This window comes from Rhineura floridana, chromosome 9 (genome assembly GCF_030035675.1).
Source record: "Rhineura floridana isolate rRhiFlo1 chromosome 9, rRhiFlo1.hap2, whole genome shotgun sequence".
Classification (NCBI taxonomy): domain Eukaryota; kingdom Metazoa; phylum Chordata; class Lepidosauria; order Squamata; family Rhineuridae; genus Rhineura; species Rhineura floridana.
In genome coordinates, this window is record NC_084488.1 from 123701238 (window position 1) to 123773326 (window position 72089).

The 72089-nt window shown below is 42.5% G+C and overlaps 1 protein-coding gene across 3 annotated transcripts; it reads left to right on the top strand.

Moving 5' to 3' along the window:
* Positions 1-15001: 15001 nt before the first annotated feature.
* On the top strand, positions 15002-45384 carry LOC133364439 (C-type lectin lectoxin-Phi1-like). 3 transcript variants are annotated; one of them, XM_061584955.1, is made up of 5 exons: positions 15002-15072; positions 16634-16720; positions 25079-25230; positions 38604-38713; positions 45000-45384. In XM_061584955.1, the coding sequence occupies exons 1-5, from the start codon at positions 15009-15011 to the stop codon at positions 45148-45150; spliced, it is 564 nt and encodes a 187-aa protein (XP_061440939.1). In that variant the 5' UTR covers positions 15002-15008; the 3' UTR covers positions 45151-45384. The 3 variants fall into 3 exon arrangements, with proteins under 3 accessions (XP_061440939.1, XP_061440940.1, XP_061440941.1); XM_061584956.1 differs by having other exon boundaries at positions 25082-25230; XM_061584957.1 differs by lacking the exon at positions 38604-38713.
* The last annotated feature ends 26705 nt before the right edge of the window (positions 45385-72089 follow it).

Here is a 72089-nt window from a genome sequence, read left to right on the forward strand (position 1 = left end):
GTCCGGAGCCTGGTCGGTCCAGTTGCTCCGGAACCAATGGAACATGATAAGGTCTCCTGTGATGAGTTTGCCAAACACTTTGTGGATAAAATCGATCGTATTAAAAGCAATATTCCATACACTGTGGATACAGGGAGTGAGCTAGAGGTGATCAGTGTTGCGCCGGTGGCGTGGAATCGGTTCCAGCTTCTGATGAAGTGGACAAGGTGCTTTCAACTCTAAAGCCGACCACCTGCCTACTTGATCCTTGCCCTTCGTGGATCATTATGAGCTGCAAAGATAGACTGGGAGAGAGGATCAAGTTGATGGTAAATGCATCTCTTGAAGAGGGAGTAATGCCATCAGCGCTCAAGGAGGCGACAATAAAACCAATCTTAAAAAAACCCTCCTTGAACCCTCAAGATTTGAACAACTTTCGCCCAGTCTCAAATGTGCCATTCTTAGGCAAGGCAGTTGAGCGGGTGGTGGCTAAACAGCTGCAGGCACACTTGGAAGAAGCGGATTATCTGGATCCATTTCAGTCGGGCTTCAGACCGGGACATGGGACTGAAACAGCCTTGGTCGCCTTGGTAGATGATATGAGAAGGGCATGAGATAGAGGCAAATGCACCTTCCTTGTCCTCCTCGATCTCTCAGCGGCTTTTGATACCGTTGACCATGCTATCCTCTTGGACCGCCTGCAGAGGTTAGATATTGGGGGCACTGTATTGCAGTGGTGCCATTCCTTCCTCTCTGGGAGATACCAAAGAGTAGCACTGGATGAGGAGGTTTCAGATCCCTGGCCCCTCACTTGTGGGGTGCCACAGGGTTCTATCCTTTCTCCAATGCTTTTTAACATCTATATAAAGCTGCTGGGAGCAATCATCAGGAGATTTGGGCTGCAGTGTCATCAGTATGCGGATGACACGCAGCTCTATCTCTCATTTAAATCTTCACCAAGGTTGGCTGTGGAAACCATGTCCAAGTGTCTGGAGTCAGTGAGTGGCTGGATGGGAAGGAATAAGCTGAAGCTGAATCCTGACAAAACCGAAGTGCTGTTTGTGGGAGACAAGGGAAGGCTGGGAGATATAGACCTGGTGCTTAATGGGGTACAACTGCCCCTGAAAGACCAGGTCCGTAGTCTGGGGGTCATTCTTGACTCCCAGCTGTCCATGGAGGCTCAAGTGTCGGCTGTGAGCCGGGCAGCTCTGTATCAACTTCATCTGATACGGAGGCTACGCCCCTACCTTCCCAATCATCTGCTCCCACCGGTGGTGCATGCCCTGATCACCACTCTCCTAGACTACTGTAATGCGCTCTATGTGGGGTTACCCTTGAAAACGGTTCGGAAGTTACAGCTGGTACAGAATGCAGCGGCGCGTCTGATTGCAGGCAGCCGCCGTAGAGATCACATCACTCCTGTACTGAAGGAGTTGCATTGGTTACCGGTTGTGTACTGAGCCCAATTCAAGGTGTTGGTCTTAACCTTTAAAACCCTATACGGTTGTGGCCCAGCTTACCTGAAGGAGCACCTCCAGCATCGACAGGGATGCCGCTAAACAAGATCAGCCTCAGAAGACTTCCTCTGGTTCCCACCAGTCAAAACAGCTAGACTGGTGAGGACTTGAGCCTTCTCAGTAATAGCCCCCACCCTATGGAATTTTCTCCCAAATGATCTACGCCATGCCCCGTCTATAATGAGCTTCCGCCGGACCCTGAAGACCTGGTTTTTTAGGCAGGCTTTTGGGACGGATTAGTTTTTACTGTTTTTTAAATATTTAACTGTTTATGTACTGTTTTATCTTGTACGTCGCCCAGAGTGGCTGGACAACCAGCCAGATGGGCGACTAACAAATTTAATAATAATAATAATAATAATAATAATAATAATAATAATAGGGTTGCCATTGGTCATAGTTGACTTGAAGGCACATAACAACAAAAGGCACATTCCTTTCTCCTGCTACGTTACAGCACTCATGGAAATGGATGAAATGGATGAGTCATCAGAATAACGCATCCTAGTAGTGCTCCTTTGGTGGCCTCAGCTGGAGTCCCAACAAAGAGGAAACAGCTTTGCTGTGACCCACCTGGACTGGCCTTGTCACCCATCTGTGCATCCCAACCCACTGGTTGAAAACCCATGGTAGACAATGGCCCTCCATTTCTTCTTAAGCCACACCATCCAGGTGTGGGCGGCGTCTTTGCTAAAAAGGAAAGAAAATAAAAGGCCATATGTTCAGAGCTTTCCATCCTGACATTTTATGAGTTGGCAGTATATAAATACCTGTATTTAAAAAAAATGAATTAATGAATAACCCTCCTCCTGTGCTTCTTTTCCAGGTCAATTTTACTGGGATTCAGACGGATTTGACTGTGACTGGATCTAGCACACCATCTTTTCTGATGACCAGAACATAAGCCATTATGTATGTACCTTACATCAGAGATGGTGAACATGTGCCCCTCCATATGTTGCTGGACTATAACTCCCATCATCCCTCACCATTGGCCATGAAGCCTGAGATGGATGGGAGAGCCTACAAAGCCTCCACCTTCTAGCAAATGGCTTAGATTTGGAGTTATTCTTTTTGCTTTCAACCTCTTTTGGCCTGAGGCCTGGAATCTAAGCAAAAGCAGCTGTGATACTGCATAACCTGTGGGGGGGGGACTGCCAAATTGAAAGGCATTTGGTTTTTTCATGCAGGATTTTGCACAGTAACTACAATTGACATCACATAGCACCCCAGAGGCCAGAGGTTCTCCACCCCCACTGCTTTCTAGGGATTTTTGTGATCAAAGGTCTTAGAGGAGAGCATTGATATAGTGAGCATAACGGAGACCTGGTGGAATGGAGAAAACCAGTGGGATACGGTTATCCCTGGATATAAACTATATCGGAAGGACAGGGAAGGACGTATTGGTGGCGGAGTCGCTCTATACGTAAAAGAAGGCATTGAATCCAGCAAGTTCGAAACCCCAAAAGAGGCAGACTCCTCCACAGAATCATTGTGGGTGGTGATACCATGCCCCAGGAGGGACTTAACACTGGGAACAATCTATCGTCCCCCTGATCAAAATGCTCAGGGAGACCTGGAGATGAGATATGAAACTGAGGAAGCATCCAAACTAGGAAATGTGCTAGTAATGGGTGACTTCAACTACCCAGACATAGACTGGCCGCATATGTGTTCCAGTCATGGAAAAGAAGCAAAGTTTCTAGATATTCTAAATGACTATTCCCTAGACCAGTTGGTCATGGAACCAACCAGAGGGACGGCAACCCTGGACTTAATCCTCAGTGGGGACCGGGACCTGGTGCGAGATGTAAGTGTTGTTGAACCGATTGGGAGCAGTGACCACAGTGCTATTAAATTTATTTATTTATTTATTTATTGTACTTTTAGACTGCCCTTTAGCGACAAGCTCTCAGGGCGGTGTACAATAAAACCACATTAAAATACAGGTGAATGAGGGTACAATACAACTATAAAAACATTTTAAAAGCAAGGTGAAAACAAAGATTAAAATAAGATTACAATTAAAATTAAAATTAAGATTAAAATGCCTGGGCAAAGAGGTAGGTCTTTACCTGGCGCCGAAAAGATAACAAAGAAGGCGCCAGGCATATCTCATCAGGGAGGGTGTTCCATAATTCGGGGGCCACCACTGAGAAGACCCTAGATCTTGTTATTGCTCTCCGGGCCTCCCTATGAGTTGGAACCCGGAGAAATTAAACATACATGTAAATGGCCAATTGCCAAGAAAATCCAACATGGTCATATTTGACTTCAAAAGAGGAAACTTCACAAAAATGAGGGGATTGGTAAAAAGAAAGCTGAAAAACAAAGTCGAGAGGGTCACATCACTCGAAAATGCTTGGAAGTTGTTTAAAAACACTATATTAGAAGCTCAACTGGAGTGCATACTGCAGATCAGAAAAGGTACCGCCAGGGCCAAGAAGATGCCAGCATGGTTAACGAGCAAAGTCAAGGAAGCTCTTAGAGGCAAAAAGTCTTCCTTCAGAAAATGGAAGTCTTGTCCGAATGAAGAAAATAAAAAAGAACACAAACTCTGGCAAAAGAAATGCAAGAAGACAATAAGGGATGCTAAAAAAGAATTGGAGGAACACATTGCTAAGAACATAAAAACCAACAAGAAAAAATTCTATAAATACATTCAAAGCAGGAGACCATCTAGGGAGGCAATTGGACCCTTGGATGATAAGGGAGTCAAAGGTGTACTAAAGAACGATAAGGAGATTGCAGAGAAGCTAAATGAATTCTTTGCATCTGTCTTCACAGTGGAAGATATAGGGCAGATCCCTGAACCTGAACTAACATTTGCAGGAAGGGATTCTGAGGAACTGAGACAAATAGTAGTAACGAGAGAGGAAGTCCTAGGCTTAATGGACAATATAAAAACTGACAAATCACCAGGCCCGGATGGCATCCACCCGAGAGTTCTCAAAGAACTCAAATGTGAAATTGCTGATCTGCTAACTAAAATATGTAACTTGTCCCTCGGGTCCTCCTCCGTGCCTGAGGACTGGAAAGTGGCAAATGTAACGCCAATCTTCAAAAAGGGATCCAGAGGGGATCCCGGAAATTACAGGTCAGTTAGCTTAACTTCTGTCCCTGGAAAACTGGTAGAAAGTATTATTAAAGCTAGATTAACTAAGCACATAGAAGAACAAGCCTTGCTGAAGCAGAGCCAGTATGGCTTCTGCAAGGGAAAGTCCTGTCTCAGTAACCTATTAGAATTCTTTGAGAGTGTCAACAAGCATATAGATAGAGGTGATCCAGTGGACATAGTGTACTTAGACTTTCAAAAAGCTTTTGACAAGGTACCTCACCAAAGACTTCTGAGGAAGCTTAGCAGTCATGGAATAAGAGGAGAGGTCCTCTTGTGGATAAGGAATTGGTTAAGAAGCAGAAAGCAGAGAGTAGGAATAAATGGACAGTTCTCCCAATGGAGGGCTGTAGAAAGTGGAGTCCCTCAAGGATCGGTATTGGGATCTGTACTTTTCAACTTGTTCATTAATGACCTAGAATTAGGAGTAAGCAGTGAAGTGGCCAAGTTTGCTGATGACACTAAATTGTTCAGTGTCATTAAAACAAAAAGGGATTGCGAAGAGCTCCAAAAAGACCTCTCCAAACTGAGTGAATGGGCGGGAAAATGGCAAATGCAATTCAATATAAACAAGTGTAAAATTATGCATATTGGAGCAAAAAATCTGAATTTCACATATACACTCATGGGGTCTGAACTGGCGGTGACCGACCAGGAGAGAGACCTCGGGGTTGTAGTGGACAGCACGATGAAAATGTCGACCCAGTGTGCGGCAGCTGTGAAAAAGGCAAATTCCATGCTAGCGATAATTAGGAAAGGTATTGAAAATAAAACAGCCGATATCATAATGCCGTTGTATAAATCTATGGTGCGGCCGCATTTGGAATACTGTGTACAGTTCTGGTCGCCTCATCTCAAAAAGGATATTATAGAGTTGGAAAAGGTTCAGAAGAGGGCAACCAGAATGATCAAAGGGATGGAGCGACTCCCTTGCGAGGAAAGGTTGCAGCATTTGGGGCTTTTTAGTTTAGAGAAAAGGCGGGTCAGAGGAGACATGATAGAAGTGTATAAAATTATGCATGGCATTGAGAAAGTGGATAGAGAAAAGTTCTTCTCCCTCTCTCATAATACTAGAACTTGTGGACATTCAAAGAAGCTAAATGTTGGAAGATTCAGGACAGACAAAAGTACTTCTTTACTCAGCGCATAGTTAAACTATGGAATTTGCTCCCACAAGATGCAGTAATGGCCACCAGCTTGGATGGCTTTAAAGAAGATTAGACAAATTCATGGAGGACAGGGCTATCAATGGCTACTAGCCGTGATGGCTGTGCTCTGCCACCCTAGTCAGAGGCAGCATGCTTCTGAAAACCAGTTGCTGGAAGCCTCAGGAGGGGAGAGTGTTCTTGCACTCGGGTCCTGCTTGCGGGCTTCCCCCAGGCACCTGGTTGGCCACTGTGAGAACAGGATGCTGGACTAGATGGGCCACTGGCCTGATCCAGCAGGCTCTTCTTATGTTTTTATGTTCTTATGTTCAAGAGAGGAGCTTGACTAAGGCCTACCCCATCTAGTATCCTGTCCTTCCAGTGGCCAACCAGATCCCTCCTGGAAGATCTCTGCAGCAGTTTAGGAGATGCTGAAGTACTCAGAGCAGATGGCCCATAAACAATAACCAATAGGTGTTGTAATTGCAGATATTGCCAGATTTTGAACTTAGAGAGGAATGGAATAGTAAGTTAGAATGTGCTGCCCAACCTATATAATGGAAAATTGTCTTCGTACCTTTATGGAATGTCTCATTAGGCTTAAAATTGACAGTGATGTTTTGGGAATACTGAACTCCACAATAGCTTTATGGGAAGGCATTGGCTAATACTGATAGATGGTGGAACTGGAATGTTGGAAATGCCTCATTGAAACATAAGATGTGGGCATCTCCAGTGATAGACCCTTTTTGGTCTGAAGTTATTGTCCATATCCATTTTGTATTGGCGAAATCCTTTAAATTATATTCCTGTAGTATGAGAATAAATGGGAGGACAACTAAAGCTAATTTTGTGAATTTTCATGTTTCCCAGGGGATTTATGTTTCAAGTCTGGAAGGGAAAATACCCACCATCTATTACACAACGCCCTGAGTGTTATAAAGCTCCTGGGGGGGGGTCTTCCAAGCACAAGGACACCAATCAAAACTAGTCTGCTGGTCCTTATGCCTACAAGGCCAGTCCCATTACTTATGTAATTGGTTCCAGTAGTTGTGACTGTATGGATTATAATACCGAGGGTCCCCTTACACTCCTAGAACCACCCCTGCATCCACGCCATCCACAAATATTCTCCCTCGTTAAAACCCAGCAAAAGCAGGAATCTGAAGCAAGGCTGATCAGTCAAAAGAATGTTATTGATAACAGCAAACAGAAGCAAACACCACTCTCCACACTCGTTAGCAAGCAAGGTAAACTTAATACTCATAAACACTAAAATACAACAAGGATCACTGGGCCAACTCTCCTTCCCCAACCAGAGCACATGTCTCTGGGTTTCAGTGTAGGCTAACGGCCCTGAGCTGCCCCCACGTTCCCACTTAAATACTCTCCCCCTCCCATTTCCAGTAAACCTCTGCCCCACTAATTAACTATTAATTTCATGCTAATCTTTCTACGTTGATTGGGTCTTACTCCCCTTAGAACATACCTCTCTTCCAAGAAGGATCTGCCAGAGCTTGGAAAAGTTACTTTTTTGAACTACAACTCCCATCAGCCCAATCCAGTGGCCATGATGGCTGGGGCTGATGGGAGTTGTAGTTTTAAAAAGTAACTTTTCCAAGCTCTGGGATCTGCCCCTGTCTACATAGATTGTTTATCCCAAACTGCACCAACGTTCCACTTTTTGTGGTTTTTACCTCTCTCACTTCTCCTTCTCAGGGGAGAAGGGGCTTTTTTCTGACCATACTGTCAATCATTGCTGTCCCTAAGATGACCTTCTTTATTAAAGCCTTATTTGATCCTATACCTATTCTCTTATGGTTACCTATAATCTATACCTATATAAACCTTATATCAATGATTTTATTTAAACTATGGTGTAGTGATTAGAATGTTGGACTACGACCTGGGAGACCAGGGTTCGAATCCCCACACAGCCATGAAGCTCACTGGGTGACCTTGGGCCAGTCACTGCCTCTCAGCCTCAGAGGAAGGCAATGGTAAACCACCTCTGAATACAGCTTATCATGCAAACCCTATTCATAGGGTCGCCATAAGTCGGGATCTACTTGAAGGCAGTCCATTTCCATTTCCTTTTTTTTTCATATCTTATATTATGTTTAGTTTTGGCATTTTATAGCCCCTATCATTCATTTCAGCTTGCTAGGGACAACAATAGGACGTTCTTTGCAATCTCCCAAAGGTACAGAGACAATATTTCTCTTCTGTTGGTTTTTATTGAATGTTCCATGGTTCCCACAAAATGTTTTAATTACCTGAGATCTCTCCCTTATGATTTATTTACAAGTACCCACAATATCTAATCTCCCATCTAAAGAATTTAAACTAAAATATTATATCACCCAACTCCTTTACCATTTAAATGGAATAGATCACACTTAACTATCTAGATCACACTTAAAGTTCTAATATATCTCAAGCTCTTCACCCTCCTGGAGACTCCTCTTGAATGTAATATATGAAAACCTAGAAACCTTTATATTTCAAATTGTACACCATCAACAACAATAGAAGGGAGCAAAGCTCACCTTTGCCTTGATCTTAAGAACCCATTTATGACATATGCTCCAGACAATCGGTGTTAGTTCCCTGTGCTTTTGGTTGTACCATACTGTGTTAGTTTCCTGTTCTTGTGGTGAGCACAGGATGCCATGTGGTTTTGTGACAATTTCCCCCCGCAATGGCACTCTCTTACAAATCTTACTAAGGGGGTAAGTTTTACTAACTCTCTCATGTCAAACCAGAGTTCTCCAAAGACCCTTGTTGTTGTTGTTGTTGTTATGTGCCTTCAAGTAGATTACGACTTATGGTGACTGTATGAATCAGTGACCTCCAACAGCATCTGTCATGAAACACCCTGTTCACATCTTGTAATTTCAGGTCTGTGGCTTCCTTTATGGAATCAATCCATCTCTTGTTTGGTCTTCCTCTTTTTCTACTCCCTGCTGTTTTTCCCAGCATTATTGTCTTTTCTAGTGAATCATGTCTTCTCATGATGTGACCAAAGTATGATAACCTCAGTTTCATCATTTTAGCTTCTAGTGACAATTCTGGTTTAATTTGTTCTAACACCCAAGTATTTGTCTTTTTCACAGTCCATGGTATCTGCAAAGCTCTCCTCCAACACCACATTTCAAATGAGTTGATTTTTCTCTTATCCACCTTTTTCACTGTCCAACTTTCACATCCATACATAGAGATCAGGAATACCATGGTCTGAATGATCCTGACTTTGGTTTTCAGTGATACATCTTTGCATTTGAGGACCTTTCCTAGTTCTCTCATAGCTGCCCTCCCCAGTCCTAGACTTCTTCTGATTTCTTGACTATTGTCAAATTGGTTAATGACTGTGCCGAGGTATTGATACTCCTTGACAAGTTCAATGTCCTCATTGTCAACTGTAAAGTTACATAAATCTTCTGTTGTCATTACTTTAGTCTTTTTGACATTCAGCTGTAGTTCTGCTTTTGTGCTTTCCTCTTTAACTTTCATCAGCATTCGTTTCAAATCATTACTGGTTTCTGCTAAGAGTATGGTATCATCTGCATATCTTAAATTATTGATATTTCTCCCTCCAATTTTCACACCTCCATCTTGGTCCAATCCCGCTTTCCAGAGGATATGTTTGCATATAAATAAAAACATAAAAACAAATAGAGTGATAAAATACACCCATCTCACACCCTTTCCGATGGGGAACCAATCGGTTTCTCCATATTCTGTCCTTACAGTAGCCTCTTGCCTAGAGTATAGATTGTGCTTCAGGACAATCAGATGCTGTGGCACCCCCATTTCTTTTAAAGCATTCTATTGCTTTTCATGATCAACACAATCAAAGGCTTTGCTGTAATCTATAAAGCACAGGGTGATTTTCTTCTGAAATTCCTTGCTCCATTCCATTATCCAACGTATGTTTGCGATATGATCTCTGGTGCCTCTTCCCTTTCTAAATCCATCTTGGACATCTGGCATTTCTCACTCCATATATGGTTATGAACCCCTAAAGTTTCCAGTCTTCTAGACTCCAGCATGAAGACATCACTGCCCTTCCTACATTTAAATACATTTCTTATTAACATCAACTTCATGTGGATCCATATTGAGACATTTGGTTGGCATATATCAATTTATATGTTTAATTTATGATGGATGCATTGATGGTTGTTGTGAACTGATGAGTTAATGGTCATAATAATCTTTAAGAAGCAGATGCTCATAGGAAGCACACAAGGAGGGCCTAAGTGCAACCGCACTCTCCCCACTTCACAGTAACTGGTATTCAGAGGAATATTGCATCCAGCAGTGAACATAGGCATGGGGGCTAGTAGCCATCCATAGCCTTGTCCTCCATATTACACGTTACATAGTACACATTTTACACTTGCTGTTTTACAGAGAAAACTGATAGAATGGGGAAGAAAGAACCAGCAGCGGCGAAAGCTCCCGCAGCTAAAGCTCCAGCACCGGCTCCAACAAAGTCTGAAGAAAAACCACCAGAAGAAGGTGATGATCTACATATGACATAGATATATTACAAGTGGTTCCTCATAGAGAAGAGGAATGCACAACAGAGGGAAGTTGATGGAGAGACAGGAACCACTCATGACTGGGATGAGTGGAATGAAGAGAAAATAGAGCCCTTTGGGTCCAGGGGAATCATAAAGTCCAACAAAGATCTCACATTTGAAACCACTCTTTGTTGTTGGCTGTGGAGTTAACTGACTGGTTGCAATCAGGCCAGCCCTACTATTAGGCAGAGTGGAGCAGCTTCTTCTTCAAGTGGCAGATGCTAGGGAATAAAAGTGAGGTGGTTAAGGTGTTGGACTATGACCTGGGAGATCAGGGTTCAAATCCCCACACAGCCATTTAAGCTCACTGGGTGACCTTGGGCCAGTCACTGCCTCTCAGCCCCAGAGGAAGGCAACGGTAAATCCCCTCTGAATACCACCTACCATGAAAACCCTATTCCTAGGGTCGCCATAAGTTGGAATCAACTTGAAGGCAGTCCATTTCCATTTCATTGGGGGACAGAGCTGCCTAGACCACACAACCTGCACTGAAGCCACCCAATTAGTCTGCTGCCCCATCACCAATGTTGAAATAAGATTCAGCTGCCGGTCCAATCTGTGTCTGTAGATAGAATGTGTAGGGGGGCATCTTGTCTATTCTCTCAGGCAGCCAAATGTCTTTGGTGGCAAATGGAGGTTTCTTCTGATCCAGACTTTGCAATAGCTGGCCAGGCAGAGCTCGCCACTCTCCACAGCCCACACTGGGGAATATTTGGCAGATAAGTGTCCTGAAGATGTAGTGCTTACACAACAGTTTCCTCCCTCTGCTTCACCTCCCAAGGGCCCAGCTCCTGAACAGTTGGCTGCAGGGAGTCCAGCGGTCCCTTAGCCTTAGGATATCAGCTGTCCCTTGGTAAAATGGACAGACTGCCACGGAGTCTGAGAACCTTGTTTCCTGGGGTGGCAGTGGGATGTTGGCTACCGATGGTTAAACCAGAATTTTCTTTCTTCAAGGAAAATCATCTCCGTTGAAGGATTTTATAACATTCTTGGGGACTCCAAATGGTAAACGCCTTTCCGTAGGACTGGTCGCATTCTTTTTCTGTGGCACAATTATATTGACCAGTATGTGTAAGTGCATATTTACTGTACTTTCAGATTACTGTAGCTGGCTTTACTTCAGTGCAAATAACCTTTTCAAAAAGAGGTGGCAGGATCCAGCCTCTGTTAAGCCCTTTCACTTCCCCTTGATTTCAGGGGGACAGTGTGTTTTGTAGGTGTTTAAATCTCACCCATTAATGTCAATGGCACTTTTTTGATCTGCCTGAATAAGAGTTCAGACACTTTTAATTACTTCATAGACCAAAGTTAAGTTCATGGAAGAACCTGCACAGTTCTCTATCTTAAGTTGCAACTCTCTGTTCCTCTGTTCCCAATCCATTCTTGCTGTGAGGGAGCATCCATTCCTTGTCAGAGAGCAGAAGTGGACAGCCTTCCCCCACCCCACAAGTTCAAGGAGTCTGACTGATGGGAATTTTACTAATATGACTGTGGGGGACACAAGGCTGCTGAGCTACAGATTTGGATTTGGATTTGGGGTGCAGAAAAAAATACTGGTCAGGCTGCCCTTGTCTTAGTGATTAACCTCCCCTGTGCACTTTGGACCACTGCAACCATCAGCCCCACCCAGCATGGATCAGTAGTTCGAAACATCTGGGGGTTCACCAGGTTGGGGAAGGCTGGCCAACCTACTAATTGAAATGGCCAGCCTTCTCTGCTGCCAATGTCTGATCTCCATACAATGTCTCAAATGGCGTTCAAACATGAGTGAAACACATAGAGCCATGAAAGCTGTGGCTCTTAGATGAGTGGGGGAAGTTGCCAAATAGCTAGAGAAAGTGCATGGGCACCCAAGCACCATTGTAAGTGTTTCTGCTTACTTATCACACCATACAAAATCTGGGACTTGGGTACCTTAAGAGCTACCTTCTTCAGCATACCTGCTACTCAGATCATCCTCGGAGAAGGTTCTCCAGGTGAGCTGGGTGGGCATCAGAGAGAGGCCCTTCTCTGTGGTGGCTTCCCAGCTTTGGAACAGGAAGATTCACTGGGCACCCAGTGTGATTACTGTTGGGTGATGATTTCTCCAGGCCTTTTACCTTTAGTTTCAGTGCTTGAATACAGACCCTGAATGTCCAATGGCAGAAATAAGGAGACTCCATCTTCATTGGACTGAGCCAGGCCACTGGAACAGGCATCACAGCTAGGGCATGAGGAAGCAGCCACAGCACCTCAGGGGCAAGGGTGTTCAGCCACACTCCTCCCCCACCTGTATGCACACACACCGGAGTCGCATGTGCATGTTTGAATCCCCACATGCATGTCTACACTCACTGGAAACTCAAATGCCACTTTTGCAAGAGTAGCGGAATCTTTTGCTGGAATTAAACCCCCATGTCACTCTTATACGTGTATAACTTTACAGTTGACCCCAGTACAGCACACCAAAAAATAAAATAGGGATTGGTTTGTTAGAAAAAGAAACAGGAAAAATATTGCATTTTGCAGTTATAATTAATACAAGCAGCATGTAGCCATTACCCCATCACTTGTTTCCTAATGCTCTACACAGAATAAAACAGAGAGCGTCAACTTGCACATACTCAGAGTTGTGTCAAATCACAGAGAGAGAGAAAATGAAAAGGAGCTCATGAGTTGAATATACCTTTCCTGAAGATTGCAGCAAGAATCTATGGTCAGAAGGGAACTTTTGCAGCCAGCTGTGAACCAAGTTCCACCCTTACTGGGGCCTTTGCTGAACTTGAAAGATCTCACCTTTCCCTAGAACCCGTGGTTCTGTACAGCCCTGATGTTATTCCTAGGGTGCATTGTGCAGAGTAAGGTGGCAGTTGAGCCCCCAAGGGAGAGGTGCTGCTGACTCTCAAAATTGCCAGGTTCAAGTACATTTTGGGTCTCCATCCTGCTGCATGCAAATTGGGAGGGGACTGTGGGTGCAGAACCATAGAACCATAGAATCTCAGAGCTGGAAGGGGCCCATGGAATCCAACTTAAAGCATCCCTGGCGGGTGGCTGTCCACCTGCCTCTTGAATGCCTCCAGTGTTGGAGAGCCACCACCTCCCTAGGCCACTGGTTCCATTGTCATACAACTCTAGTAGTTAGGAAGCTTTTCCTAATGCTCAGCCCAAATCTGGATTCTTGCAACCTGAGCCCATTGTTCCATGCCCTGCACTCTGGGACAATTGAGAAGAGATCCTGGCCTTCTTTGTGTGGCAGCCTTTCAAGTACTTGAAGAGTGCTATCCTAGCTCCCCTCTGTCTTATCTTCTCAAGGCTAAACATGCCCAGTTCTTTCAGTCTCTTCTCATAGGGCTGTGTTTCCAGTCCCCTAATCATCCTTGTTGTCCTCCTCTGAACGTAAGATATCATTTGCCTTTTTTTCAGCCACATCACACTGTTGGCTTGTATTCAACTTCTGATCAGCACCAATCCCAAGATCCTTCTCACATGCAGGATTGCTAAGCCAAGTATCCATTGGCTTCTAGTAATCACTGTATAGTTTTCAAAATGCTTACAGACAGATAGCTTTATAATCTCCTCCAGAATTTTCCCAGTGATCGATGTCATGCTGAGTGGTCTGTAGTTTCCAGATTCCTCCTTTTTGCCCTTTTTGAAGATACGGATAACATTAGCCCTCCACAGTCATCCGGCACTTCACCCATCCTCCACGATTTCATAACAATCATAGAGGTTCCAAGACTTCTTCAGCCAGTTCCTTCAATACTAGGATGCAGTTCATTGGGCCTTGGAGATTTGGTGTGACCTGTAAAAATTTGGGACTGCCAATAGGGGCTCTGGTTTTATCAAATGTGTTTCTTGATAAGCCTCTTACCTTCTGAGAAATGTTTACTGTAAATTCCTGGTTTGGGGTGGTTGATTTCTAACTGTCAAAGGATATCTTGATCTTTGCCCAGATGGTCCCATTGCTTGTTAGAAGTGTCTGTTTTCTACTGAGACATAAACTTATAAATTTTAGGGCTCTTCCCATGAGAGTCAGGATGTTCATGCCTCTTGGTTTCTGATATTTACAGATAACTCACATCTTCACAGAAGGGCTGTTTCCAGGATTCTTTGCACCTCTGAGGTTTCCAAACTTTGGTTCATGAAATGAATCAAAGAATGAAAAATCCCCAATATTACAGATATCCTTAGTAACATCAGACTAGTGTGCTGGAATGAGAAAAGAAAGGGGGGAACCCCAAGATGCTAGAAAAAATACATTTTATTTTTAAGAAAAGCCCAACACATTTCAGTCTTTGTCAGGGGCTGTAAATAAAATAGCAAGGACACACTACATTCATGCGCATATAAAATAAAATCATGCATAACATAATAAATCTGTTTTTAAAAATACTTTCACTTACAACAGCTGGTGTGAAATATCCTTCTGTGAGCACCACAGAGGAGAATTCACTAGTCGTGCTCATATATACCTTCCCAGGGGTCATAAAACCGGTACCCACTGGAAGATTGGATGATTACAAACAACTGAGGAAAAAGAATGTGGAAGGGATCCTGGATATTTTTAAAATTCACGAGAGTAAGAAATTCTAACTCCTCATTGAGTCCACCAGGGGTCAGCGTTTCTCTTCTGCCTACCTCCTTTTTAGATTTTGCGGAAATTAAAAAGAAGGAAGAATTCAGAATGGGAGTAGAGATGATTCGGAGTTTTATCATAGGGCTCGATTCATACTATGAAGACAAGGATGGTAAGTAAGAATAGTTTAGTATATTTCATTTTAGTGGATTTTAAATTCTATAAATCTCTTTGGGATTACTTTTGTGTGAGTGACACGTATATACAAAACCCCCAACTCTCCACCTCATCCCCCCCAGCAGAGCTTATAACCGTAATACCTCAGTAAACAAATCCTCTAGGAATGAAGCTCCTTTGAAGGAAGGCTTTTTACAAGGCGAAACTGACCAGCTTTGCTTTGCTATGGATAAACTGTCAAGCCTGTGCCCTTGCTTTAAGGTGAAATTGACTAGGCTGTGGCTTTGCATTGCTATGAATAAACTGATACGCCTGTCCCTTTGCTTTCCTAGGGTGAAAGTGACAGGACTGTGTGTTTTCTTTGCGTTAAAGAGATTTCATGCTTTCTCCCAGGGCTGGGGAGGGAAAGATCCAATATGAGAGGAGGAGGAGGGAGAGGGAGGGTGCCATAGGCACCCTTTAAAGCTCCTATTGCAGCTGCCCCCACCATCTAGGAGCGGGTGTAGGAGCCTATCACTATTCTTTCCATGTTATTCCTACCTCTGGTCCCAAAGTGTCTGTTAAAGAAGTAATGTCCATCTACTTTGTTAACTGAGATATTACTGTATAATCGTGTTGCTCATCTGGAAGAAAAGGTGATTGAGATTGGGTGGGTAAAGAGAGTTGCTTTACGCAGCAGAGTTCTTTGGATATATAAAAGAATATGAAAAAGAGTGGTGTTTATCTTAAATAAAATAAATTTAAAATAAGCCTAATCATCAACACTAGATCAAAAGTAGAGAGAGAGAGAATTGTGGGAAGAAGGAGGAGGAACTGGAAGTGATGATAACCCTGAGAATATCAGCCTAACCAAACAGAGGCGTGCTTAAACATGAGGAAAGTAACAAGGAGAGAATTCAAGCAGAGGCCCTTTCAACTGACTCACTATATCTATTGCCCCTAATGGTCAATAGATTCAGAGCACACAGCCGGACAATGCATTGATTGAAGTGAAACTTCCAACAGTAGGTTGTGGTTCTCAACCCACACTGGTCCTCTGGAAGTGTGCTCCTTCTCCTCCTCCTCCTCCTCCTCCTCCATCACCACCACCATCATCCCCCATATTCAGTAGGAACAGGGTTGGTGGCTTGTATTTTCTTAGAGATGTGTCATTTAGCTCTGACAAATCAGAACAGAAAACAACAAGGTAGCCTTCCTTTGTCCACCTTGCTTTGAACACAGTTTGGGGCTTAACTGTGGGACTCAGGGAAAGAATTGGTTTGTAACTGAGCAAATGCCAGCAGGAGGTGGAAATCAGAGGCACTGCATGGACAGCTCTTAAGATGAGAAGAGGATGCTGGAGTAGATGGGCCTTTGGTGTGTTCCAGCTGCAGAGCTCTTCTTAGGTTCTCACGTTCATGCTCTCCCTTGGTGACCTCAGCCACAGGGAATCAAGTCTGCCCATGACTGGAGTGCTGCTTCTTGCTTCATTCTAGAGTGTGTCAAAATACCGGGAAATGCTTTCTGTAGATTGTTATTTCAGATACTCTTAGCTTAAACTGTTGCAAACCTTTTAGATTTCCAAATACTCGATGCAGCTCAAAACTTGTCGGAGAAGATGAAAGACTTCGCCGACTTAAATGATGAAATTAAACGTGTGAATGGTAAGTTACCATCTCATGCTGAGGACCTGGAGAACAAAGGAAACCCACCATAATAGACCCTCTTCTTCATAACCTTTAAAGGCACAGGGCTCCTGCCCCCCTTTGCAACTGCCCACCCTACCAGAAGCTCAAGCCAATTTGGTCAAAAAGAGAATATTCAGTTTAGCTCCCCTGTGTTTCAACTCAATTTAGCCAATTTCATAGTGGGAGAAGACACAGTTACTTGCTCTGAGTAATAAATCAAAACTAGTCACATAACAGTCCTATTCTTTATTGTGTTCTCTAGTACCATCTTCAAGGCGACCCCTTCAGCTTGGTCAGGGGGACTGCTGGGCAATGGAATAGTTGGTACACCAGCAAAATCTCTGTCTTGATTTGTCTGCCCAAGATTGGGAAGAAGCCCTCACACCCATTCACAGAGCAAATTGGTCTTTTGGCAAGTGGTATAAGATACCCATGGACCACAGTAACACCCACTCCAGCCCACTGGTCTATGATGCCCCCTCATTGTGCCCAGGGGGGAAAGCTATGCCCCACCAGTTCACCTGTGCAGGTCTCTGGGCTGGGCTCTCCTTTAATAGTGGTATTGGCTGTCTAGGTACATTCATTGGAAAATAGGTTCCAAATCTTTGGAATGAAAAAAAAATAGAGAGGGGGAATAAATGAATGATAGTTGTAAACAGAAACAGGCTAAATATTTTAGTACCAGAAAAAAAACATTTTCTGAGGGTTGTATAATGTCATTTCCTCTCTTGCTCCTTGAATCCTTCAAATATGGAATCATAGAGTAGTAGACTTGGAAAGGGCCTATGAGGTCATTGAGTCCAACCGGCTGCTCAATACAAGATTCCAAGATAAGGCATACCAGACAGGTGGCTGTCCAGCTGCCTCTTGAATGCCTCCAGTGTTGGAGAGCCCACCACCTCCCTGGGTCATTGGTTCCATTGTTGTAGCACTCTTAACAGTTAGGAAGTTTTTCCTGCTGTTCAGTTGAAATCTGGCTTCCTGCAACTTGAGCCCGTTATTCCGTGTCCTGCACTGTGGGATGATCAAGAAGAGATCCTGGCACTCCTCTGTATGACAACCTTTCACGTTCTGGAAGAGTGCTATCGTATCTCGCCTCAGTCTTTTCTTCTCCAGGCTAAACATGCCCAGTTATTATTATTATTATTATTTATTGCAGTTATATACCACCCCATAGCCAAAGCTGTCTGGGCGGTTTACAACAATTGAAAATATTAAAAACAAATATACAAATAAAAAAAAAACATTTTAAAAAAGCAATTCAAAAACACATGCTAAAATGCCTGGGAGAAGAAGAAAGTCTCGACCTGGCGCCGAAGAGATAACAGTGCTAGCGCCAGGCGCACCTCGTCAGTTCTTTCAGTCTCTCCTCATAGGGCTGTGTTTCCAGTCCCCTGATCATCTTTGTTGCCCTCCTCTGAACACGTTCCATTTTGTCTCATCCTTCTTGAACTGTGGTGTCCAGAACTAGACGCAGTACTCAAGTTGAGGCCTAATCAGTGCCAAATAGAGAGGAACTAATAGTTCACACAGTTTGAAAACCGTACTACTGTTAATGGAGCCTAAATTAGCATCTGCCTTTTTTGCAGCCACATCACAGTATTGGCTCATGTTCAACTTGTGAACAACAATAATCCCAAGATCCTTCTCACATGTAGTATTGTTGAGCCAAGTATCCCCCATCTTATAACGGTGCATTTGGTTTCTATTTTCCAAGGTGTAGAACTTTTCCTGTTAAATTTTAATCTGTTGTCTTTTCATAAATATGATTGTCCTTTCATAAATTACCCTGGAATTTAATGAAATATCCATATATATAACTTACCTTCAAAATTATACTTTAGGAAATTTGAAAAGCAGCTGCTACCAAAAGGGCATCTGCTTTTGGGAGGCTGCTAAAGGGCATCTCCAAAGGTGAATCCCTCTTTGGATCACCAAGGGCTGAGATACTGTACAATAAGAGCTCTGCTGGGTAGAGCGAGGTTCTGAGCAATGTCACCTTCAGGCACTAGAGACAGCCTGTCCCCGGAATGACAGACATGATCTGGCCTAGTTCCAGCATCGGGGTGGGGGATAAGTATATCTGAGAGGCCCGTTGCTGACCCAGTTAAGCAACATGGACAAGGAGGCACATTTGGGAGACTGAAGAGCTGGTGAGGACTCTAGACACCACCTACCTCCCTGCTCTTCCTTAGCTGGGGCAGTCGAAAAGCACCACAGACAGTAGCCCTGAGTCATCTTTGGCCAGCAGAGAGAGCCTGCCCCCTAATTAACTGACATCATCTAGCCGAGTACTGACATCTGAGAGCCAGTGTGGTGCAGTGGTTAAGGTGTTGGACTATGACCTGGGAGACCAGGGTTCGAATCCCCACATAGCCATGAAGCTCACTGGGTGACCTTGGGCCAGTCACTGCCTCTCAGCCTCATGAAAACCGTATTCATAGGGTCGCCATAAGTCAGAATTGACTTGAAGGCAATACATTTACATTTTTTACTGACATCTGGGAGTGAGTATTCCTACCAAGGGTTTTGGTGGTCTTAACTATGTCCCTGGGTGTCTATGAATGTGTGGAGGGATTTGGATTGGTCTTTCACAGTCCAATCCACTTCCTGTTTAGCTTGGAAGTATTTGGTAACATGTGCCTCTGAGCATATGGTGAGTGGTGGCAACACCTGCCATCTCCTAAGATGGAGAACTAATTTTTTACATTTGTTGGTGTTCTTACTTTGCTTCTTTCCTGTGTTACTAATGTTTCTACAGAGAATCTAACCTAGAAAATTATATTTCTCTCATTATTTATCCTAGAAATCTGTGTCAAAATTATTTTTATTAATTTCAAAGACGTTTTATTGGTCAGTGTCATATCATGGTGAAGACAATGTTTTGTGTTTCAAACTGGAGGTTATGCACTATTTCTATTTTGGGTGCATTAACAGTTGAATCTGAAACTATAGTTTGATGTAAAATCAGACCGATTACAATATGTTACTACTTAAGCAATGACTCCAGCTATTAGAAGAAAAAAACTTGGCCTGCCCAAGATGCATATTTTCAGTCTACTATGCTCAAACCACTCCATTTAAGGAAAGGTGGGCATGGTCAATTAAGAAAATAGAGCACAACTAGAATTTTGCTAGAATACATTTCACCACCCACTGTCTTATCTTGTGCAAACTGAGACACCTCATGTCTATTGACATCCACAGACTGGGCAAGGGGATCAAGACGGTGGTAAATGCATCCTTGGAAGAGGGCGTAATGCTATCAGCTCTCAAGGAGGCAGTAATAAAAACAATTTTAAAGAAGCCCTCCTTGGATCCCCAAGATTTTAATAACTTTCGCCCAATTTCAAACCTACCATTCTTGGGCAAGGCTGTTGAGCGGGTGGCGGCGAAGCAGTTGCAAGTGCAATTGGAGGAAGCGGATTATTTGGATCCATTTCATTTGGGCTTCAGGCCTGGACATGGGACTGAAACAGCCTTGGTCGCCTTGGTGGATGATATGAGGAGAGCGTTGGATGGGGTGAGTACACCTTCCTTGTCCTCCTGGACCTCTCAGCGGCTTTTGATACCGTTGACCACGGTATCCTTCTGGATTGCCTGGAGGGGTTAGGCATAGGGGGCACTGTATTGCAGAGCTTGGAAAAGTTACTTTTTTGAACTACAACTCTCATCAGCCCAATCCAGTGGCCATGCTGGCTGGGGCTGATGGGAGATGTAGTTCAAAAAAGTAACTTTTCCAAGCTCTGCTGTATTGCAGTGGTTCCATTCCTTCCTCTCTGATAGGCACCAAAGAGTAGCATTGGGGGATGAGGTTTCAGACCCTTGGCCTCTCACTTGTGGGGTGCCATGGGGCTCCATCCTCTCCCTGATGCTTTTTAACATCTATATAAAGCCACTGGGGACTATCATCAGGAGATTTGGGCTGCAGTGTCACCAATATGCGGATGACACACAGCTCTGTCTCTCATTTAAATCTTCACTGAGGTTGGCTGTAGAAACCCTGTCCAAGTGCCTAGAGTCGGTGAGTGCCTGGATGGGAAGGAACAAGCTGAAGCTGAACTCTGACAAAACCGAGGTACTGTTCGTGGGAGACAAGGGAAGGTTAGGGGATTTAGATCTGGTGCTCAATGGGCTCCAATTGCCCCTGAAAGTACAGGTCCGTAGCCTCGGGGTCATTCTTGACTCCCAAATGTCCATGGAAGCTCAGGTTTTGGCTGTGAGCCGGGTAGCGTTGTATCAACTCCATCTGATATGGAGGCTACGCCCCTACCTTTCCAATCATCTGCTCCCATCAGTGGTACATGCCCTGGTCTCCTCTCACCTAGACTACTGCAATGAGCTCTACATGAGGCTACCCTTGAAAATGGTCTGGAAGCTGCAACTGGTACAGAACGCAGCGGCACACCTGATTAAAGGCAGCCACCAGCGAGATTATATCACTCTAGTGCTAAAAGAGTTGCACTGGTTACTAGTGCCCGGGCCCAATTCAAGGTGTTGGTTTTGACCTTTAAATCCCTATACGGTTTCGGCCCAGTCTATCTAAAGGAGCGCCTCCAGCATCATCAGCTATGCCACCCAACAAGATCAGCCTCAAAAGACCTTCTCTCCATCCCATCAGTCAAAACAGCCAAACTGGTGAGGACTAGAGAGAGGGCTTTTTCAGTTGTGGCCCCTACCCTGTGGAACTCCCTCCCAAATGATCTCCGCCATGCCCCTTGTATGATGAGCTTCTGCTGGGCCTTGAGGACCTGGCTCTTCAGGCAGGCTTTTGGGGTGGGCTAGATTTTATCTTCATTGTTTTTAGATTTTTAATGTCTAGATATTATATGCCTATGTTGTACATCGCCCAGAGTGGCTGGACAGCCCGCCAGATGGGTGACTAATAAATTCAATAAATAAATACACATTGAAAACTATTCTGCAGAACAGTCAGTGCCATTATTCCACAATTGTTTTTGGAGCTTTTTTTTAGTGTTGCAAAATGTTGCTGGACTTCACATATTCACAGAAACCGGACGAAAATAAAATGATTTACTAAAGGAAATTTAATAAAATTGCAAAGTAAATCAAACATATTTAAAGTGACTATCTGAACTATACCCACTTTCTTAATATTGTTGCTTCCTCCTTGCTAAAACAAGATCAGCACAGCACATGTCTTGTTTCTATTATTTGGGCTGATTGCAGGTGTTGCCACCACTCACCATATGCTCAGAGGCACATGTTACCAAATGCTTCCAAGCTACACAGCAAGTGGATTGGACTGTGAAAGACCAACCCAAATTGTGTTTGCATTTTGACAACTTTGTAGGGCAGTCCAATATCTCAGAGAGGAGGTCAGGTCTCCTGCTCCCCTGGTGCATTCACTATAGCTGCCCAATTTCCCGGCTTTTCAAAGTTTGATAGAAATAGCTGTGGGCTATAGGTACGTTCTTAAACTGCAAGTTTTTTTGCCTGTTAGTGAATTTCTCTGCTTTTTAATCCAGGAGATAAGAAATGGGATCCTTTCCAAGTTTGCTGAAAATGGATTGATCATTTGCATATTTATTGAGTTCAGTGGGATTTACTCCCCTGCAATCATGCTTAGGATAGGTGAAACTGACCTGGGGGAGGGGTGGGGGGAGGAGGAGGGCAGGAATGGGAAGGGGATGGAGATGAAGGAGGGGTGGGGATGGTAAGAGAATGGGTGGATAGGCACTGGGCAGAAGGGAAGCCCCTTTCCTTTCCAAAAGGAAAACATTGTGAACATAATTCATTTTCAGGGTTTCCCCCACTTTTTTATTCTACAGCAGGCACATGTAGTATCCCACCCACATTTAAACCAAAGCTGTCATTGGCCACATCCACACCAGACCTTTATTTCACTTTAGACAGTCATAGTTTCTCCCAAAGAATCCTGGTAAGTGTAGTTAGTGAAGGGTGCTGAGAGTTGCTAGGAGATGCCCTGTTCCCCTCACAGACCTTCAGTCAGAGTGGCTGACTGTCTCTGGACACTGCAGCTCCTTCAGGGGAACAGGAGTCTTCTCTCAGCACCCTTTACAAACTACACTTTCCCAGGATTCTTTGTGGGAGGCCATGACTGCCTAAAGAGAAATCAAAGTCTGAAGTGGATGTGGCCTCCTATTTAGCCAAGCCAAGCAGCTGTGAGTCTGGCTTTTAGAACACTGACAGTTTGTTCTTACTGAGCATGCTCAACATTATCATTGAGTTCAATGCTAAATTTCATAAATTAATTAAAAACCGGCCAGGCATTTTTTTAACTTTTGAACTGCAGAAGATGAAGGTCAGAGTATGGAGCAAGGTCAGTAATAGGATTACAGGTACTCTGTGAACATGGCTGATTTTTAATTAATTTCAACCAATTAGGAGGACTCTGACAGAAAAAAGTCAAAAAAGAGGTCTGGTTTTTTCCTCTTTCTTTTTACACTTTGAACTCTTGATTTTATCTGATTGTTGTATGCATCATCATGAAAATTTAGAGGGTTGTTAAGCAAGCATTTCTGAGTTCAGGACTATAAGTTTTGTAAGGTTTTGTTTTGAAATGTGCTTATGGGAAGCATCAGAATGTCATGGGGGACTGGATGAGGGCTAATAAACTGAGGCTCAATCCAGACAAGACTGAGATGCTGCTAGTGGGTGGATGTCCAGATGGTGGATGTCCAACCAGTCCTGGATGGGGTTGCACTCCCCCTGATGGAGCAGGTTCATAGCTTGGGGTTCTCTTAGAACCATGTCTGTCACTTGAGGCTCAGGTAGCCTTGGTGGCACGGAGTGCCTTCTACCAACTTTGGTTGGTGGCCCAACTATGTCCCTATCTGGACAGGGATAACAGGGCTTCAGTTGTCCATGCTCTAGTAACCTCCAAGTTAGATTACTGCCTTGCACTCTATGTGGGGCTGCCTTTGAAGATGGTTCAGAAACTGCAGCTTGTGCAAAATGCAGCGGCCAGATTGGTAACAGGGACCAGATAGTTCGAACACATACAACCGATTCTGGCCCACTTGCATTGGCTGCTTATATGTTTCTGAGCTCGATTCAAGGTGCTGGTTTTAATCTATAAAGCCTTACACAGGTTGGGACCACAATACCTGATGGACTGCCTCTTCCGACATGAACCCACCCTTACACTACGCTCAACATCTAAGGCCCTCCTCTGGGTGCCTACTCCAAGGTAAGCTCGGAGGGTGGCAACAAGGGAGAGGGCCTTCTCAGTGGTGGCCCCCAAATTATGGAATGATTTCTCTGATGAGGTGCACCTGGCGCCATCACTATTATCTTTTTGGCACCAGGTCAAGATTTTCCTCTTCTCCCAGGCATTTTAGCATGTGTTTTTTAAATTGTTTTAAATTTTTTAAATTGTGTTTTAAATTGCTTTTAAAAGATGTGTTTTAAATTTGTATGCTTGTTTTTGATGTTTTTAGTTGCTGTAAACCGCCCAGAGAGCTTTGGCTATGGGGCGGTATACAAATACAATAAATAAATAAATAAATAAATGTCTTGGCAAATATAAAAGCTTGCAAAATTTCTTATCCTTCCATTTATCCCCATACTATAGGAATATAATTTAAGAGTACATGAACTTATGCAAATGTCATGGATTTTCAATTTAGCATTGTGGAATGTGAAAAATCCATGCCGACTATAGTATACAGCCAGTCTCTTGGCTGTATAATCTGATAGGCCCGTTGCTGACCCAGTTAAGCAACATGGACAAGGAGGCACATTTGGGAGACTGAGGAGCTGGTGAGGACTCTAGACACCACCTACCTCCCTGCTCTTCCTTAGCTGGGGCTGTCGAAAAGCACCACAGACAGTAGCCCTGAGTCATCTTTGGCCAGCAGAGAGAGCCTGCCCCCTAATTAACTGACATCATCTAGCCGAGTACTGACATCTGGGAGTGAGTATTTCTGCCAGGGGTTTTGGTGGTCTTAACTATGTCCCTGGGTGCCTATGAATGTGTGGAGGGATTGGGGCAACCCTATAAGAGAGGTTACAGGCAGAGGGAAATGCAGCATTGGGGTCTGGATAAGCCAGGTGGGAGGAAGAATCATCCAGCATCTTTTGCTTGTTCCCTAGATGGAAGGTTCCTGTTTGTCCTCTCTCTCCTAGCTATTCCTACCCAGGTATTTAGAGCAGCAGCAGCAGGGCTGAAGGTGTTTTGGTGTTTGAATGTTTGTGAGCTGCCTAGAGAACATACGTTATCTGGAGGCCACACAAATCTAGTCAGTGAAAAAAAATATAAATCTGCCCACACATGCAAGGTGGTTTATATTAAATCCCATTTCTTGTTCTCTTTTTCTGTTCTTTCTCCATTCCTGGTTTGACTGAAAGAAGTCATTATTGGAAACTTACAAGCTGGCTGGATGATATATAACAGGAACCTCTATTTAATTACTCGGGATAAAAACACATGGTGGGAATCCAGAAGGGAGTGTCAAAAAGAAGGCTCCGAACTTGTTTCTATTGAAACACAGGAAGAACAGGTGAGCGTAAAGCTGGAATATATTCCAATTTGGATTCCTGCATTGCGCAGGGGGTTGGACTTGATGGTTTTATAGGCCCCTTCCAACTCTACTATTCTATGATTCTATGATATAATATAATGTTTGGCCACCTGGAAAGCTTTGCAGAAACCTCCAGATCGCTTGTACTTGGACATCTTATGGTTTTCTGCTCCTCTCCTCAATGAGTAGCTGGAAGTCACAAGGGCAACATGATAGAAATGTTCCCAGCAGGGTAGCCCACCCTGTTAGTCTTTGGCATCAAAAGCAAGAAAGAGTTCTTAGTGTGGTAGAAATCCTTTCTCTCGATTGAACCCAACCAGTGATGGCAGTGAACATCTTGCATTGTCACTCAGCTCTTTCATGTTGTACTCTTCTTTTGAGGTTCCTTTGTTCCAGAAAGACCACCTTAAGGTCAGTGACAGAGTGTCTCCGGAGGTTGAAATGTTCTCCCATAAATATTGCCATTTCTCATGTCAGATTTGTGTCTGTTTAGTTCTTGGCATAGTGACTAGGGGTGGGCAAATATGTCGATTACGGCTTCTGTTCTTTCCAGTCTCAGATTCTGTTCTCCACATTTCTACTTTTTTTAAATTTCTTTAAGAAAGGAAGTCCTCATGAAAATTTGTCAGTGGTTTTGTGAGCATTTCTCCTGCTATATAAATATTTAATACACTTTTGCCTAATGCACAGATTTTTGCAAAGCCATTTTCCCTAATATAGCACCTTCTATATATTATTTTGACTAATATATGCTGTTAGGTGCACACATATACAGTGTTTGGCTGCAGAACTGCATAGCAAAATTCAACGGAAGGCGAATTCTGAAGGATAACTGTGTTTCAGTTTGCATATTTTTCAGAAAATGTGAATCAAGTTTCCTTTTAATGCAAACTGAATTTAGTTTCTGCCCCATCTCTCATGGAGATTGACCCGTTTGTCCCAAAAGGGCATTGTTGGCTGATGAGGGTATAAATTACACTGGAAAATGAGCCGATGAATGGACCTTTGATGCTGTAGATGACATTATTAGGTCCTGTAATAATTTTGCCAGACCGGATATGGGGGCAGAGTTTTTTGTTGTTGTTGTTGTTAGATTTATATCTCACCCTTTCTCCTGGTAGGTGCCCATGGTGGCAAACAAAAGTCCTAAAACTGCTGTAAAACGTTATAAAAACAGACTTTAAAATATATTAAAACAAAACATCCTTAAAAACATATAAAATCAAAGTCTGTTTTTTTAAAAAAAAAAAACTTTAAAACATATTAAAAAGTGATTCCAACACAGACGTAGATTGGGATAAGGTCTCTACTTAAAAGATTGTTGAAAGAAGAAAGGGTTCAGTAGGTGCCAAAAAGATAACAGAGATGGCACCTGTCTAATATTTAAGGAGGGGATTCCAAAAGGTCACTGCCACTACACTAAAGGTCCATTTCCTATGTTGTGCAGAACAGACCTCTTGATAAGATGATATCTTCAGGAGGCCCTCACCTGCACAGTGCAGTGATCGACTGGGTATATAAGGGTTAAGACTATCTTTCAGTCCCACTGCCTATTACGCAATGGCCTGAGGACCTCACCAAGCATGCTACATTTGAACATATTTCCTTCCAATGTCAATCTCATGTGGATATCTAGAACATAAGAACATAAGAAAAGCCTGCTGGATCAGGCCAGTAGTCCATCTAGTCCAGCATCCTGTTCTCACAGTGGCCAACCAGGTGCCTGGGGGAAGCCCGCAAGCAGGACCCGAGTGCAAGAACACTCTCCCCTCCTGACGCTTCCGGCAACGGGTTTTCAGAAGCATGCGGCCTCTGACTAGGGTGGCAGAGCACAGCCATCATGGCTAGTAGCCATTGATAGCCCTATCCTCCATGAATTTGTCTAATCTTCTTTTAAAGCTATCCAAGCTGGTGGCCATTACTGCATCTTGTGGGAGCAAATTCCATAGTTTAACTATGCGCTGAGTAAAGACGTACTTCCTTTTGTCTGTCCTGAATCTTCCAACATTCAGCTTCTTTGAATGTCCACGAGTTCTAGTATTACGAGAGAGGGAGAAGAACTTTTCTCTATCCACTTTCTCAATCTATTTGGACATTTGGAAGGCTTATAATGACTTATATGTTTTAATTTAAGATAGTTGTTATTGTATTGTACCCTTGGTATGAGCTAATGATTATTTTTTTATTATTTTTCCTAACCCTTTTTTTTTTATTGTTAAATTTCCTATTAACCATTAATGAGAAAAAATATAAAGTTATAGAATCATAGAGTTGGAAGGGGCCTTGTAGGCCATCGAGTCCAACCCCCTGCTCACAGCAGGAAATCCACAGCTAGAGTATCTCCTGCAGATAGCTGTCCAGCTTCTGCTTGAAGACATCCAGCGAAGGGGATCCCACCACCTCCTTAGGCAGTCAGTTCCATTGCCGAACTGCCCTTACTGTCAAGAAGTTCCTTCTAATGTCCAATCTGAATCTATGCTCCTGCAACTTAAAACCATTAGACCTAGTCCTACCCGCTGGGGCAGCAGTGAACAAATCTGTACCCTCCTCTATGTGACAGCCCTTCTGGTACTTAAAGAGTGCAATCATGTCACCCCTCAGCCTTCTCTTCACCAGACTGAACATGCCAAGTTCCTTCAACCTTTCCTCATAAGACTTGTTCTCCATACCGGCTATCATCCTCGTCGCCCTCTTCTGAACCCACTCTAACTTGTCTATATCTTTCTTAAAATGACGCACCCAGAACTGAACACAGTATTCCAGATGAGGCCTGACCAATGCAGAATATAGTGGGACTATTACTTCCCTTGACCTGGAAACTATAGCTCTGTTTATGCAGCCCAAAACCACGTTTGCCTTTTTTGCTGCAGCATCACACTGCTGGGTCATGTTCAACTTGCGATCACTACAATTCCAAGGTCCTTCTCACACGCGCTACTGCTAAGCCGGGTATTTCCCATCCTGTACCCGTGCATTTTGTTTTTGTGGCCTAAATGCAGAATCTGGCATTTGTCTTTATTGAATGTCATTTTATTAATTTCAGCCCAATTTTCTAGTCTATCCAGGTCCCTTTGGATTTTATTCCTGTCTTCCATTGTGTTAGCTATCCCTCCCAGTTTCGTATCATCCGCAAACTTCATAAGGCTTCCATCCACCCCATCATCTAAGTCATTGATAAAAATGTTGAAGAGTATCGGCCCCAGGACAGAACCCTGTGGCACTCCACTCGAGACCTCCTTCCAGTCCAAAGCAGAGCCACCGACGACCACTCTTTGAGTATGGTTTTCCAACCAGTTGTGAATCCACCTGACAGTATTTCCATGTAGTCCGCATTTGACCAGTTTGCTAATCAAAGGGTCGTGGGGGACTTTGTCAAACACTTTGCTGAAATCTAGATAGATGACACCTACAGCATTTCCACCATCTACTAAGCTAGTGACCCGATCAAAAAAAGAGATGAGATTAGTTTGACAGGATTTTTTCTTGACAAACCCAAGCTGGCTCCTTCTAATCACAGCATTGTCATCTAGATAGTTGCCGATGGACTCTTTTATTATCCGTTCTAATATCTTTCCCGGTATTGAAGTCAGACTGACCGGCCTGTAATTCCCCGGATCTTCTTTTTTACCCTTTTTAAAGAGCGGGACGACGTTTGCCTGTCTCCAATCCTCCGGCACCTCTCCCGTTCTCCAGGATTTCTCAAAGATGATGGCAAGAGGTTTAATGTTGAATTGCATTTCAATTCAATGTTGAATTGCATTTTATGTTAATATTAAAGTGATGCACACTGGGGCAAAAAAATCCTAAACATATATAGGTACACTGATTGGGTATGAACTGATTGTAACGGATGAGGAAAGAGATCTTGGGTTTATTGTATATTGTTTGGTGAATATGTTGACCCATTATACAGTAGCTGTGAAAGCAATGTTAGGATTCATTTGAATATAAAATTGCTAATACTGTAATGCATCAATAGTGCAACCATCCTTGGAATACTGTGTATAGTTGGGAGGAGAAAAGATGGCCGCAGAGAGCAGTCTGTAGTAAGTCTACTCCTCTGATTATTTCAATTCTAGTCCTAATTTTACCTCTATTTTTAATATAATATATAAACTCCTTTGGCTGTTTATGTATATGAACAGAAGAAGAATATCAATCTGAAGAAAATAAGGATTTTATCAATTTTTTCCTCTCTAACGTATCAAAATACTAAACATTAAATAAGACTGCTGACTTTTGCTGATAGAGACTCCCATTGTCTCCCACGGAGTCCTTAAAACTAAGCCTGAGGATATATAAGTGATAAAGTATAACCTTGAAAGAAAGAAACAGAAACAGAAAAGACACTTATACTTACACTAAGATATCTATTCTTGTGAAGCTCTACCGGTAACAGTATACCACCTGATATTTATACAATTGTCTACAATGATATAAGGGCTGCAGAAACATGGTACAGAGAAAGCTATAAAAAGTTGGGCCTTACGCCAGTGGATGTTTTGAATCTGGGCTTAGCTCCAGCAAAACAGCCAAAGCAGACGAAACTAACAAACTATTGCTGCTTAAAGAAAGATGCCAATTCTGTAAATACTCCAAGGTCAGAACCTACAGCTGTACCTCCTGGCCATAATTGGCCAATTTCCCTCTCTCCTTGTGTATTATTAACAGAAGAAGAAGCTTGTAACCTAGCCCAGGAATTAGCTCAAATTATTGGACAATCCTCTCATGATGAATTTACACTTGACAGAAATGTGCTAGATGACTCTATTTGGAACAGCTCACTTTCAATGCCGTCCCTTGAATCCTCTCATTGTGAAAACTCAGTAAATTTAAATTGCTCAGAGGAATATATTTTCCACCAGGAGGCAGAATCCTCCCAGATACCAAAATGTAAGTCGGTTCTGCTGAATGAAAGCTGGACACATACAACCACCCTGATGCTAACTCATATTGCACAATTTGTAGCCGAATCGAACTCTTTACTTACCACTTTAACGAACCTTCTACTTAATAATTCTGTTAAAGCAAATAAAGATGATGTTATAATAACTACAGCTACGAAAACAACGCAGACTATGGGAAAACAAGATGGTCAATCAATGACTTTAAATGGGAACTCTACAAGAGCCAAAAAGGCATCTAGGAGTAAACAAATTAGGAAAACAAAAAATCTGAAGTCATCTAAAAACCACCGCAAAAACACCATGAATTACAACAAGCTCTTTAAACTCCTGGATTCACCAAAGTCTATGTCTAAAAAGCAAAAGAGGAAGCGAAAGCGAAAGAAGAAATCAAAAAAAGAGATTTCTCTCCATCTATTGACACCACAAACAAATCAAACTGATCCCCCAATTAGGATTAATCCAATTGATATGAACTCAGAGGGCTCCCCTACATCTCGAAATGTAATGAAACAACATCAAAACATTCAGTCTCCGAAAACGCTGATACCTCTTTCAGCTTCCAACGATATTAGATGGAACTTAGTTCGTAGTGGGAATATGATAGCTATAACAAACTACCCAAAACCGTGAGGCTTGCTGAATCTACAAGCGCGAAAACAGCATTTATGTGACACCTTGGATTATATAATCCCTGGGCTTTTAAATGTACATCAGATCATCTCAGTGGAATATCTCTTTAATAATTACATATCGCTAGAGCCCTGATAACACTATGTGATGACAATATAACGAATTGTATCTACGAAAGAAGACAGCTTCTTTTAAAACACAACCTTCTACTATCAAGGGTATTTAAAAACTGCGCTCCACCTCAAAGTCTGATTTCAGGCAAACAATCAAGATGTAGATCTCTCTTGTCAAATAGCATTGACATTGTAGAATGTTTAAACACTCTACCCTGTAGCTATTCGGATTCGAATCATGACCAAAAAGCTACAAATCCCCTAGAAATTGAGAAATTTCTACCAGAAGAGATCCTTTTACTTGACTCATTTCTTTCCTTATCGATAGATGCTAAAAGCGAGATAACCATCAGACTTGAAAAACTCCTACAGACTTTAAAAACCCAAATGGCAAATGTAACTCCTGGAGGGAGAAACATCGAAAATACCAAACGGAATGACATCGAACCAAATAAAGACCATATTTCTGCAAGTGCTTCACCAGATTTATCCGTAATATCGACTCTACCTAAACCCAACCCACACCTTCTACAGGGATTTTGACCAAGACCATCAAGTTCAAAGTGGTCCTTGTCTTTGATTTCGTGGAATATTGCGGGATGGACTAGCAAAATACAAATGCCAACTGTTAAAGATTTTCTTTCCACCTTTGATATCATCTTAATACAGGAAACCTGGGCCAGAGATGAAATATATTTAGATGGATTTTCAGCCTTTTCGCTTGAAGCTCTGAGGAGTAATAGGGGAGGAAGAGCTAAGGGAGGTGTATGTATTCTAGTCACCACCAAAATCGAAGCTGAGATTTGTACTTTAACACCCCTGCCCGATTTAGCTGTTGCAGTATTGTTAAAATTTACAGCTTTTGTTTACGTCATAGTAAATGTTTATATTCCCCCTAGCAAAAGAAAAAACTCTACCAAAAAACAATTTAGGAAGTTAGAGTCTTATCTGTCAACCTTGACAGACTCTTTTCCTGAAGCCAATTTAATCCTAGCGGGGGATTTCAATGCCAGAATGGGCGCATCAGATAATGACCTATATTCCAAATATCACCTAGAACCTCCATTGATAGATGATCCACCAAGTATCCCTTTAAGGCAATCTAGGGACAGAGGTATGAATTATGCGGGTCTGTGTCTAATGCTTATGTCTGCAAAACTCAATCTATCCCTCCTAAATGGCCGTATAAGAGGTGACCTTGAGGGAGAGTTAACCTATTTAGGGCCCAGGGGAGTATCTGTTATTGATATGATCTTTGTCTCGCTGGAACTTTTTGCTCAAATTAAATGCTGCAGAGTCTTGGCACGTCCTGAAAGCGATCATTTTCCAATAACTTCTATTGTCCATGGTACAAATAAATCCCCTTTTTTAGAACAACGAACATTCGCTGTGACGGATGTTGAGGTACGTCCAGCGCGGATTAAGTGGATTCCTAAACTTCAGGAAAAGATCGCTGAAGGTCTAAATTCCTTTGAATTACAGACCATTAAAAACCTTTGGAAGGAATTAATGTATTGATGGACAAATTGAAAGAATTCGGACCTTTAGCAGGTTTTAAGATCAACAATCAAAAAACAAAGATGTTGGTGAAAAATTTATCTTTAAGGGAACAAAAAGAGTTAATGGACAAGACAGATTTTACAATAGAGAAAAAGTTGAAATATTTAGGTATTATTATGACAAATAAAAATTCAAAGTTGTTTCATAATTATGAAAAATTATGGACAGAGATTAAGAAAGATTTGTCAAGATGGAATAAACTACAGTTGTCATTAATGGGTAGAATATCTGTGATAAAAATGAATGTATTACCGAGAATGATGTTTTTGTTTCAAACAATACCTGTAATATCCTCTGATTTACCCTTTAAACAATGGCAAAAAGATATTTCTAAATTTGTATGGCAGGGAAAAAAACCAAGAGTTAAATTTAAATTACTACAAGACGCCAAAGAAAGAGGAGGACTGGGACTGCCAAATCTGAGACTTTATTTTGCTGCCTGTTGTTTAGTCTGGATAAAGGAATGGATTTTATTGAGGAATAAAAGACTATTGGATTTGGAGGGCCATAATCTGAAGTGGGGATGGCATGGATATCTATGGTATGACAAAGTAAAAGTTAATGTGGACTTTAACAATCATTTTATAAGGCGTCCTTTGTTGAAAATATGGAACAGATATAAACCAAGGTTTTATTCCAAAATACCATTATGTGTCTCAAGTCAAGAAGCGTTTTATAGAAGAGAAATGGCTGAAAAAGAGAAATGGTTAACCTATCAAGAACTTTTAGAAAATGTGCATGGAGAATATATAATGAAAGAGAGAGAACAATTAATAAAGGAAGGATATAGTTCTCAATAGTTTGCCTATTTACAATTGTTAGAAAGATATAAAATGGATAAGAAAATGTATGGTTTTGAAATAAGTAAATCTGATTTTGAAATAGGTCTGTGTACAAATGATGAATGTATAATTGTGAAAATGTATAAACTTTTGTTAAAAATGGAAATGGAAGAAGAACAAGTAAAAGAGTGTATGGTAAAATGGGCAAAAAAATTTGGTTACAATATACAAATGGACCAATGGGAAAATATGTGGAAAGAAGGATTGAAATTTACATTATGTTATAATCTTAAAGAAAATTTCTATAAAATGATGTACCGTTGGTACATGACTCCAGAAAAGTTGTCAAAAATGTATAGTAATGTTCCTAATGTTTGTTGGAAATGTAAACAACAAGAAGGATCATTTTATCATATGTGGTGGTTGTGTAAACAGGCAAAATCATTCTGGGCACAGATAGGTAGGATGATGCAAAAAATTCTAAAGATAAATATTCAGTCAAAGCCAGAATTTTTTTTATTGGGTTTTATGGATAAACAAATAGAAAAGAAATATGGAAGAATAATATTATATATGATTACAGCAGCAAGATTATTATATGCACAAAAGTGGAAAATGGAATCAACACCAACAATGGAAGAATGGTTATTGAAATTAATGGACTTAGTAGAGATGGATAAATTGACATGCTTAATTAGAGAAAAATCGACAGATATATTTCTTAAGGAATGGAAGCCTCTCTTAGACTTTTTGTTGAAAGATCAAAATGAAATGATGATAATGGGATTTGACGATTAATTAAGATAGCCTATGGAGAAAAGTGATTTTGTATGTATCAAGGGACAGGTTTGATATATATTATATATTTATAGCTGATCTGTGACAAATCGGAAGTCAAGAGTTTTTATTGTATTATTATGTTTTTGTTGTTTGATTTTGTTTTGTTTGTCTTCTGAAAATTTGAATAAAAATTATTAAAAAAAAAAAACCAAATTATAACAGCCACTTATAGTTCCGTAAATTACCATCACTTATATCATCTAATAAATAAAATCCAAGATTTGATAAGACGAGATCCTAGGGAGATAATGAGAAGGCCTACCCATAAGGTGAATCTTTGGTTTGATTCTGAATGTTATGAGGCAAGAACACAAGTCAAATCCCTACATCAAGCATTTAACTTGCATAGATCTCATGAACATCTAGAAAAATTTAGGGCAGCTAGGAAAATGTTTAAACAATCAAACAGAAGAAGATTATTGCCCTAAGACAAATGTGGCAAAATCTCCTCCAGGCTTCTAAACTAAAGGATTCGACTATGTTCTGGCACATAATAGCCCAACAGTGGCCTAAATCTAATTTCCAACTAGAATGTGCCATTGCCCCAGCCATTTGGGAAAACTATTATACTGCTCTATATCAGGGAAATTATATTATGGATGATCCCCTAGCAGACCCTTCTACAGAATTCCCTGTATGGTCACCTGTTACCTCTGTTGAAGTCTTAGATCTTATAGCCACCCTTAAATCAAACAAGGCACCAGGGCCAGACAATATCCCTCCAGAGGTCTTTAAAGCAAATGCAAAGTGGTGGGCCCCCACCTTGGCTGCGCTATTTACCAATATCAACTCTTCCATGGTTATACCACAAGGATGGGGCGCTGCTATAATAATTCCAATATATAAGAAAGGTTCTCGGTTGAACCCAGCAAACTATAGACCGATAAGTTTGCTTAATATAATAAGTAAGTTATACACCACTTACCTCTATAGGAAATTATTAGACTGGGTCAACCAAACTGATTTGCTAGCACCTGAACAAGCTGGCTTCCGGGTAGGACGATCATCGTCTGACCATGTTCTGGTTCTTCAGCACCTTATCACCAAATATAGTAAAACCAATGGCCATGCTCTATATACGGCCTTTGTAGATCTAAGAGCGGCCTTTGATTCTATATCCAGATCGTATTGTGTTTTTGTAGTGTTTTTTGTTGTTTGTTTGTATATGTTTTTATGATTTTTATTATGATATATTGTATTTTGTCTTGTTTGTTCACTGCCCTGAGAGCTATTCTGCTAAGGGCGGTATATAAATTGAAATAATAAATAATAAATAAATAATAAATCAAGACTTTGGCTCAAAATGCAAAATTTGGGAATTGATAGGCGTCTTTTAACCTTGATACAGGGCTTATATCATAACACTTCCCTGCAGATTCGTTGTAATAATCAAGGCCACTTAACAAAACGAATTTCTACTTTTAAGGGTGTCAAACAGGGGTGCATTCTTGCACCCCTATTATTCAACATCTATATAAATCCTTTAGTGGCCAAACTCACAGCTATACCATCGCACCCTCCAATCTTATCATCTATCCCGAGATCCTGCCTGTTATACGCAGATGATATACTGCTTCTTTCACAGACACCCATTGGCCTTAAAAGACTGTTGGCAGCTCTGACATCCTTCTGTTTTGAAGAAGAACTAACAGTTAATCGACAAAAAACCAAAGTTCTTGTCTTTACTAAAAAAAAGACAAAACACATTTGGAGGATCGATAAACTGCCGATTGAGCAAGTGAGAACTATCAGATACCTTGGTATTGTATTACAAGCATCAGGTTCCTATCAGATGCATATTTCCTCCTCCCTGCTAACTGCCAGACGTACAACAAAGGCCTTACTATCTTTCTTTTATACCAAAGGGGGCCAAATCATCTCTCCAGCCATAAAAGTATTTGTTGCTCAAATTCTCCCACAACTCTTATATGGGGCCCAAACTAGTACATATACTAACTTTTCCAAACTAGAAGCCATTCAAAACTCCTTTTTAAGATCAATATTAGGAGTTCCTACTTGTGTCCCAAATTACATATTGAGATTAGAATGTGGTCTTCAATCTATTGAGTCTTGTGTATGGAAATTGAGAATATTATTATGGCTGAAATTGATTTTTAGTCCCATAGGTCTGGCTCCGCATGTACTTTCAGATAAATTTTGTTCTCCTTGGGAAAAAATGATCCACGATAAACTATTAAACCTAGGTTTTTCTCTGCCTTATATTTTCCATCTGGGTTATGATTCTGCTCGTGTGATAATCAAACAACGACTTAGAGACATCGATTTCCAGCATCACTTACTCCTTGTAAGGAAACAAAGACATAATCCAAAGTTTTTCACCTTAATGTCATACCTCTCAACTCTGGAACTCCCCAACTATAGAAGGGCTTTTACCCTAATTAGATTAAACATACTCCCATCTGCTGTATTGTCTGGCAGATATAACAAAACCCCATATTCTGAGAGAATCTGCCCCTGTGCTGATGGAGAAATTGAATCGAATGAACATCTTCTTCGTTGTATATTTTACCATGATATAAGATATGAATTAATTGCGCCTATTTTGTCGCCTTTTCCAGCTAAAACGGATTCTTTCTACCTAGATTATTTATTAGGTGATTATAAACCGGAGGCGACACTTGCTGTTGCCAAATTTAGTGCTGCTGCTATTAAACGTAGGAAAATAAAGGTGCAATAATTTAGTTTTGTTTTTTTTTGTAATAATTTTTATTATTCAAATTTTTATAAAACAGACACAACAAAATCAAACAACAAAAACAATACAGCAAAAAGAAAAAGAAAAAACTTGACTTCCGATTTGTTACAGATCAGCTATAGGTACATAATATATATCAAACTTGACCCCTAAAACATACAAAGTTCACTTTTTTCCATAGTCTATCTTGATTAATCATCAAATCCCATTATCAGGGATATTATGAGGAAACAGGTGAAGACATCAGAGAGAAAATTGTTACTGTTTTAGCAAAATCCTTGGAAATGAATGAAGATCGGATGGAATTTGAAATAGATACAGTTTACAGAATTAATTCCAGATATGCAACAATGAAAAAAATCCCAAGAGATGTACTTGTTAATTTTCTAAAAAAAAAGACTAGAAATACGGTATTGCAACACCATTTTAACAATGGCTTCAAAATTGACGGTAAAGAAATACTGGTGATGAAGGAAATTCCTATTAGACTTTTACGAAAGAGAAAAGAATATGCTTTTTTCACAGAAAACTTAAACAATGTAAAATTCAATTTAGATGGGATATTCCAGAGGGAGTGATTTTTACATTCAGACAACAGAAATATCGATTGAATACTGTTCAAAAAGCAAGGGATTTCTTGAGAAAAGCTTCAAAAGATATGGAAGAAGATAAACTCAAAGACATGGATACAATTCCTGGGAAACAAAGTCAACAGAAACAGGTAGAAGAAGAAAAGGATGATGATGAATCAAAGGGAGCAACAGGTACAGACTTTTCTAAAATACATGCTTAAAAATGGATTACAAATATCTAACTTGGAATATAAATGGAGCTAATTCGTCGCAGAAGAGAAAGAAAGTATTTCATTATTTGAAAAAATTAAAATTGGATATAATTTGTTTACAAGAAACTCATATTAAGAAGAAAGACTCCAAATATTTAATTTGTAAAAATTTGGGCAAAGAATTTATTTCGGCAGGATCAAAAAAAAAAAAATGGTGTGGTCCTTTACATTAATTCACAATTGTCTCCTAAATTGATATTATTGGATGATAGTGGCAGATTTGTGGGAGTTGAAATTACCATACAGGGTACAAAAATCTTGATAGTGGGCATTTATGCTCCCAATGAAGATAAAACAAGGTTCTATACTGGACTTATGGAAAAATTATCAGAGTTTGTATATGATCATTGGTGTGTCATGGGTGATTGGAATGGGGTAATTTCACCAAAAATGGATAGACTTTCTGAGAAAAACATTAAAGAGACACAGGGCAAATTGCCGAAGATTTGTTTTGAATTGATGGAAAATTTGGAATTGGTGGATGCTTGGAGACATATAAATAATAATGCAAAGGAATTTACTTATTTTTCAGAAAGGCATAAAACATTTTCGAGGATTGATATGATTTGGATGGCAATAATTTAGTTTTAATGTTTTCTTTCTGTATACTGTTTTTACTTGAGTATATATTTTTCTCCTGTTAAATCAAAATGATCCCATTTATACTTGTTTATACTGTAATATTATTTTGTATTGAAGGGTCAATTTGACTGTAAATAAACTCAACTATTTCAACTATTTCAACTGTGTATAATTTTGATCACTGCATTTCAAAAGTTTGTGAGTGGAGCTTTCCATGGCAAAACTTGCTCCCTTCTCATGCATTGGTTTTGCCCTTGTTGAACATATGTAAAGGGCCATAATCTCCCTGAGGAAAGGAAAGCTTTGAGAAATGTGCCTACCCTCTCACTCCCAGTAAAGATTTTCTTTTTGTGCTTTCTTCCCCTTCACCTGCCCTAGGTATATATTACCAAGCATGCAAAGAATAAGAATATTAGGGTCTGGATTGGACTCTTTAAAGACAAAGGAACAAAATGGTCATGGCTTGGAGGTTCAGCAGTTGGATCCGAGTGAGTTTTTCAGCAAATATTTCTTTTTGACCCATATTTCAAAAGGTTTCAGAGGAATGCTATTAGAATGTGTACACCTATACAACATGTCCCTGTCCAATCATTGTTTGCCATGCAATTTTCTCTACCATCATGGATCCACAAGCGACCCTTCCACATCACTGTCATGGTGATCAACTCCCCACTCTGTCAAGTCTCCCCTTCTTCCTCTCTAAGTCATTATGGGGGTGATTATGAAGAGCAGGGTTAGGGAACCCCAGGCCCGGGGCCCAAATGTGGCCCTCCAGGCTTCACTATCTAGCCCTCAGAACATGCCCCAGGCCATGCTTGAAAAAGGCTCCCTACCCATGATGAAGACTCTCAGCAAGGCCTTTGCACTATGACAATTAGCTCAAACTCAAAAAGATTTGGAGATGCTTAAAGCTGAGCAAGATAGTCTGCAGGAGAATAGGGAAGGGTGGGAGCAAGGAACACGCCATAAAGAGCTTCCATGATGACTTGGCAACTCCTCATACTTGTGTCTCCCCTTATCAATGACCACTGATCACAAAAACCATAACAGCCAACCTAACTTCAGCAAATCCCAAGTGTGGTTGCATTATCTTCACCATCCAATGTATCAGATCCCTCACACTTCACCCCTAATTCTCCTGCTGAGGTTCTCCAATATGTCAGATCCCTCACACTTCATCTATCAATTCTCCTGCTGAGGTTCTCCCTCCCCCCATTAATTTTTATTGTCCAAAAGGTGACAAAGAAAAAAAGAGGATTACATTTCATTGGTACTTACAATAATCATATACAAAAGAAATAACTGATATAGAATGCAATCTTTGGGGAAAATCCCTCAACATATTACTAACTAAACTCTCAAGATTGAACAAGTTCCCTCCATAAGATCAGCACTCTTAGAGGACACCATGAGAGATCAGGGGACAAATGTGCAAATTCTTGTTGATATTAGAGCTTGGAAGTAACTCGTTAGAAATGATGAGTAAGAAGTAATGAGTGGGTAACTTCATTACATTTTTCTAGTAATAGAATGACTAGTAATTTCCCTACCTTTTAGCAGCAACGGTAATGTTTCTGACGTTACGTTTGGACATACTGGGCAGGGGCGTCACTAGGGCGGCACGGTAGGTGCGGGCCGCACCGGGTGACACCACGAGATGGGGGTGATACCCAGAGCCACCCCCCGCCCTAGGCACTGCCGCCAGGAAGCAGCAGGTGGAGAGCTACCCTGCTCGCCCCGTGCTAACAACACGTGGAAGGCGGTGGCGTGGCATGCGGAGGAAGAGCAGGAAGCCCAACTTCAAATAGCCCCCTGCTGAGGGAACTACTCGGCATCTAATTTTAGTGGTGCTTGTACCAAACGGCCAGCAGGGGGTGATGCAAGCGGGCAGAACTGCCTGAGTCGCAGGTGTTGGGGTCTTGCAGACCAAAGCCATGGGCAGCTCAGTGAGGAAGGGCAAAGTGGTCCTCCAGGCGCCCGCTGCCACCACTAGCCAAAAGCAGAGAGCTAAAGCCACGCCCTCCAAAGGTGGGTAAAGCCACGCGGACCTGTTGCTTCTCTTAGAACGGAGGGAAGGGGTCCTTCCACACTTAACACGTTTTATTAATTAATTTTTATTGGTAGTGTGGCTACGTTAATATGCACTTCATTCATTTATGACTTTTTAAAAAATCCTGTCCTTCCTCTTTAAGTATATTTGTTCTAATGGTATTGCTTATTGTTTTTATGTTGTGCACCACTCAGCATTTTTAAAAAAATATTAAGGGGTTTAGAAATGCCTTTAAATACACTTAAAAATATATATGTTATATTTATTATTTATTTATTTTTTAAAAATCCTGTCCTTCCTCTAAGGGGCTCAGCACAACATAAAGAGTTCTTGTCCTCCCCCCCCCCCACATTTTTATCTTAGCAACCGCTGTGAGGTCACTCAGTGAAAGCTTCATGGCTGAAAAAATCAAAATAGTGTTTGATTGAGGCTTCTTTTGTATAGCACAGTCTTTGCCAGCGTGGTGCCCTCCAGATGTTTTGATCTACACATGCTGGCTGGGGCTGATGGGAGTTGTAGTCCAAAATATGCTGCATGTGCTTACTGGGGCTGATGGGAGTTGTAGTCCAAAATATGCTGCATGTGCTTACTGGGGCTGATGGGAGTTGTAGTCCAAAATATCTGGAGGGCACTAGGTAGGCAAAGGTTGGTAGAGCACTTTTGCAGTACAATCCTGTGTAAGTTTACTTGGGAGCAAGTCCTGCTTTCTAGGCAAGGGCACCTGCTTTACATGTAAAAGATCAGTTGCCAGCTAAGGCTGGGAATGTACCCTGCTGAAATCCTGGAGAGCTGCTGTCACTCATAAGAACATAAGAAGAGCCTGCTGGATCAGGCCAGTGGCCCATCTAGTCCAGCATCCTGTTCTCACAGTGGCCAACCAGGTGCCTGGGGGAAGCCCGCAAGCAGGACCTGAGTGCAAGAACACTCTCCCCTCCTGAGGCTTCCGGCAACTGGTTTTCAGAAGCATGCTGCCTCTGACTAGGGTGGCACAGCACAGCCATCACGGCTAGTAGCCATTGATAGCCCTGTCCTCCATGAATTTGTCTAATCTTCTTTTAAAGCCATCCAAGCTGGTGGCCATTACTGCATCTTGTGGGAGCAAATTCCATAGTTTAACTATGCGCTGAGTAAAGAAGTACTTCCTTTTGTCTGTCCTGAATCTTCCAACATTCAGCTTCTTTGAATGTCCACGAGTTCTAGTATTATGAGAGAGGGAGAAGAACTTTTCTCTATCCACTTTCTCAATGCCATGCATAATTTGATACACTTCTATCATGTCTCCTCTGACCCGCCTTTTCTCTAAACTAAAAAGCCCCAAATGCTGCAACCTTTCCTCGTAAGGGAGTCGCTCCATCCCCTTGCTCATTCTGGTTGCCCTCTTCTGAACCTTTTCCAACTCTATAATATCCTTTTTGAGATGAGGCGACCAGAACTGTACACAGTATTCCAAATGCGGCCGCACCATAGATTTATACAACGGCATTATGATATCGGCTGTTTTATTTTCAATACCTTTCCTAATTATTGCTAGCACGGAATTTGCCTTTTTCACAGCTGCCGCACACTGGGTCGACATTTTCATCGTGCTGTCCACTACAACCCCGAGGTCTCTCTCTCTCCTGGTCGGTCACCGCCAGTTCAGACCCCATGAGCGTATATGTGAAATTAAGATTTTTTGCTCCAATATGGATAATTTTACACTTATTTATATTGAATTGCATTTGCCATTTTTCCACCCATTCACTCAGTTTGGAGAGGTCTTTTTGGAGCTCTTCGCAATCCCTTTTTGTTTTAACAACCCTGAACGATTTAGTGTCATCAGCAAACTTGGCCACTTCACTGTTCACTCCTAATTCTAGGTCATTAATGAACAAGTTGAAAAGTACAGGTCCCAATACCGATCCTTGAGGGACTCCACTTTCTACAGCCCTCCATTGGGAGAACTGTCCGTTTATTCCTACTCTCTGCTTTCTGCTTCTTAACCAATTCCTTCTCCACAAGAGGACCTCTCCTCTTATTCCATGACTGCTAAGCTTCCTCAGAAGTCTTTGGTGAGGTACCTTGTCAAACGCTTTTTGAAAGTCTAAGTACACTATGTCCACTGGATCACCTCTATCTATATGCTTGTTGACACTCTCAAAGAATTCTAATAGGTTACTGAGACAGGACTTTCCCTTGCAGAAGCCATGCTGGCTCTGCTTCAGCAAGGCTTGTTCTTCTATGTGCTTAGTTAATCTAGCTTTAATAATACTTTCTACCAGTTTTCCAGGGACAGAAGTTAAGCTAACTGGCCTGTAATTTCTGGGATCCCCTCTGGATCCCTTTTTGAAGATTGGCGTTACATTTGCCACTTTCCAGTCCTCAGGCATGGAGGAGGACCCAAGGGACAAGTTACATATTTTAGTTAGCAGATCAGCAATTTCACCTTTGAGTTCTTTGAGAACTCTCGGGTGGATGCCATCCGGGCCCGGTGATTTGTCAGTTTTTATATTGTCCATTAACCTTAGAACTTCCTCTCTTGTTACCACTATTTGTCTCAGTTCCTCAGAATCCCTTCCTGCAAATGTTAGTTCAGGTTCAGGGATCTGCCCTATATCTTCCACTGTGAAGACAGATGCAAAGAATTCATTTAGCTTCTCTGCAATCTCCTTATCGTTCTTTAGTACACCTTTGACTCCCTTATCATCCAAGGGTCCAATTGTCTCCCTAGATGGTCTCCTGCTTTGAATGTATTTGTAGAATTTTTTGTTGTTGGTTTTTATGTTCTTAGCAATGTGGTCCTCAAATTCTTTTTTTAGCATCCCTTATTGTCTTCTTGCATTTCTTTTGCCAGAGTTAGATTCTGGGTTATTGTAAGGTCAGAATCAACCCTGGGGATTTTAGCACTTTTGTAGCTGAAAGCTGCTTGCATTTCCTTTAGGATGCTCAAGGTAAACGTTATCTATGTCACATTTAGTTAGCTCCTGGTGCTCTTAATACTCCATATCACAGTTCTATGCTGCCATATTCTACTCTATGTATGGATGTGAAAGCTGGACAGTGAAAAAAGCAGATAAGAGAAAAATCATTTGAAATGTGGTGTTGGAGGACAGGTTTGCAGATACTATGGACCGTGAAAAAGACAAATAATTAGGTGCTAGAACAAATTAAACCAGAACTATCATTAGAAGCTAAAATGATGAAACTGAGCTTATCATACTTTGGACACCTAATGAGAAGACAGCATTAACTAGAAAAGACAATAATGCTGGGGAAAACAGAAGGGAGTAGAAAAAGAGGAAGGCCAAACAAGAGATGTATTGATTCCATAAAGGAAGTCACAGACCTGAACTTACAAGATCTGAACAGGGTGGTTCACCACAGATGCTATTGGATGTTGCTGATTCATAGGGTCACCGTAAGTCATAATCAACTTGAAGGCACATAACAACAACAAAGCTGAAAGCTGGTTGCATTTCCTTTATGATACTCAAGGTAAAATTTATCTATGTTGCATTTAGTTAGCTTCTGGTGCTCTTAATAGCCCATGTCACAGGGAGTAGCAACACAGAGACACAGGGATTGTGTGTGCGTCTTTGTGTGTGCAAGAGAGGGGGAGGGATATAGATAGATAGATAGATAGATAGATAGATAGATAGATAGATAGATAGATAGATAGATAGATAGATAGATAGATAGATAGATAGATAGATAGATAGATAGATAGATAGATAGATTTGTAGACTGCCCTCAGCCCTCAGGGCTGATAAATTCATGGAAGATAAATGGCTAGTAGCTATGATACGCAAATTTGACCACTCTATTCAAATATAGTGGACTTCAGTATCGCTGATTCCTTCTGTAAACCACATTAATGTGCAGCATTACAAACTTCCAGGCTGAAAGATGGGGCATAAAATGGGGATCCTAAGTGCAAAGACTTTGTGCTGTGTAACAGAAATTCCCCTGTCTCTGCTCTCCCCAGAAGCCCTCTAAATCTGTTCTGGAGGAGATTTGGGGAGGGTGCAGAGGGCAGGCAGGGAGAAGAAAGGAAAATGAAGTTCTGTTGCGCACTCAGAAATCTTCGTGCTAGTGGAACACCTGTGCTGGATACCTCCCAAATTTTGTAAATAAATAGATAACATTGATTGAACATTCTTGAGCCTACCAAAGTGACACCATCATTATTGGTAATTTCTCATGAGAAATGACTTAATAATGAAATAATAATAATGGACAACCACCACCTGTAATACTTCTTTAAAAATGGTTTTTCATAGGTAGAGATCTAAAGCATGTTATGGCTTATTTCTAGGCTGCTTTTTGACCAACAAGGTCCCCAGTGTGGCTTACAGAAGAATACACAGAAATACAAAATCCAAGCAAGAAAAAAGCCACATATTACAAACATTTCAGATAACAAAAGCATTTTTTTAAAAAAAAGCAATAACTAAAACCAAAATACATTTACCTTACTGGTAAAGGTTGGTCTCCCAAAAGATGTCAGAAAGCGCAGGGGTGAGAGAGCAAGGCAGGTGGAAGGTCTTGCCGTTTGATGGTCCCAGCACATTCTCACCCCTGCTGCAGTGACAGATCCATCACAATTATGAGTGTGTGTGTGTGTGTGTGTGTGTGTGTATGAGAGAGAGAGAGAAAGATCTGAACATCTTTTTTAATGGTGGCACAAGAAAAGTAGACATATGGTCTGGACTGATAAGCGCTGCTTTTTCATCTTTTCTTTTCAGATATTGGCCTAGTGGTCAACCAAGCAGGAAACCTAAACACGACTGCTGTGCAATTACACCTCAAACCCACCGCTACTCTTGGCACGCATTACTGTGTGATACCAAAATTCAGTCTTGTTGTAAGAAGGAGCCTGATGACAAGTGGCTCTAAGTGGATACCTTCAGATGAATGAAACCGGACTCCGTGATCCCTACACAGCAGCAAGCCTCCCCCTTCCCTTTTTGTTCTAATGCAGAACCCACACTCAGCCACCTAGGCTATGGAATTGGGATGTCGAAGAACTCAGCTCTTGGACATCAACACTCACAATCACTTTCTCTGACCTGATTCCTCAAGAATGGAAAAGACCTTCTTTTGCAAACTCCAGCTTAGATGGCTACAAAAATAAAGAGTGGGACAGTTCAGTCTGAGCCCACTGTCTGTTGTATTTGTTTCCTTTGTTTGCACATCTGATGTCCATTTTGCCTTTTTGATCTTCATGATCTGTACACTACAAGGCATGCAGAGGACTATTGTGAACTCACGGGTTGGAGTGGCATACCTTTTTTCACACAAGAGCCACAGCATATTGCATCAGACCTGCCCTGGCCCGCATGCCCAGTTGTCATGGTCAAAAATAGGACATGATGACCCCCACATTCTTATGCACACATATCAGAGCACACTCACAAACCTAGATATTTCTTTCTTTTGAACTGTTTTTAATTCTTTTTTCTTGAAAAAACAAAACAAATAGATAGTGGAAACAAGCAAGTTTGCATGCTACCATTAGGGGGCAGGGTTATACATGCTTTAATACAGTTAAAGGGAGAAGTGACATCTCTAGCAAGACTCAGGGAAACTCTATAGTTTGCTGTGATGCAGCTTCCTGTTTGACTGGTGTTTTGCCTTCACCTTCCGCCTCCTTATTGCTTTGATGTCTTTTGAATTTCTCCATCACCACATGGAGTGAGCAGGTGTGGAGTTGCTTGCCATGATGGCTATGCTTTCATGGAGGATAAGGCCATCAGTGGCTACTAGCCATGGTGGCTATGCTCTGCTTCCATAGTTAGAGGTGGTATGCTTCTGAATACCAGTTGCTGGAAAATGCAGGAGGGCTTTTGGACTCAGGTCCTACTTGCTGGCTTCCCTTGGGCATCTGGTTGGCCACTGTGTGAACATGGTGCTGGACTAGATGGGCCACTGGCCTGATCCAGCAAGCTCTTCTTATGTTCAAAAGCTGATAACTATGCACTGAAAGTATCCAATACTTCTTTCTGATTTCCTGTGCCTGTATCACCATATTCATGAAGTGTTTGTGAGTAAATTATTTTTACATAGTTTACTGGAGAAAGCTTGATTGCTTTATTCTGCTAGACTGTGTGAGGGTGGAAGTGGGACTGGTTATTGCTCAATTCCATTTTAGTGAGTTTGCTCTGCTAGAAATAAACCACATAATTGTTTTATCCCATAAACCCCAACAATAGAGACACTAAACCAATATAGTACTAGATGGAAGTGCAAAAAAGTCATTTTTACTTTTCTTTATTTCCTTTTTCCATACAGAGGCTCCTGAGGGTAGGGCACACGTGAAGATCCATACTTTCTTAAAGTTCTCAAAGTGGTGAGATGTTCAAGCAAAGCAAATCACAAAATCCTATGACCAATGTTCCTTTTTAACAACACATTGAGGGATGCCATTTTTGCACCTCAAATTTTTACAGACTTAGATAAAAGGAGTGAATATGTATCCAGGTTAAGATGACATGAAGTATTGGTGTCAGAGAAGATTTTGGCAATCAAATTCCATATTTTCACATCTTTCCTAAAGCAACTAAATACATGCTGTAGCCAAACAAAAATGCAAATACGTTAAAATTATTATTACTATTATTATTATTATTTACTTATTTATTAGATTTATATAAGAACATAAGAACATAAGAAGAGCCTGCTGGATCAGGCCAGTGGCCCATCTAGTCCAGCATCCTGTTCTCACAGTGGCCAACCAGGTGCCTGGGGGAAGCCCGCAAGCAGGACCCGAGTGCAAGAACACTCTCCCCTCCTGAGGCTTCCGGCAACTGGTTTTCAGAAGCATGCTGCCTCTGACTAGGGTGGCACAGCACAGCCATCATGGCTAGTAGCCATTGATAGCCCTGTCCTCCATGAATTTATCTAATCTTCTTTTAAAGCCATCCAAGCTGGTGGCCATTACTGCATCTTGTGGGAGCAAATTCCATAGTTTAACTATGCGCTGAGTAAAGAAGGACTTCCTTTTGTCTGTCCTGAATCTTCCAACATTCAGCTTCTTTGAATGTCCACAAGTTCTAGTATTATGAGAGAGGGAGAAGAACTTTTCTCTATCCACTTTCTCAATGCCATGCATAATTTTATACACTTGTATCATGTCTCCTCTGACCCGCCTTTTCTCTAAACTAAAAAGCCCCAAATGCTGCAACCTTTCCTCGTAAGGGAGTCGCTCCATCCCCTTGATCATTCTGGTTGCCCTCTTCTGAACCTTTTCCAACTCTATAATATCCTTTTTGAGATGAGGCGACCAGAACTGTACACAGTATTCCAAATGCGGCCGCACCATAGATTTATACAACGGCATTATGATATCGGCTGTTTTATTTTCAATACCTTTCCTAATTATTGCTAGCATGGAATTTGCGTTTTTCACAGCTGCCGCACACTGGGTCGACATTTTCATCGTGCTGTCCACTACAACCCCGAGGTCTCTCTCCTGGTCAGTCACCGCCAGTTCAGACCCCATGAGTGTATATGTGAAATTAAGATTTTTTGCTCCAATATGCATAATTTTACACTTATTTATATTGAACTGCATTTGCCATTTTTCCGCCCATTCACTCAGTTTGGAGAGGTCTTTTTGGAGCTCTTCGCAATCCCTTTTTGTTTTAACAACCCTGAACAATTTAGTGTCGTCAGCAAACTTGGCCACTTCACTGCTCACTCCTAATTCTAGGTCATTATTATGAGACTCTTCAAGTACATGAAAGGTTGTCACGTAGAGGAGGGCTGGGATCTCTTCTCGATCGTCCCAGAGTGCAAGACACGGAATAATGTGCTCAAGTTGCAGGATTTCGACTGGACATCAGGAAAATCTTTCTAACTGTTAGAGCCATACGACAATGGGACCAATGACCTAGAGAGGTAGTCCAACACTGGAGGCCTTCAAGAGGCAGCTGGACAGCCATCTGTCTGGAGTGCTTTGATTTGGATTCCTGCATTGAGCAGTGGGTTGGGCTTGATGGCCTTATAGGCCCCTTCCAACTCTACTGTTTTCTGATTCTATGACTGCATTGGGCCCAATTGGCTGAATGCACATACTGTATGCATGGGTGTCATGACCCAGGCATACCTCTCCATGGCTTTATTTATTATAAAGTATCAGGACATAATACAAAGAGTCTTTTGGGATTTCTCAGGTAGTGCCTGGTTGAGGTATGACAAGAACTTTAGCCAGAGGGCAGCACTGGACCTAACTATGCACTGGGACATTAAGCATCAGGGTCAGTGGCTGCGTTGCATGACCCCTGCCAGGCCAGGCATGGGATAAAGGGCAGATAGTGGTCACTGCTGGTGCATGCTCAGGTTTTGGCCTCTGGGCCTGGCAGTGTGTTCAATCCCAACAAGTCTGCTGGGCCTATAACAGCTCAGGCCAATGCACACGCAAGCCCTGTCACTTAAAGCACGCCTGTGGTGTGTGCGGTGGGGCCCACCCTAGTGCCTCATGATGTAAGGCACTGCAATCCATGCAAGGGGGTGGTGACCAATCTCAGCCCAAATGGGGATCAGGGACTGCTGGGGGTACAGCGCAAGGCCAGTAGCCCCATTAAGCTTGCTCCCCTGGCCAGGCTACTAGAGGCTTACCCTGACCAACAGGCAGCTGCCTATTTGTGGTCTGGCTTTTGTGAAGGCTTCATAATCCCATATTCTGGGCCTAAGATGCCTCTTTCTTCTTCAAATCAAGCTTCTTTATGGGAATTGGAGGCCATTGTCTTGGCCAAACTGGCCAAGGAGATTGTGGCTGACTGAACTTCAGGCACCTTTTCGAGCCCCCCTTTTCCAAACCTTTGGGTGTCACCATTGGGCCTCATGCCCAAAAAGCAGCCGGGTGAATACTGTTATGTAAATTTGTATAAATGAGCAGAGGTCATCAACCGTCTGAGATGTGTGTGTGCCAGTGTGTGCGTTTACCTTAGAGCCAGGCTTTTACCCTGCATTAGGATCACTGAGACTTAAGACTTAGTACAATAAGAAAAGCTACTTTATTACTTTATTTACTTTAAATAAGAAAAGCTACTTTAGCTACTTTAGATGGGGGGTGGATGTCACCCCATTGTCTTGGTCAGATCACTTCCTGGTGAAGTTTAGACTTATGGCTCCGATCCTCCCCTGCAGGAGTGATGGACAGATTAAGATGGTCCGCCCCTGGAGCCTAATGGAATCCACTGGATTCCTGAATGCCCTGGGGGAGTTCCCAGTAAGTAGAGCAGGTGACCCTGTTGAAGCCCTTGTCATGCTGTGGAACAGCGAGGCGCATCGGGCTCTCAACATGGTTGCCCCTGAGCGCCCTCTCCGGCACTGTGGAGCCCGGCTTGCACCTTGGTACACCAATGAGGTAAGGGCAATGAAACAGGCTGGACAATGGCTAGAGCACAAGTGGCAAAAGACGTGATGTGAAGTGCACGAGTAAAACATCACAGCTGTGCCTACTGTGTGGCGGTGAGGGCAGCGAAGAAGGCCCACTTTTCTGTCTCCATTGCATCCTCACGTAGCCATCCATTGGAGTTTTTCCCTATTGTCAGGGGTCTGTTGACATCAACACCAGGAAATGGAGTCTTAGACCCTTTGGAGGCCCACTGTGAATTGTTTGCAAGGCATTTTGAGGGTAAAGTTGCTCGCCTCTGTAGCAGTCTCGATGCCCCCTCCACATCTACTGTAGTCCCCAATGAGGTGTCTAGTGCAACATCTGCTGCAACTTCTTGGGAATGGTTTCAGTTGATGCAGCCTGATGACGTGGACAAGGTGCTTGCGATGATGCAGCCAGCAACATGTCCTCCCGATCCTTGCCATTTTTGGCTTATTAAAGCTTGCCGAGGCGGTCAGACCGAGTGGATCCAGGGTGTGGTCAACACATCATTGCGGGAGGGAGTGGTTCCAGCCGCCTTGAAAGAGGCAATGATCCGACCACTCCTGAAAAAGCCCACCCTGGACCCATTGGTTTGTGACAACTACCGACCAGTTGCAAATACCCTCTTTTTAGGGAAGGCGATTGAGAGGGTTGTGGTGCAGCAATTGCAAGCACTCTTGGATGAAACAGATTATCTTGACCCATCCCAGTCTAGGTTCAGGCCTGGTTATGGGACTGAATCGGCCTTGGTCACCCTGATAGATGACCTTTATCGGGAGAAGGACAGGGGGAGTGCGACCCTGTTATTCTTACTTGATCTCTCAGCAGCTTTTGAAAGCATTGACCATGGTATCCTTCTGGGCCGACTTGGTGAGATGGGTATTGGAGGCACTGTTTTACAGTGGTTCCGATCCTATCTCCAAGGTTGCTCTCAGAGAATAGCATTGGTGACTGTCTTTCGGCCCCCTGGCAGCTGTGCTGTGGGGTGCCGCAGGGTACCATCTTGTCCCCCATGCTGTTTAACATCTATATGAAGCCCTTGGGAGCAGTCATCAGGAGCTTTGGGGCGAGGTGTCAGCAGTATGCTGATGATACCCAGCTCTATTTCTCCATAACATCTGAATCGGGAGAGGCCATACAAGCCCTGAACCAGTGCCTGGACTCGGTGGTGGACTGGATGAAGGCCAATAAACTGAGTCTGAATCCTCGCAAGACGGTGGCACTGTGGGTTGGTGGTTCTTGAGTTTGGATAATTGGTCAATTGCCTACTATGGACGGGGTCGTACTCTCTCTGAAAGAGCAGGTCCGTAGTTTCGGGGTGCTCCTGGATCCATCTTTGTTGCTAGAGGCCCAGGTGACCTCCATGGCTAGGAGTGCCTTTTACCAGCTTCAGTTGGTGAGACAGCTGCGGATGTTTCTGGACCGGGATAGCCTGACCACTGTTGTCCATGCACTGGTAACCTCCAGGCTGGATTACTGCAATGCGCTGTATGTGGGACTGCCCTTGAGGTTGGTCCGGAAGCTTCAGCTGGTGCAAAATGCGGTGGTGAGATTGCTCACTGGGGCAAGGTATCGCCAACATGTCACCCCGCTGCTGAAAGAATTGCACTGGCTGCCCATTTGCTACTGGGCCAAGTTCAAGGTTCTAGTTTTGGTGTACAAAGCCCTATACAGCTCGGGACCAGGATACCTGAAAGACCATCTTACCCCTAATATACCCAGTCGATCACTGCGCTCTACAGGTGAGGGCCTCCTGCAGATACCATCTTATCAGGAGTTTTGTTGTGCACAATATAGGAAACGGACCTTTAGTGTGGTGGCAACTACCCTGTGGAATTCCCTCCCCTCAAATATTAGGCAGGCACCGTCTCTGCTATCTTTTCAGCACCTTTTGAAGACTTTCCTTTTTCAACAAGCCTTTTAGGTTGAGACCTATCCCAGTCTGTTTCTGTTAGAATTGCCTTTAATATGTCTTTTTAAACAATATGTTTTTAACCATTTTTAGAAGATGTTTTTAAAGCTTTTTTAATGTTTTTAACACTTTTGTTTTAATGTATTTTAAGGTCTGTTTTTATGATGTTTTAAAGTGTTTTTAGCATTTTGTTTGCTGCCCTGGGCTCCTGATATGAGGAAGAGTGGGATGCAAATTAGATCAAAGACTGACCAGAGAGGCAAAGGACAGACAATATTGCTGGGCTTGTGCCCACTGCTGGCATTATGCCCGGTAGTGGCAATGAGGGTCTATCTGTTGTCCAGGCCAGCAGGCCAGGATTATTTGTTTGTATATCATGATGGGTCTGCTTTGACTCAGTTCCAATTCTGAGCTGTATTGCATAAGGCCTGGTTGGCTAGCAGGTGAGATCCTGTGGTGTATGGTTTGCATTCTTTTCAAATTGGGGTGGCTATGGCCACAGCCTTCATGGGCCTCACTTTGGAAAATATCATGGCCATAGGCAGATGGCAATCTGCAGCATTTAAGGCCAACGTGCAGATAACTTCTCCCACAAGACGTAGTAATGGCCACCAGCTTGGATGGCTTTAAAAGAAGATTAGACAAATTCATGGAGGACAGGGCTATCAATGGCTACTAGCCATGATGGCTGTGCTCTGCCACCCTAGTCAGAGGCAGCATGCTTCTGAAAACCAGTTGCCGGAAGCCTCAGGAGGGGAGAGTGTTCTTGCACTCGGGTCCTGCTTGCGGGCTTCCCCCAGGCACCTGGTTGGCCACTGTGAGAACAGGTTGCTGGACTAGATGGGCTACTGGCCTGATCCAGCAGGTTCTTCTTATGTTCTTAAGTGGAGACCCTCAAGCCAGCAGAGGGAGGGATGAATCACCTTGAGGGTGCACTTCCGCTGGCGAGGGTAGGACTTGAGATGGCTGTACTAATGATGCCACAGCTGGCTGCCTCGGGGTCACAGCCACCGACGGCCAAGGTAGGTGTGGCTGTGAGGGAACTAACATTCCCTCCATATGCACCAGCTGCTGTTGGGCAGTACCTGTGGCAAGTGAAGCCAAAACCCCCTTGCCCTGGCTGAGGTATAACCTGGGCTGCCTGGGTGCCGCTGCCATGCCACTGCCGCAATGAGGAGAAGGAAGAAAGCCACTATGACCCAGAGGCTCACTGAACGCCCGCTGCCGGTCCCAACCGCCAAACCGCCAGCAGGCTTTGGCATCGGCCTGTGTAGCAGAGTGCTCAGGAACACCTCTCCCTCCTTCCGCAAACAGGGTAAGTTGGAGGTGGCTCTTAAGCCTTCTCCTGCCCCCCCCCCCAGGATTGGCCAACTGGCCCCACATGACCTCCATCCTCTCTTTGGGACAAACCATCCGAGTCCTCTTTCCAAAGGAGGACGGATGAAGGCAAATGCGCTCCTGTGTTGGCAGGCATGTTCTTTTCTTAATTGTGCAGTTTCCCCCTCCCTCCTATTGTCATTTTCCCACTAAATGTATCTCACCTTAAGTGAGCCCAGGAGCTGGTCTAATCATGCTTCAGACACCAGAGCTGTTTCCTTCGATACCAAACCTCCAAACTCTTTGAATCACACTCTTTGCTCAGAAAGAGGCATACTGATGGACCCAGTATTTATTCAGAGCTTCTACCCAGGCTGCCCACTGTTCTGGGTGCCCCGAACGTAGGGCTGGGGTAGAAATTTTTGGAGAATTTCTGGGTTCTTTGGACTGGGGGTCCTTGAAGAAATTTGAAGACACAGGCTTGAAGCAAAAAGGTAGGTCTTTATTCTTTATCAGCACATGCAGGGTCAGCCTCCCAGAGAATCTGGAGAGGACTGTAATGAAGCACTGTCTGCATGGCTCTTTTACACAGTACTAAGTACTCATGTGGCATTACTTCACCAATCCCACAAGTTCCTTCCCTCATAACATAACAGTTCCTCCTCTTTGCAATATTTCCAAAGCAATCAGAAAACATTAGGCGATTCTACTCTCTAGTTACATGAACATGTACAGAGGTCATTTGTCAGAGTCTTAATATACTTCTTATTCCAATATTTTGGCTGTCTTACTAATATCACCATTGTTTGGCTGTCCCCCATGACTAATGGTCTTCCAGGCTAGTTGAAACCAGTTACTACCATATACTACATTCTACTATTGTGAATGGGCTTTCATGCATACCGGGTACTTCCACTGTTCCATTGTTCTTGATCGGCCAGTACACCCAGTAACCCAGGTACACCTGGAGATATTACATGTTCCTTAACGATACCAGGGTGGGTTTGGCTTAACTTTAGGGTGACTGGAAGTTCATGAGCACCACAGTTCCATTAATTTGCTATAGAGGTTCTTATTTCTTATATTTTTCTTAGAAATCCCATTCCTACTTAAAGAAACTGCATAGCTATAGAGAAGGGTTATGATTGTAATGCTGGGCTATGACTGAAGACCACACAGTTAAGAAAAGGCACTGGGTAATTCTGAGCCAGCCACCATCTCTCAGCCTCAGACGAATGGAAAATGCAAACTACCTAAAAATACTTTTTTACAATGAAAACTCACAGAGTTTGTATTCTAGATCATTTTAAAACTCAAAGTTACTCTCAGTACTATTTTGATAATGTTACAGTGTTTTTCTGCTAGTCAGAGCCCTTGTTGTACAGAATACCAGGATAAGAATAATATATGATTGCCAACAAATAATTACTCTCCCAGGATCAAACGGTTTAAGATATCAATCATGGATTACATGCTCATTTGCTTCCAAACAATATACTCATTACTTAAAGTCAGTCACACACGGCCCTATTTTGGCAAACGCATGTTTAATGCCTTGTTCCTTTAGGTATTCTGCAATATCTTTCCCTGTGTATTCACCACCACTGTCAGTGGGCAGAGTCTTGGGCTTTCTCCCAAATTTATTGCTCACTCTGGCCACATATTCTTTAAACTTTTGTAACACGTTATTTTTATCTTTAAGGAGGTAAGTGTAGACATACCTTGGGAAATCATCTATAACGGTAAAGAAATAAACATTACTTCCTGGTGTCAATATAGGTAAGGGACCATAGATGTCACTTGGGATTAATTCCAGGGGTGTTCTGATTGCACTTCAGCAGGTGGCCTATAGGTGGCTCTAGTTGCATTTACTTTACCACAAACAACATACTTGAACTCAGATTTGCACATTTTAAGTCTAAATTCTTAGTTAAATTGTCTTTTACAATTGTCTTTCAACATTTCTGTGGCCACATGTGTGGTGCCACCACCCCATGAGGTCTTTATGAAGACATTCTTTAGTAGTATTAGCTTGCTGTCTCTCACAGTCTACTTCATAAAGGTCTTCATTACTTAAAAGTCCTCTCATAAGTAGTTCTTTGCCTTTGAACACAAAACAACAATTTCTCATAAACAAAACTCTGCATCCTCACTTTGTAGCTGTTTTTACACTAATTAAACTGTTTTATAGAGATGGCACATAGTAAGCTCCAGGAATGCACACCTCACTGGTGCTCTTTTCACCCAGTTTACATTTTAAATGAACTGCCCCTTTTCCTTGTGTATAAAAATACATTGTCTATCAACAAGATAAACTGGGACATTACAATCCATATCTATATCTAAGAAAACAGCCAAATTGTTAAAGAAATGTGAAGTTGCCCCACTGTCTATGTAAATCTTGTTGTGGGCTTGGTTTGAATCAACTCTACAAATTATTTCTTTTGCAGTACATAATTTTGAAAAAGGAAATTCTCTTGGAATTTGCCCTTAAGGAGTTTTCTAAGGTGAGGGCAAGTGCTTTTCCAGTGCTGATTACTTCCCCAAAACAAACAATGCCTGCCTTGAGTTAGTCCAGTGGTTCCCAACCTTTATGAGCATGGGACCCCCTTTATAAGCTGAAAAAAAATGTGACCCCCCTCCCCCCAGGGAGGCAGGCTGGCTGCCAAGAAGGAAGGGGGAAAGCAGCCTTTCTTTGCAGCCTTGCTTCTTTTTGCTTCACAAAAAGCCCTCTCCTCTCATTCTAAGCAAGGGTGTTGCCAGTAGCGGCAGTGCAAGGAGACAGGAATCAGTGATAGTAATCCCCTCTTCTTCCTGGCAGCTCCACCCTCAGCCTCCTTTGGCATCTGCCATGTACTTTATAGGCAGATGCCTGCCCTTAGTGTGCCTGAAAGATGCTCTGGCGCTTCAGCAAAAGGCCTCCCCTCTCATTTGGAGCTAGGAGGAGGTGTCATCTGCAGCGGCAGTGGAAAGCAGACAGTGTAGAAGGAGTGAAGACTTTTAAAAAAATTAATAAATAATTCATTTCTTTACTGTTCACGGCCACCTCTGGATTACTTCACGGCCCCCCTGGGGGTCCCGGCCCCCAGGTTGGGAACCGCTGAGTTAGTCTGTAGGCTTGGTTTTTAGTTTCCTCATTTTGTATCTGTTTTCTTAGATTAAATTCTTGCAAATGTTCCTGGCATTTTCCTTAATGTGAAGTAAATTAAATTTATCTTCTGTTGCTCCAGTTCTCTTACTGTTCCCAAGAAAAAGCTGATATGCTTTAATTTGGACCTTTAAGCCTCTTGTTATAGAGTTTTAGCATCAAGGTAACTTGAGTATTCATTGGGTTTTGTTGAAAAAATTTGTCTCAATCTTTCCCACATTTCGCTTGCCATTTGCTTATTTTCAATATGGTAAATTAAATTATCACTCACCACTAGAGATATGTGTCCCATGGCTTTCCTGTTTGCAGCATCCCATTCATCTTGTTTCTTTCCAGGTACCTCTGACCTTGGTTGTTCGAAGACAAAGGCTAACCCCAAAGTATTCAGCAGCATTTTAATATGAAAGGACCATGTTCTGTAGTTTCAGTCATTTAGCAGCTCAGTGGCATCAGACATTTTAGCAGATTATTATTTTATTATTTATTATTTATTCAACTTTTATACCACCCGACTAGCAATAGCTCTCTGGGCGGTGAACACAAGTACAATAAAATCACACAGTACAATACAACAGAGCATATAAAAACAACACAAACTAAAATCAATTACAACATATTTAAAACTGAATGAACTTAAATTGAAATTAACTTAAATTGAGATTAAAATGCCTCGGAGAAGAGGAAGGTTTTAACGTGGCGCCGAAAGGATAATAGTGTCGGCGGCAAGCGCACCTCCTCGGGGAGACTATTCCACAGTTCGGGGGCCACCACTGAGAAGGCCCTAGATCTTGTCACCACCCTCCTGGCCTCCTTATGAGTCGGGATTCAGAAGTAGTCATCCTTTCTTATTTAATCTGTATGTATTAAAGACTTTTTCTTTTTCCTTTTATAAATCTCCAGTTATGTCTGAGTCCATGACCCTATAAAGAGAGTTGCTTTATGCAGCAGAGTTTATTGGAGATATAAAAGAATATGGAAGAGAATGGTGTTTATCTTAGACAAAATAAACTCATTTTATTAAGAAGCCTTATCATCTACACTAACTGAATTCAAAAGGTAGGAAAAGAGAGAATTGTGGGAAGGAGGAGGAACTGGAAGTGATGATAACGCTGAGAATATCAGTCTAACCAATCACAGGCATGCTTAAATTTGAGGAAAGTAACAAGGAGAGAATTCAAGCAGGGGCCCTTTCAACTGGCTTTATATCTATTGCCCCTAATGGTCGATAGATTCAGAGCACACCGCGAGACAATGCATTGATTGAAGTGAAACTTCCAACATGATCAAGGGGATGGAGCAATTACCCTATGAGGAAAGGTTGCAGCATCTGGGGCTTTTTAGTTGAGAGGAAAAACAAGTAAAAGGTGACATGATAAAAGTGTATCAAATTACTAACAGCATGGAGAAAGTGGATAGAGAAAAGTTTTTTTCCCTCTCTCATAACACTAGACATCCAACGATGCTGAATGTTGGAAGATTCAGGACAGATAAAAAAATACTTCTTAGGGCAGTGCACTAGATGCACCAGATTTGGCCAAGGTCCAAGTACCAAGTCAAATCATGCTTATTTGGAGCTACCTGGGCCTTGGTTAAGTCAGGTTCAGACAGCCATGGATTGCTACAGGTTAGGTTGGATGACCTAGAGCTATCCATGGTTGTCAGGGGGCAGGGTATCAAGCAAGGAGAGCCAAGCAGATTGGGGAAACCCCATGAAAAGACCAAGATCTTCTGGAGGAAACTGCATGGAAAAGGATAACAGGAGTAGAAGATCTGGAAGAGCTGCACCAGTGAAACTATGGAAGCACTTTCAGGTATTTGAGGATGACACTGGGGGACAGCCTGCAGAGGAAGAATTATTTATTTATTTATTTATTTTTATTACATTTAGATCCCATCCTTCCTCCCAGAAGGAGCTCAGGGCAGCAAGCAAAATACTCTAAAACAACTTGAAAACAGACTTTAACAAAATAAAACATCTTTAAAAAAACATTAAAAACATCTTTAAAAGCAATTCCAACACAGACACCGACTTACAGAAGACCCTGCGGGACAGTGAACAAGATGCTGAAGCATTTTCTTTCTCATCTGTTATCATTTGCCATTCTCATTGAGTAGCTGGACCACCATTTCTTTCCTCTGTCTTTTACCATGGATGTACCTGAAGAAAACTTTTTTGTTGCTTTCCACATCCCTCACAACCTCAGCTCATTCTCTGCTTTATTTGTTTATTTCTGAAATTTATATCCCAGAAGTAGCCCAAGAGATCAGAAAACCTTCTTACATTTGCCATCTATCTTCCCATATGACGGAGAATGGTTATTTATTTATAGCCCGCCCTTCCTCCCAGCAGAAGCCCAGGGCAGCAAACACTAAAAATACACCAAACTATCATAAAAACATACTTTATGATATGGTCCTCTGTCTGTCTCTGAACAGAGCAATCCCAAAGGGACAACCGGTATCACCACCGAGGTCTGGAGGGGTCTCTTGAAATATACTTTCATGGACCACTTGCTCCCTCCCACGGTGGATCTACCTCCTCACTGCCATTATCATAAGCTGCTGCTGCTGCTCCTTGTCCTCATTCTTGCCACTACTTGCGCATTTGCCAGGCAGACATGCAATAAGCAAAGAGACGGGCATATACTGCTTCTCCTCACCACTGTTTCTTCTCTGGGCCAGAGCAAAGATGGGTGAACAAGGAAGCAGTTTGCAATAGTGAAGACAAAGAGCCGTTCCCTTGTCAGCAAACCATGCTGATGACCTTTGCCACTGGCCCTGGAGATGACCATTTGGGATCAACCTGTCTATGGTGGTTTTTACACACCACCCCAGGAAGTAGAATAAAGTTAGATATTTTCCTTTTCTTAAGGGTGCTCTCTCCTCTCCCCATCTGTAGACGTCACCTCTCCTCTGCTCTCAGGGAGATACTGGGCCTGCAGCTGCCACTGAAGCCTCCTGACTCTTGTCTTCCTCGCACAGCTACTGTTCCCTAAATTATTTTTTTTAATATATATATATATATATATATATATATGTATAATTCCATAAAATAATTTGAAATAAATACTTGGCTGGTTGAATGCTCTGCGTGGAATGTTGATTGGCTGCCTGCCATGCCCAATCAGGGAACAGCAGAACCTGAATAGGAAGAGTTCTGGAATGTTCTTCATCAAAGGGATAGGTGGTTGAGTTGCTGAAGGAAGGAACAACTGCAGGAGGAAACAGGCAAACTGAAGATTAATTAACTAAAGCACCACGGTATCCATACAGGCCAGTGCTGGGAGGGGAACATTATCCACATTAAACTGCCTTGTACTTACTGGATCAGAGCCTTCGTTATTTTGCCATCTAATATGATTTTGCAACAGCTCCCCCAGATCTTAGGCAGAGAAGGGGTGCTTACTGTTCCTACTGGGAAGTGCCAAGGGGTGAACCTAGACCTTCTTCATGCAAAGCATCTGATCTGTCACTGAGGTATGACTCGCAAGGCTCCAGTTGCCCTGTTATACTTGGAGATTAGTACTTTCCTAGATGCCCCCAGGTAGAAGGAGATAGCATGTTTAAAAATGAAGAGGGAGCAGGATATTAGAGTGCCTTTTATTATCCAAATGTCCTTGCATATCAAAAAGTCATTGTGACTGCTTTTAAATGCTAGCGTTTTTTTATTATTTTAATAGTTTACTCCATTACATGGCCAAACAGAAGAAATCCAGGATGAGACACCACTCACAATGAGGAGACAAGATGGCAGCCAATAAAAAGCTCCCATCAATGAAGGGAGGTAAGTTATTTCTGCTTTATTTTTGCTGACTGCTATGCTGACTGCTGGTTAACTACTGCATTCTTTAATAAAAGTTGTGATAACTGTCTACTCCATTGTATAGTTCTGAACACAGGATGACATAAGGCGCCAATCCGAATAAGCAGTAAAAATGTTGGGACACTTGACAATTCCAGGAGGTAAGCTGTTTCCAATATTATTTCCTCTTTAGAGCAATATAGAAAGACTGTCACCTCTTAGGAGGTAGCCCCACAGATGTCCCTTCTGCCTCACTGGCTCCTCCTGCTTCCTTTTGCCCTGGGAGTGTGCTATTGAGGGATGGGGCATGAAGTCAAGTATGGGCTACTCTGCTCCCAGTTTAAGCTCCTTCCCCCTTTTCCAGCTTTCAGTATGAGAACCACCTATTTTGCAAGTCATAAGAACCCTGCTGGATCAAACCAAAGGCCTCTCCAGTTCAGCATTCTGTTCTCCCAGTGCCCAACCAAGTGCATAATCCAGTGGTCCTCGGGAGGGACAATTGTGTTGACCTTCCTCTCCATGGCTTCCTCATTGCATCTACAGAAACCTTTCTGGCTCTCCGTCCTCTTCTGTTGGTGCTCTGCAGGCAGTAGAAGGGGGGAAAGGGACAAGTCAAGGGGGTGTTAGGGAAAATTGTGGAGACTTTGGATCTGCTTGATCCAAAACCTTCCTATTCTTCCAACACCCATCCCCATGCTCATATCGATGAGAGGGATTAAAAAAAAACACCATTGGAAGGAGAGGGGGGAGAAAATATGCCTCCACTTCCTACTTCCCAACATGAGCCCAGTAGCGCTTTGGATTTGGTGGCTGTCCTACCATAATCACTGCCTCCTCTGATCCAGTAGCACTGTTCCTTTTCGGAAAAATATGTTAAGAATATAACATATCTAGATCAGACCTCAGTAGTAAGAACCCTTAAGATCCTAGCAAATTAATCATAAAAAGAAAAGGCTAAGGAGCCAATTCACAATAGTTAAGAAAGCGGAATTCATTATCACAAAATTAAGGATATAAGCATTGCGCAAAAGACAGGCCGTAGCTCAGTGGTAAAGCATCTGGTTTGCATGCAGAAGGTCCCAGGTTCAATCCTCAGCATCTCCAAGTAAATTTGGGAGAGAACCTTGTCTGTAATCCTGAAGAGCCGCTGCCAGTCAGAGTAAATACAGGCCGGTCATTACTTCTCAGCCTAACCTACCTCACAGGGTTATTGTGGCATTTAAATGAGGAGGGGGAGCTCCTTGGAGAAAAGGTGGTAAACAATTGCAATAAATAGTAATAGTAGGTGGTTGGGAGTGCACCTTCCTCCAGCAAAGGAACAACTGGCAGCCCACTTTAAGCTTCTGATTCCTCTTTTGAAGTTCTGCCTTTACCTGCCCCACACTGGGCCAAATGGAGAGGCCTGATGGGCCAAGATTGGTCTGCAGGCCAGAGTTCCCAACCCCTATTCTAAGGCATAATGATTTACTGCATTGAGATTTTTCCCCTCCTTCTTGAAACTGTTCTCCTTCGGATGCCTATAATAAAAATCCCTTCAATAAAATACATATTCCCCACTGATTTCTCTCTCCCTCTTATGATTACCCTTAGCAGTTTGATGGGGGATAGGGAATAGTATGTCCTCCATTCTTAATTACAATTTCTGCCTGGTGTGCTACAGAGGAGCGTCTTGCACCTTCACTATAATGGTAAGGACACACCTCTTTGCCCTGGCCTTTGGCACTTGAGAGGTATGTTTTCAGGACCCACCCTATTCTTGTGAATGCAATGAGTTTTAACTCTTTTGAATATTATGTTTCTAATTTCTGTAACCTGCCCTGGGACCTACTGGTGAAGGGTGGCAACAGGTAACCACAATTAATTTGTGTAAGGGGTCAGTTCCTCTCCTAATTAATTAGATTCTATGATCTCTTTGACATAAAGACTTACACTATACCTGACATATATTGTTGTGAGTTTGGAGGTTGAGATAGATGATTTCTATGAGTCCCCTTCCAGCCTCTGATTTGGACTTGTGTCTGGGGGTGAGAAACCTGCTATGCTGGTCAGATGAGTTTCTTTTGTTAATCTAATAGAGTGGCCAGGTGGGTTGATGGGTCTTTCAAGTGCCCAATAACTGGTGAATGGGCCAGGGAGATCCTTTTGCTATTGAAACTCTTAAGGAGAGCCCCCCCCCCCGGGGCCTAGGAGAGGTTTGTGTTTTCAATTGTGTCTGAGGAAAGGCTGGGAACTGGAGGCAGGCAGAGAGACTGGCTCTCTGGACCATGGCTTTGGGGTGTCTCCTGTAACCCTGATGGAAAAGCTGGATATTGGACTGCTGATGCCTTGAACCCCTCCATGCTAAGCTCAGGTTGGAATGTGTGTAAATAAATAAACTGTGTGGTGTAGTGGTTAAGGAGTTGGACTATGACCTGGGAGACCAGGGTTCGAATCCCCACATAGCCATGAAGCTCACTGGGTGACCTTGGGCCAGTCACTGCCTCTTAGCCTCATGATTGCCTTAAGTTGGAATTGACTTGAAGGCAGTACATTTACATTTATTTGATAAAGAGACCACAGTCTCTGCTGACCTTTCCAAGGAAACCAAACCCTGGGCTAACGCAGGGACCCCTGGAAATCTCACCGCTTGGAGATTGGGGTGGCTTGCAACAATATCATTTCCTGTCCTTTCTATAGCATTCAGAGAGGGTCATAGCTCAGTGGCAGAGTTCATATTTTCCATACAGAAGATCTCCAGCTTCTTTGGTTGGGGCTGTGAAAGACCTCTGAAAAACTCTGGAGAGCTGCTTCCACCCAGAGTAGATTAAGGATGGGCATGAACTCCACTAAACTGGAAACTGAAACAGGATTCCCAGTAGTTTGCATGTTTGCAAGCACTGGCGGAGCGATCCTGTATGCTGTGATCGTCCATGGCTGTTCCTGACACTGATTTATTTTTTTTTAAAAAAACCTGCACAGGATAAAACATCACCTTGTATTTTGCTTCGCTGTCTGTCTCTGCTTTAAAGTGCAATTGACTAGCCTACTCTTCACCTTTTCAGGGGTGGGGGAGGATAAAATATGGAGATGAAGGGCGGACTGGGTAGGTGGGAAAATGGAGGAAAGGAGAGAGAGAGAATGAATGGCACTGCCAGCAAAAAGTGTGCAATGGGGAAGGGAAGTGGTATGATTTCTGCTCTTCTCAAGAGACAGTCTGGGAAAATATCTGGAACTCAATCATGTTGCTCTTTTAAAGGCTGATTGCTCCTATGTTCCCCTGTCCCCTCCTTTTCTTTCTGTCTGCCCAACCCGCATGTATGTGAAAGGGCTTAAGGCTCTCAGACATTTCCTTAGACATTTTTCTGTCCCCAATTCTCTCCTCCCCCCATGTGTGTGTGTGTGTGTGTAAAAGGAGGTGGAGGTGAAGGAGAGATTGGGTGGGAGAAAGGAGAATGGCATGCCTACTTCTGACTAGGCATGCCATTCTCCTTTCTCCCACCCAATCTCTCCTTCACCTCCACCTCCTTTTATTCAGTTCAATGGGACTAACTTCCAAATAAGTTTTCATAAGTGCAGGCTGAAAAGGTGGCCTGCCTCTCTCTCTCCCTCAACTGAATTCTCGACAGAGAGATAAACAGATAAATAACAGCACAATATAGCAATAAACAAATGGATATGCAAAAGAGCCACCTGTTAATTCTATGGAATGCAAATTGGACCGTTTATTTATTTATTTCTTTAAAATATTTCTATCCCGCCCTTCTATCCTATAATAGGGCACTCAGGGGCAGCTTAGAAAAATAAAATCAAACATGTACATAATAAAACTGTAAACAGTAAAATCACAAAAACAGTAAAATCACAAAAACATTAAAATACATAAAATACAATTAAAATACATAAAATACTATCTATACACACACACACACACACACACACATATATTCTAAAGGGACTACAAAGGTAAAATTTAATGCAGAAGGCATTAAATCAGTGTCAGGCTCTACCTTCCATTCCTCCCAAAGGCTCTTCGGAACAAGATCGTTTTCAGAAGTCTCTGGAAAACCATCAGGGAGGGAGCAGAGTGGACTTCTTGGGGTAGGGTATTCCAGATCTTAGGGGCCACAGCTGAAAAGGCTCTCTCCCGCGTGCCTGTCAGTCTAACATCTTTTATTCCAGGCATGAAGAGGAGACCAGAGGCAGATGGTCTTAAATCCCAGGCAGGTACATATGGGCGTAAGCGGTCCCTCAGGTACATTGGTCCAAGGCCGTTTAGGGCTTTAAAGGTCAGAAGCAGCACTTTGAATGGGCCCGGAAGCAAACTGGGAGCCAGTGGAGTCGATAAAGCTCCCATCAGCCTAATCCAGTGGCCATGTTGCCTAGGGCTGATGGGAGTTGTAGTTCAAAAAAGTAACTTTTCCAAGCTCTGCCCCCTCTAAACCCCTTCTCCCCTGGAATGGTGTGCATCTCATAAAAAGGAAACAGCCCAAGCATCTTTTAAATCATATTTGCAAAGGAGATTTATAAATTGTTGCCTGTTATGATAGGAGGGTGACTGCCCCCCCAGCTATTGTCAGGGACCTCCCCCACACACATGTTTAGGGGCAATCACACCTCTGAGATTATTGTTACAATCACCTCCTATTATCAACTTTCCAGACTGAAAGGCTTTAAGCTTCCAGAACAAAAGTGGGTAAAAACTTAACCTGCCCTTCATTGGGAGCATAAATTGAACCAAGGGATCCTTGCCACTGAGCATTCCTGCTATGAAGGGAAAATTCTCTACTACAAAAGGAAAATTAGCTTTAAAAATAATGTCCACTCCTCTTGCCTTAGAAGAGCCAGATGCCACAAATTGTTCACTGAAATATCTTTGGTTAAATAGGGAGTCTGAAGTTTTTATTCTATTCACCTCTTGCAGAAAAACCACTGAGGGGTACATTTGTCTTACAGAGAGTGTCATCCTTTTCCTCTTTACCACATTTCCCCAACCCTTCATGTTCAAAGTCATTGCCTTTAATCCTTGATAATTATATTGTGCAGTGCCATTGCTCTTTCCCCCTTTACTTTCTCCCCTTATAACGGCTAATCTTAAAGCTAAAACCCAACTAAATAAATTAAATAAAATGGGGCTTGCCCAGCACATTCCAGCAAGCCTGCTGGGACTATGCCCACACCAGCTGGGGCGAGACGGAAGAAAAATGGACCTGGAAAGTAATTGCACCATTACCTCTCGCTTCCTCTCCCCCACACCAGATAATTGTCTCTAATAATCAGGGGTAAATTAACAGAGGGGAACCCAGTCCCCTACATACATTATCCCCCAATAAGATGAGTAATAAAAGAACAAAACTGCAAAGAAATATAGCACATAAAAAGGATGAATCTACGGCATCATGGCAAACATAATGAAAGTCGTGAGTACATTTTCCAAGGGTCCCGTGAGGTGCCTGGAGTCACTGGCCTGATTTCTTCTTCTTCTGCCAAGTTGGGCGATTTGCAGAATGGCTTCCCTTTCGCCTCTTTTGCCATCCCCTGTCCTTGTCTATGTGTCTGGTTCCACTTCTCCTGCTTCAGGTGGTGGGTTAAAGTGCTTGGGGCATTCTGTATTGTAAGCCTGTAGGACAGCTAGGGCCTCCCATATTGTAGATGCTATTAAAATCTGTCCATTCCACGGAACAATCATTCTAAAGCGGAAGCCCCACCTATAGCAACTGCCAGTGTTTTGCACTAGGGCTGTGATGGGCCAAAGTTCCCTGCATCTCTTCCAGGTTTGGGGACATAGATCCTGGAGAACTATTACTGGATTTCCCTCAAAGGATAGATCTTTAGATTTTCTAATCTTTGCAGGAGTTCTTTTTTTTTTTTTTTTGCATACCATGTGAAGCACACCACTATGTCTCACAGCAGGGTGGAGTCCTTACATCTGGTGTTTAAAGTGCAGTGGGCTCTTTCAAACTCCACAACTATGATTTTGGCACTGGGCAAGGTTGTAGAGAGCCATCCTGCTAAAAAAAGATGCCCTGGAGGGTGAGTTCTTCTGCTCCCTCTTTACTCCCACAAACTCATACATTAAATTGACAGCTGTCATTTTCCAGGGCTTCCAGCCTGTTTTTGAGAAATTTATTTTCATGCTTTAAGAGTAAAATATCCTTTTTTTAATTGTATTTTCTGTTTGTTGTAAGCTACTCCAGGATCTCATGGTGAAGGGTAGGTAATAAATCTTACTACTACTACCACTACTACTACTGCTACTTATTATTATTATTAACAACAACAACAACAACAATAATAATAATAATAATAAAGATGAGCCAGTCTTTTTATAAATATTCTGTATTGGTTTTTTGTATCTTCTGTTGTACACCACTTTGATATGATTTTATATGAGTGGGTGGTTTGTTAATATTTTTATAAATTAATTAAATAAATAAATCTAGCACTTCAAATTGAGCCCTGAAACAAATTGGCAGCCAGAACTGTCAGGCCAGTACCAGTGTTATCTCTTCAGACTTCTAGTATTGGCATAAATGTCACTCTCCAAATGTCTCTGACATGCATTTTCAACTACTGCTGACTGTTAATCAGCACTGTCTCCTAGGCTATCCAGATAATGTATGATGTCTGCAACCTGGGCAAAGGTGTCAAATGCAGAATTTTCAACCCTCTTAGGGCAAGAGAGGAAGACAAACCAGTATAGGGAACCGGGAATCCATGCAACAGAGACAGGTCATCATGCAAGTCTACACACCTACCTCTAACACATCTTGTTTCTATTTATAATGATCAGATCACCCACTGTCATGCCAGCTTGATCCCCTTAATTATTTTCCTGGGTCACTTGTAGCAAACAGTTAAACTTTTTGTATATTTTCCCATCTCGGTGACCTGGTGATTTTACATCCCAGCTGTATCAGCTTGCAGCAATTTGGCACCTCTCTATCAGTAAGAGGGGCCTGGTTCCGCCAAGGCCGTAAAACTCCTTCGGCTTGTTATGAGAAACCAAGAGGAACAGCGCCAGGTGCTGTGGGAACATCATTTCATCATTCCTTTGATGAAAATGTTAATTAGGTGATTGTCTTTGGCTGAGGCAGGGATTTTCTCCATAAGAGGAGGCCTCGGACTCTGGGCTGTGTTCCACTTGTGGGCACCACCTTGCTTATGGTGATGCTCTGTGGTGGCTCCATTATCCAACCTGACTGGCAGACCCGGAGGGGAAGAATGCTAACTCCAGAGAGATCTGAAGCTTTGTAAGTATAGCTGAGGCAGTTAGCTTTGTTATTTTTATTTTGTGCCCAGAACCTTTTGTAGACTGTTTTGTTATATACCTTGCCCCTTTGGGTGTTGGTCCTAGGATTTGATTTGCTGCTCCAAAATCATTTGTATGTACCTTTTTATCTTTTGTACCCTTTTATCCCTTTTCTCATTTTTTTCTTTTAATAAACTTTACTTATTTTAAAGCAACGTGTGTTTATTCCAGAGAAGGGGCTCAGTTCCTAATTTCAGTCCTGGCTACTTGACCAAACTACCGTGTACTAGAGGAACGTTTTCACCTAAGACTTCTGAAGGGGCCAGGAGGGTATCTAGCCTCTGGTCCTGAGAGGCTCAGGTGTTCAGTGGGCTCTGGGGGTCCCTTCACCCCAGAGTAGTTAACCAATAGAAGGGTGGTGGCAGTACTACCGTGCAGGGTTGGTGTAAGCATACACAACCTTAGCATACCAGGATTGCTAGGATCAATTTCCCGAGGCTGGGGATTGATTCCTGGGACAGTAAAAGTAGGAGGAGTGGAACTCCCTGCTTTCACTACATGTTGGCAGCGTTTGGGGTCAAAAAAGGACTGAACCTATCTCTGGTTAAACATATTTTTGAAAAAAGGTACAATTCGGAAGAATTAAAATTGTTTAAGGTTCTGGCACAAAGGTTTGTTGTTTTGGAAAGTCAGGATGGCTACAAGATCTAAACAAAAGAAGGCATTAGATCAGGTTGCTGCTGAAAGTAGTGATGAGGAACAAACAGATATGTTACCTCAAGGCAATTTTGAAGCAGCAGGAGGCAGCGCAGAGGGGCCGCCAGTTCAAAGCTTTACTCCGGAGGGAGAACAAGCACCGTCGCCTGTACAGGGTCGACGGAGTATGGATAGTCAAGCCAGCCAGAGTGTGGGTGTGCCACCCATGGATATGTGGGCAGAAATGCACAACTTCTTCTCGAAACAGATGGCTCTTATGACTACCCTTGTACAACAACAACAAGCTTTTGCCCCACCAAGCCAAGGACTGAGGTCTGGCAGAGTGTGTTTGGGAGGAGCAGATCCAGCAGATTTTCCATTTTATCAAGCGGGAGAGGATATTTCTGAGTTTTTCTTAATCTTTGAGCAAGCGTGTGTGGACCAGTCACTAGATAAAAAATACTGGATGAAAATTCTACGCACTCAAGGAAAGGGAGAGTTAAGAAGTCTAATGTGTAAACTCCCGAGAGAGCTAGCTGATGATTATGAAAATTTTGTAAAATTGGCAACAGCACAGTTTGCGCTATCCACTAGGGCGTGTTACCAAAAGTTTGAGACTTTGACAAAAAAATCAAAAGAGATGTTTTCAACATTAAGCGCTCGTACTGCTCAAGCTATGGACTTGTGGATTGCACCTGCAAAAGCTAATACTTTTGAGCAGTTAAGGACAGTGTATACTCTGGAGAAATTTTACAAAATGCTGCCAAAAGAGCTTGCCGCGGCTGTGCGAGGCAAAAAGCCAAAAAGCTTGCAGGAAGCAGGTCATTATGCTGATGAACTGGATTCCTTTCAGGACAAAGAGGAATTGCCTAAGGTATATGTTAAAAAGCCGGGCAATTTCAAAGGAAACCAACAAGCGGGAGGAGGAAGTGAATGGAAGAAAAAGATGTGGCCACCTATAGCCAAGCCTGAGGACAGAGGGGAGGGTTCTGTTCCTGCTGCTGTTCCTGTGCGTCCGCCCGTCTACCAACAGAGTAAAGCAGTTTTGGAGAATTTATGCTTTTTATGTAAGCAACCGGGGCACAGAAAGGACCAGTGTTCCCAATTGATTAAAAAGCAGAATATGGGCATCAACAAAGGAACTAAAGTAGCTGTGGTGCAGAGAGCCCGTGATTATGAAGAACCAGGAGGGCGGTCGTCTCCAGAAATTTCCCGTTGGTCGTCTTCTGCTTCTAATTCAGAAAATGACTGGGAATTTTCGGCTCCTAGCGCTGAGAATAGCCCCGTCACCCAAAGTAGAGGAGGCGAAAAGACTCCTGTGGTGAGTGTTATTCAACCGGGAGAAAAGAAGGGGGGTGGAAAGAGGAAGCCAACACAGGAACTACTCCAGAATGGGAAGGGAGAGAATGGATGACTCCCTGCAGACAACGCTAACTATTCCTGTTTGCCTGGCCAAGTTGCTTGGTCCAACAAAATGTTTAAAGAGACTATTTTTGTGAATTATGTTAAGTTAACTGCATTCCGGGATTCGGGAAGTGAGGCTTCTAGTCTATCTCGCCATTTAATTCCACCTGAGTTGATTTTACCAGGGGTTAAAGCATCAGTACATGTCTATGGGATGTCTAATCAACTTTGTGATGTGGCTGATGTCTGGATTTCATACAAAAACTGGTCGGGAAAACATAGAGTGTTAATTCATGATTATTCTGACCAATTTTTTGATTTCCTGTTGGGAAATGATATTGCCTACGCACATTACTTACATAATCAGAAGACTGGGGATGTGAATGTGAATGTTTTAACTCGAAGTGCAGTTAAGAAATTAGAACAAGAACCTGATATTGAAATTTTGCCACTAGATGGTGCTGTGACACAAGAAGTCTGTGATCTAAACCAGCCTCTGCCAAACAGAGCTGGGAATAGGGCTGATATTGCATCTCCTGAGGAAAGTCTGGAAGAGTTGAAATTAGATTCTGTTCGTTCTAAGGCGTTCAGGGAAGCTCTCTTACAAGATGAGAGTTTGCAAAAATGTAGGGAGGCAGCAGTAAATGCTCCCTTGGAACTGTCTAAATCTGTGACAGTAAGATTCTATTGGAAAAATGGGTTGTTATACAGAGAGCATGTGCCGCAGGGTGCTTCTGTGGATTGGAAGCCTGTTAAACAACTGGTAGTACCATCAGCGCATAGGCTGGAAGTGTTGCAATTGGCTCATGATGCTATTAGTGGGGGCCATTTAGGAATAAAAAGGACTTTAGCACGAGTAACTCGTTGCTTTTATTGGCCCCAGATTGCAAAAGGGGTGCAAGATTTTTGTAAAAGCTGTTTGACATGTCAGTTAGTAGGACATGCTCGTGATCACCCCAAAATGCCTATGCAAGTTTCTGAGATCATAGCAGAACCATTTGCCAGAGTCGCAGTGGATATTCTTGGTCCACTGAATGTGACTTCCAGTGGGAAGAAATTTATTTTGACTTACATAGATTATGCAACACGATTTGCTGAAGCAGTAGCTTTAAGTAGCATTACTGCCACGGCTATTTCAAAGGCTCTATTAGATATTTTTTCTCGGTGGGGATGCCCGAAAGTTATTTTGTCGGATCAAGGCCCAGGTTTTGTAGCTAAACTAACTAAAAAGTTATGGGAAATTGCTGGGATAGAACATGTGACGTCTGTGCCTGGACATCATGAATCCAATGGGCTTTGTGAACGTCTGAATTTATGCTTGGGGAAAATGCTGAAGGCTCATGCTTTAAAACATTCAGGCAACTGGGATGTGGCATTGCTGTTTCTCATGTTTGCCTATAGAGATACTCTCCAAGCCAGTTTAAAATACTCTCCAAATCAGTTGGTATTTGGGAGAGATATTGCAGGTCCCCTGTCTTTATTAAAGGCAGATTGGGAGGGGAAGATGGAATTTTCTTCTGTACCAGTAACCACGTATTTGCAAAACCTGCGTGAGACCCTAAAAAATGCATTAGAGACTGCTCATGAGAATTTAGCAGAAGCCCAGCAACAGCAAAAGGCTTATTATGATTCTCATACTAAGGCACGTCGTTTTGCAGTTGGCTCTGATGTTCTGGTGTTAAAACCTCAACCAGGGTCTAAATTGTCAGTGGCCTGGACTGGGCCTATGCTTGTTAAGGCACAATTAAGTGATACCAATTACTTATTGGCATATCCTAATTCAAATAAGAAACTACGGGTTTACCATATTAACACCCTTAAGCAATTTTGGTCTAGGGCAAAGCTGGTCTTGGCCTGCACTAAGGTGAAAGAGCAGGAAGAAGGATTTGTGGACCTAGTGGCAGAAAGTCAACAAGAAGGGGGCATTGATGAGGCTTTTCTGCCTGACAACTTGGCGTACGAACAACGTATACAACTACGCCAGGTTTTGGTAGATTTTCAATCTCTGTTTTCTAGTAAGCCAGGAAAAACACATTTGGCAAAACATTCCATTCTGACAGGCGATCATCCACCAATGCAGTCCTCCCCTTATAGGGTAACTGGACCACATGCCAAAGTGGTGGAAAAAGAAATTCAAACCATGTTAGACTTAGGTGTTATTGAACCTTCTGTTAGCCCCTGGTCTTCCCCCATTGTGCTGGTAGCCAAGAAAGATGTTAATGAAATTCGTTTTTGTGTGGATTACAGGAAATTAAATTCAATAACCCAAGTGGATCCATACCCTTTACCCAGGATGGACCATCTGATTGAAAGGTTGGGGGCTGCTAAGTTCATCACCACCTTGGACTTAACTAAGGGTTACTGGCAAGTACCCTTAGATGAAGATGCTGTCTTGAAGTCTGCTTTTGTCACTCATATGGGCCTGTATTAATTTAAAATGATGAGTTTTGGACTTAGGAATGCTCCTGGTACGTTCATGAGATTAATAAATTCTGTCCTAAATGGTTTAGGAGATTACGCCTGTGCATATCTTGATGATATCGCGGTGTATAGTGTGGACTGGGAATCACATGTGAGACATTTAAGAACTGTATTTCAAAGGCTGCAGGATGCAGGACTTACTATTAAAGCCCAGAAGTGCCAATTCGGGTTGGGAGAGGTTTCCTATTTAGGCCATAGAGTGGGTAGTGGCTGTTTGAAACCTTTGGATGCCAAAATTGAAGCAATCTCTAATTGGCCAATACCCCAGACCAAGAAACAAGTCCAGTCATTCCTGGGGCTTGCTGGTTACTATCGGCGGTTTACTCCTCACTTTAGTAGCCTTGCAACTCCTTTGACTAATGTGTGTAAGAAATGCAAACCAGCACGAGTGGTGTGGTCGTCGGATTGCCAACGGGCCTTTGAGGCTTTGAAAACCGCATTAATAAATTATCCTGTTTTAAAAGC

Bases quoted from the DNA above. Each gene is read 5' to 3' on its own strand.
- LOC133364439 (XM_061584955.1), top strand. From the start codon at position 15,009: ATGGGAGTAGAGATGATTCGGAGTTTTATCATAGGGCTCGATTCATAC. The intron at 15,073-16,633 runs GTAAGTAAGAAT...CAAACCTTTTAG, and splicing joins ATACTATGAAGACAAGGATG to ATTTCCAAATACTCGATGCA. The intron at 25,231-38,603 runs GTGAGCGTAAAG...CACCTGCCCTAG, and splicing joins TTGAAACACAGGAAGAACAG to GTATATATTACCAAGCATGC.